At 49.2% G+C, this 70,999-nt stretch overlaps 1 protein-coding gene across 3 annotated transcripts; it reads right to left on the bottom strand.

The window, feature by feature from the left end:
* Nucleotides 1–14,163: 14,163 nt before the first annotated feature.
* On the bottom strand, nucleotides 14,164–32,918 carry CSF1 (colony stimulating factor 1). Of its 3 annotated transcripts, none has more exons than XM_019730482.2 (9): nucleotides 32,707–32,918; nucleotides 29,436–29,558; nucleotides 28,105–28,167; nucleotides 26,387–26,551; nucleotides 23,100–23,247; nucleotides 20,907–21,919; nucleotides 20,272–20,324; nucleotides 19,862–19,920; nucleotides 14,164–16,259 (listed from the first exon to the last, which is right to left on the bottom strand). In XM_019730482.2, exons 1-8 carry the CDS (start codon nucleotides 32,743–32,745, stop codon nucleotides 19,875–19,877), a joined length of 1,650 nt encoding a protein of 549 aa, XP_019586041.2. In that variant the 5' UTR covers nucleotides 32,746–32,918; the 3' UTR covers nucleotides 14,164–16,259; nucleotides 19,862–19,874. The 3 variants fall into 3 exon arrangements, with proteins under 3 accessions (XP_019586041.2, XP_019586044.2, XP_019586043.2); XM_019730485.2 differs by having other exon boundaries at nucleotides 15,037–16,259; nucleotides 20,907–21,028; XM_019730484.2 differs by lacking the exon at nucleotides 14,164–16,259 and adding an exon at nucleotides 18,121–19,005.
* Nucleotides 32,919–70,999: the final 38,081 nt, after the last annotated feature.

The following is a 70,999-nucleotide window of genomic DNA, read 5'->3' as shown; positions in this document are numbered from 1 at the left end:
GATGCTTCTGAAGCAGGTGGTCCCCAGGCCCCATCTATAGAAACACTGTCATGGAGGTTATTTCACACTATGGAGAGGGGCAACCTTGGACCTGAGCCTCCCCTTTGCCAAGAAGCAAGTGAGATTGACCGATTCCATCTTCTCTTCTTGAAGACCAAAGGAGAGGCTGGGTACTGCTCATCAGCAGAGCCCTACAGAGGCAAAGGCCATAGCCAGGGACAAAGGAATCTACAAAGCAGCAAAACCCTTAGGACAAAGTAATCCACTAGGACACTCATGCAAGGCAAGGCTAGTGAATCGAAGTGCCACCAACTGGTAACATCACATTTAATAAAATTTAAATTATGGTTCTATCACTTACTAGATGTTAAACATTGACAAGTCTCTTAAAGTCTCTTGGCTATGGTCCCCAAGCCTCAAAGTCTGCAAAATAAGGATAATAATACCTATTTCCCAGATTTGGTACAATATACATCAATGAGACACTGTCAGAAAAAAAAAAAAAAGTCTACATTCAGATATCTGCTAAATCCTACTGAAAAATTAAAATCTCAAAAAGGATTCCAGACTGTCAAAATATTACCACAAAGGTTGGTACTTCTGTTTCTCCACAGAGACAGCTGAAAGAAAACAGGAAAGTTAAAAAAAAAATGCAATAAAGATAAATATGAGGGACAATGAAAGATCATACAAGTTTATCATTTATATTACATGTCAAGGAGATAAACTTCCTTGTGAGGAGAAAATAAATTTAATGATTAGGTTATAAAATAAATATAACTAGTCATTACCTGTAATAAAAATAATTAAAATCTAAAGACTTTAAAAGAAGACTAAAATGATGAGAATATTTTAAATTCTCTCATGACTGTAAAACCATGATACCCAATAAAACAGATTTTACAGTTACAAATATTAAGGGTAATAACATACATTGAACAATGAATGCCTAACAAGTCTCAAGTTTTAGGTTTTAAATAATGTAATAATAAAGACATGCGAAAAGCTGGTAAAAATCAAAGCGGAAAACAAAAATATAATTGCATTTGGACTCCTTGGCACTTCATGCACGAGTTAATTTTCGTTTTAAAAAGAGAGAAAAAGGAGAACAGTAAATCATGAATGAAAGAGAAAAGCAATTTTAAAGCATATAATCCTATTTTTAATAGTCATGGAAATGACAGTTAATAAAGTTTTATATTTAATTCTTAAAGCTTTGAAATAAAATGTGGAGATTTTTATTCTTTGATGAGAAGAACTAAGTACTTCTTCTGAAGAGCCAATACCACACTTGCTGGAGATGTACAATCTCCTTGACTTGAAAGCAGGAACAGACGGTCACACAGCACCATTTTTTCAACATGGCTTTGGAAACACTAGTCATAGCTATTTGGGAAGGGCATAAAAATATAGGGATAAAAAATTACTGCTTTTTTGTAGTTGACATGATTATACCCCTGAAAGTTCCAAGAAAAGCAGCCCCTAAATTACTAGAAATAATAAATGAATTCAGCAAAGATGTAGCCAAAAGCTACCCACATAGAACAATTGCATTTCTATCCGACAGTGAACTACAGCTGCATATTAATAAAACAAAATAAAAATAAAGATTCCATTTATAACCACAAACCAAAAATAAATTTACTTGAGGATTTTCTTTGAGCCATGAGATTTAATCCAAGAATATTATTCAACCATAACAGGAAAAGTAAAGGAGGATGTGAACAAATGCAGAGATATACGAGATCATCATTGAAAAAACAAAATTGAATAAATGTTACAGTGTTTTCTAGGTTAATAGATGTAACGCAATACTAGTTTAAGGCCTTATAAAATAATTATAGAAGCTGAATAATTGACATCAATTTTATGGAATAATAGGAAAAAATAAGGACTCTCTCACAGGATTTAAAAATGCCTTGCAAAAAACCACATTTATCAAAACGATAGGTCTGCAAACAGAAAGAAAATCAGTGGAACATCTCCATTTGGTGTAGCATCTTAGGCTTAAAACAGGATCAATTCCAAACTGCAAACTCTTCCTGCTACAGTCTGACCCATCTCAGTAAATGGCAAAACCACCCTTCCAGTGGTCTGGCCAAAGTATGTGCAGTCATCCTGAGGTCAAAAATAGACCCAGAATCGACCGCTTCTCACTGCCCTGCCAGAAGCCACCCTGGCCTCTTGCCTGCCCTACTGTACAGCAGGGACCTCCTGACAAATCTGCGGTTCTGCCGGCTCCTGTGGACTTGCTCAGTACCACAGCCGCAGCACACTGGGCACCTTCGTCCTCAAGGAGCCTGATGTACCTTTACAACTGCTGTTCTCTCCACTGGAACCTTCTTTCCCCCAGATATCTGCATGCTTGTTTCCTTCTTTCCTTCAGGTCTTTGCTCAAATGTCATCTCCTTAAGTTCCCCATTGAAAATTCCCACTTTTCACCCCCACGCCAGGCTGCCTATCATTCTTTCCTACCTTGCTTGTTATGTATCCCTCTATCACCTATTTCAAAAATTTGTCTCCCGGGCTGGCCCGGTGGCTCAGGCAGTTAGAGCTCCGTGCTCCTAACTCTGAAGGCTGCCGGTTCGATTCCCACATGGGCCAGTGGGCTCTCAACCACAAGGTTGCAGGTTCGACTCCTTGACTCCCGCAAGGGATGGTGGGCTCCGCCCCCTGCAACTAAAATTGAACACAGCACCTTGAGCTGAGCTGCCGCTGAGCTCCCAGATGGCTCAGTTGGTTGGAGCGCGTCCTCTCAACCACAAGGTTGCCGGTTGGACTCCCGCAAGGGATGGTGGGCTGTGCCTCCTGCAACTAGCAACGGCAACTGGACCTGGAGCTGAGCTGCGCCCTCCACAACTAAGACTGAAAGAACAACAACTTGAAGCTGAACAGAACCCTCCACAACTAAGATTGAAAGGACAACAATTTGACCATTGTTCCCCAATAAAGTCCTGTTCCCCTTCCCCAATAAAATCTTAAAAAAAAAAAAAAAATTGTGTCCCTCCCCCAACTCCTCCACCAGGATGTTTGTTTTGTTCACAGCTGGAGCCTTAGCCCCTAGAACAGTGCCTGGCACATAGTAGGTGCTCAATAAATATTTGTTGCGTGAACAAAACAAAACAGAAATTCCCACAGCACACATGTTCTACGTTATAAACTTAATTTACAACAAAGGAGAAACAATATAACGCAGAAAGATTCCATTGCTCACTAATTGTTTGGGCAATGGGATGGATAATAGAAAGGAACTTAATTACTTTAGAGTAATACATTACATCATGTTGAATAATAAATTGTAGATGGGTTAAAACACACTAATGTTTTTAAGAATGGGGAAAATATAACATGGCATGGCTATCTTGTGTTTGAAGGGGTGGTAAATGTCTGACTATTGAAGAAATAAAAAAATATTGTTGAGGACGAGATACTGCATATGTAAAAATTGTTCTGAAATTTATGGTAGATACATATAAAACAAGGTTATAGAAATAAAAACTATGTGAAAATATAGCTATTAGAAGTTTATTTTAAAATAGGAAAGAACTGATATAACTATATAGTTTGTGTCTGGATTTCACTCTGTAAGTTGCCAAAGGAGATGAATAGTTTACTCCCAAATAAAAAGGAAGAACAAACATCACATAGAAAAATATACAGCCTTGGAAGCAAGAAAAGCATATCCAAACAACTTTAACATATCATTCTAGAACTGTTAAACTAGCAAAATCAAATAAAAATGTTAACAAAACTTTGGGGAAATTGCTTACATGTTGCTGGTGACAATATGAGTTTGTGTAATTCGTTAAACCAACAATCAGATGATATATATCAAAAGCTATAAAAATGTTCTTATCTTCTGGACTACTTATTTCATTTTAGGAAACTTATCTCCAAGGAAGTTAATAAACCAACAATTAAGCAGACAAAAAGTAATCTATTTTATGCTGTGTAGAAAAGTGAAACATAGGAAATGACCCAAGTACCAAATAACGAAGGAATTCCTAAGCAAACTTTCTTATAATAATACATTGAACAATTAAAATGGACAACGTAGGGACTTTTTGAATGCGAGACAATGTGAATAGCAGCACAGAAGAACTACCACCCAAGACACTATACTTGAAGTGTGATCTTTCTATAATTCAGCCGAAGTCACTTGTGGCATCACACCTAAGCTTTGGGACAATGCACCATCCAAGACTGATCGTACCAGACAAAGAACGACCTTACACAGGGTTACTCCAACTCTTCAGAATGAAAAGATAAGAAACTTCCTGATGAGGCTTCAGGCAGGAAATTAGGATTTAATTTAGTTAGCTCTTGGGTTCTGTTAACTCGGCTTCATGGATACACTTGTCCTGCAGTGAATGGAGTGGAGTACGGCTGGACAGGCAGAACTGAAAGCTCAGAGGCCGAGGCCAGCCTCATCAGAGACTGGGCTCCTGCTGAGGAGGAAGCAATAAACCATCATCTCAGAAGCCCCGAGCTCCTGGAAAGGAGAGAACTTCACAAGGAGCTCGGCCCTCAGAGGCCACAGGTGTGGAAGGGCTTGGGTGGGAAAACACCAGAATCAGGTTCCAACATTAGGGAATTGTGGACCCAGAGCCTTCTGTTTTTATGAGGCAGGAGGCCCGAAATCCTAGGTAGGACACACGGCAAGGTGGAGTCCAACTCACAATCCAGGTTATTAGGAAGATGAGTTTTGCGGAACTGTGCCAGCCTGCCAGAATGTGAATTGTGATTCCACCACTTATTAGCTGAATGCCTTGGGCAAGTCACTTAAGCTTGCTGTGGCTTTCTTTCCCCCTGGGAAACATGTAAGATAACGGAGTACCTACCTCCCGGGATTGGTGTGTGGACTAACTGTGACAAAGCTGATAAAGCTGCATTGGAACTCTTGTTGTTACTATACACTCAGGGTGACTTGCACGCACAGCGAAGCTCCCATGAGCACAGCTTGGAGACTCAGAGAGGGGTGGATCCCGGCAGAACATCAGGAATTTATAAGCAACAGTCACTGAACTAAGTGAGATTTCACCCAGACTCATTTTTGGGGGTTGATGATGTTAATTTGGGAGGAGGATGAAGGGAGGCGTTCAGGGTGTTTGCACTGGAGATACTGGGCTGGCTTGAGCCTTCGGGCCTGGTGGGCAGCCAGACAGGTCTCTCTCCTCATCAGAGGCTTCCTCGGAACCAGCCTTGGGGCCCTGGCTGCAGGAATTCCCCTTCAATGGTTTTTTATGACACCAGGCTGGTCCCAAATGTACTCCAAATAGGACCACTGGGGACTAGACATGGATGCCTCACAGACACGCTGCAGCAGACAGATCCAGGAACACACCCAAGAATTTAGGAAGTGGATAGTGCACCCCCCGTCGCCCCACCCCAGTGATAGCCTGCGATTGGTTGAGAGTGGGTAGTGTCAAAATTAAATCCTGATGTTCATGCCTTTTCCCTGGGAACAATTACAAATTTGGCTGCCTGGGGCAGTGGACGGGCAGACATGTGGAGAAACTGAGTGAAGGGGCCTGGAGGAAAGCTAGACATGTCTCTAGGGCACTTCTAGGAAGCTTTGCTATGTAATGTGCTGTGTGACTGACTCATCTTTTAAGGCTTTTTTGAAGTTAGATTTAGATTTCTTTGGAATGTTTTTCTGTGATGGTCCTTAAGGCAGAGCAGTCCATAGACATGGGATTATTTATTCACATAATTATTTATTAAGCACCTACTGTGTATGAGGCACCATATCAGGAGCTGAGATATAGAAGTAAATAAGGTACAGTACTTGCTCTCAAGTTGCTCACAGTGTGCTAGAGAGCCAGGCAAGTCGACAATTAAAAGGTAAATTGTTAAGTGTCACGATAATTGTGGTAGGCTGAATAATGCCTCCTAAGGATACCCACCTCTTAACCCCTGTGAATGGTACCTTATCCAGATGGGCCTAGAATCACACATGTCCTTAAAAGAGAGAGGCAGAGGGAGATTTGACCACACAAGAAAAGGTGATGTGAGGATAAAAGCAGAGCTAGGAGATGGAGGAAGAAGCCACAGGCCAAAGCGTGCTGGTGGCCTCTAGAAACTGAAAAAGGCAAAGAAAGGGGTTCTCCCTTCAGAGCCTACAGAAGGAACCAGCCCTGAGGACACCTTGACGTTAGCCCAGTGAAACTGATTTTTGACTCTGACCTCCAGAACTGTAAGAGAATAGATTTGTATTGCCCTGTTTCCCCGAAAATAAGACCTAGCTGGACAATCAGCTCTAAGGCATCTTTTGGAGCAAAAATTAATATAATGCCTGGTATTTTATATTACATTATATTATATTATACCTGCTATTATATTATACCTGCTATTATATTATATTATATTGTATTATATTATATTATATTACATTACATTACATCTGGTCTTAGATTATAGTAAAATAAGACTGAGTCTTATATTAATTTTTGCTCCAAAAGATGCCTTAGAGCTGATTGTCTGGCGAGGTCTTATTTTTAGGGAAACACGGTGTTTTAAGCCCCATGTTTGGGGTAATTTGGTAAGGCTGCCATAGGAAATGAATACAGACTGTGAAGTGACCTAAGGGACAGAATGGGATTGACTCCCTATTTTCCTGTTGACACATAGTACATACAGTCATCAGAAGGGAATTCACAGAGGTGTTGCCATTGACTCTTCCAAGTTGGGGAGGACTGTTAAAGCCATCTTACCCAGAACTCTGAAGTGTGGAGAGTGAAGGCATCGTCCAAGGTCCTACACATTCATTCACTCAGCAAACGTTTATGGAATATCTGCTCTGAGCTAGGTGCTGTGTCGAGTTGGATGGCCATCTGAAGATGAATACAGCAGAATTCTCATCCTCAAATAGCTTACATCCAGCAGGGAAGAACTTGGCCTAAAAGCTCTGGTTTGTCACTGCCTTGGACCAGTGACTTACCCTCTTTGGGTTCAGTTCCTTCCATATGAATCATAAAAAGAGCTACTTTACCAGATCGAGTGATAAAAACAAAAATGCAAGATTGATTTGTAATCTGTAAATCATAGTATAGGGCTGAATCTCAGTCTTTGCATAACCCTTCGTAACCTGCAGATTTCCCTGGGCTTCCCCGCTCCTACTACCTTCCCCTTCCAGACGCTCCCAGCTCCTCATTAAGGTGCCAGAGTTGAACCTAGGCTGTGTGACTCCAGTCAGGGCTCATCTCACCATCAGTGCTGTCTCAACAACAGGCAGAGTTACAGGCTGGTCTTTAGCAGCCTTTTTTTTTTTTTTTCTTAAAAAAATGCTGCTCAAGTGAAAAAAAAATTATAAATGAGAAAGTCACTCTTTGTCAAATCATGCGAAAAATGAAGAGAATAGTTTCTGGGAGAGATGATCCATCATCGTGAGCCAAATAGTCAAATGCTGTTTAAAGTATGTTGTATTTGGATCTCTGCTGATATTCCCATATCAGATTACATTGTGCTGAAAAATTGGTGGAGAATGTTTGCACTGGAACAAAAGTCTCAGCTCAGGGTTTGGTTCCTGGTTAAAATTAAAAGGGAAATCATTGGTCTACAAGTTATATTTGTCTTCTCTCTCTGTTTTGTTCCTTTGAGCTCCGCAGAGGTGAACTGAGTGCCTTCCCTGACCAGCTGCTAGCTGTGCGGAGGGCAGGCTCTGGGAATGGAGTTCAAGTCTGGTGAGGGTGTGTGTCAGCTGTGCTTCCTCCACCTCAGTATTTGAACTTTTAAATTGAAAGGTTATGATTTTTAGGGAAAGTTCTAAAGCCCATTTTAAATCTCTCCTCCTCTGTGAACTCTTCCCTGATCATTGGCTAGGACGACTCTCTGCGTCTTTGTGTGTCTTTTTCTCTATGTCACTTTTTATGTCTCTCTGTCTCTCTCTCCCTTCCCCACACTCCTTCCTCCAAGGGTAGACTTCACTCTGTATCTCCCAGGACAGTTCAGATTTCAAATATTTTGCACCACAATCCCTACATTAGAATGTGCTAGAAATGCAAATATTTTGACAACCAAGCAATAGCTTCTGAAATACTTTTGTATCCCCAAATAAACATTTGCATAATGCTATTTTCTAGGACAGTTTAGAGACAGGTACTATTACCCTTCCCCCCCAATTTACAGATGAGGAAACTGAGGCACAGAGAAATTAAATGACTTGCCCAAGGTCACCTTGGTCAGATCTTGTGGACCAATTTTCAGCTCTGAAAATATAATCTCTACAACCACCCATCCTGTCTCTTCCCTTCCTCCCTGGCCTTGTCTGAAAGCTTTGTACATCTATGTTTTTCTTCTCCTCATGGATAGAAATGTTATAGTCACATGCCTTTGAACGCTCCCCCATACCCATCTTGTACATAGTGGAAGCTCAGTAAATAATTGTGGATTACTTAATCAGCTCAAAACCATAGAGGATAAAAGAATAAAAGGATATCTATAAAAAATTGTAAAGATGGGTAAAGATTCCTGATTATATTAAGTATAAAATTGATATAAAACTGTATATACATCATGATATTAACTTTATAAAAATATAAATACACTAGTAAATACTGGAAGGAAATACAATAGAACGTTAGCAGTGGTTATCACTGAATGGTGTGGCTAAGACTTAAGCGATTTTTATTTTCTTGTTTATACTTTATAAACAGAAAAATAAAAGTTTTAGAATATATCGTCCATTTAAAGGGAAAGAAGAATAACATGGAAGAAACTGGTTGACTGGCAGGTTGGTACAGTGATTTGTGTTAGCCCCAAGGGGTTGAGCTGTGTGAGTGGAATTTGGGTAGTAGTCTGTGTGTGTGTGTGTGTGTGTGTGTGTGTGTGTGTGTGTGTGTGTGTGACATCGGTGTCACAATCTGATGGTATACATGTGAGGCCATAATTTAAATGATTACTTATGAATAAGGAAACAAAAGATCTCTCTCTTTCCTTAGTATACTGCAAATGGCCCAGGGACTTTGAAACCGGTCCCAGAAAAGATTAGTTTGTCAGAGCTGGATAAGGGCCTCTGAGATCCTAAAATCTAATCTTCTTGTCTTGTAGATCAATATCTGATGCCTGCTTTGCACAGGGCATTGATCTGAGTTAACCTAGACCAGGAAGGAGAAAGTTGAAATCATAAATGGAATTCTCGCGTCTTCCTCTGTCTGGCTCTAACATGCAGACTGGTCCTGCTGTCCTGGCAGAGGGATCCTCCAGCTTGCCTCCGACAGTGGGCTGCTGCACCGTCTCGCTCTGCTCAAGGTTCCTGTAGTTGTCCCCAGTTGTCCTCGCTGCTGTGGGGATTGTGTCTCCGTGGCTGTGTGTGTGAGGTCTTGTGGTGAGTGATTTGGAGGACATGGGGCCATGGGACTGAGCTTTCTCAAGATCCAAGCCCACCAGCCAGGCCAGCTAAGCCAAAGATAAATTGTTTTCCACTCCTTCTAGGCCCATATGACCGGCAGACTGGTCTTTATGACCCAAATCACCATTCAGAGACATTAAACAACCAGTGACCAACTAGCAACTGAACAGTAATTTGTTCAATTGATCAAACTGCCTTGTATATTTAGATCTTGCCTCAGAAGGTAACATTTTGTGGTCCAGTGGATGACTTCAGGAAAATCACAACTTCACATACAGAAGTAGAAGTTTTACAAAATATTTTAAATTATTTTTTCTGGTTATAAAAGTAATATGAACATTTTATGAAAAATTGAAAAATACAGAAAGACTAAGTAAAGAACATAAATCCTCCATAATTGTAACCCTTAATGAAAGCCTCTATTACCATAATTGTTTGTCCTTGTAATTAGTGGTTCCATCTACACTTTTCCTTCCGTATTGATATATGGCATACTATATGTATTTTTTTATCCCTTCTCTTTTTTTAAATATTATATGATAACCATTCCTGATATTACTCAATATTCTTTGAAAACTATGATTCCCAAGAACTGCATAAAATTCCTCTGTAACAATGAACCACCATTACGTAATTTTTTCCCTAATATCAGACGTTTAAACTGTTTCCAAGTTTTAAAGATAAAAATGTCAGGAGGACAAATGAGACAATCAGTCCTATATATTCCTGATCAAATCACACAACAGCACCTATGAAGTATGCTTGTCAAAAAATTGAACCTGAACCTGTTCAAGTCTCCAGATCTAACTTCCAATTTATAAGAACAGAGGACACATTAGGGACACAATGTCACTGCAATCAGAAAATTCCAAATTCCGGGAAACTCTACAGGACACACAAACAAGCAGATAAACTGCTGCAGGGGAAAACACCAGGGGAGGAGAGATCTATGATTGAAAAGAGGCTTAAAAGGCATAGCTACTAATTGCAATGTATGAATGCTATTTGGGTCCATAGTCAAACAAACTCTAAAAAAATATTTAAGAGACAGAAATTGAAACACTAACTTAGATACCGGCTATTAATATTATTCAGGAACTATTAGCTTTTCAGAAGTGATAATAGTATTTGTGATTATGTTTTTATAATGAATCTTTACCTTTTAAAGACATACTGAACATTTCACATTTGAAAGGATATATTTGGGACTTGCTTCAAAATAAGGGAGGAGGGGCAGGGAATAGTGTGTGGGGATATAGATGGGTCAAGATTGGTCGTAATTATTGAAGCTGAGTGATGGGTACAAGAAGATTCATTTTACTATCTCTTTACTTTGGTACATGTTTGATATTTTCAAAGTTAGAAAAAGGAACGAAGAACAAGGAAGCCAGCCTCTCTGGTGGCCAAATACTGAGCAGAGTTATGGAGTAAAGAGCTGTGTACTTGAATAAAACAGATCTCATTTCAGTCCTACTTGTCACTGGCTGTGTGTCCTTGGGCTGCTTACCTAACCTCTCTGAGCTTCAGAGCTCTTACAAAACTGATCCCATAAAGCCTGTCTCACAGGGTTGTTGTGAGGACGAAACATAATCTTATTTGGGAAAGTGCTTGGCAAACTAAGGAGCATTGCGTATTTTATCTTAAGGGATGAGTAAGAGAGTGAGGCTTTCATAGAAAAATACTCAGGTATACTATTTTAATTCCCTTGTTGTTTCTTTTATATTTTTTTATGGTTGAATGGTTGCCCTGGGGATTACCATTAGCATCTTAAGTTGTAACAAGCAGTATAGATGAACACGAATTTCATATTGGGTATACAGGCTCTTTTCTGGATTCCTAATAGAGACAACCTACTCAGCCCCAGGTGGCTGTTGGCCACAGCCTGTCGGTGTGGGCTTTCCTGTGGTCCTAGACCAGGGATGGGGCCACAGCAGCCACAGGCCCTGCAGGGCCTCGGGAGCGAGCCTTTCTGGTTTGGGCACTTTGCCATGGGGCTTTCCAGGCTGGCGTGGTCCGCTGTGCTCACTCAGCAGTCCCAGCATCCAGGGCAGCAGAGCCCCATCGTGCCCCCTTATCGGAAATTGGCGCAGAAAACCAGGGGACAAAAGTGCTGCACTGGCAGAGGAGGACTTCACCGGAGTGGGGAAACATGGGCTCTTTCCCCAGGGCTGCCCAGCAGCTGACCTGGGCCTCAGAGCTGCCTGGCCACTGCCCACACTCTAATGACTTTAGTACCTTGTTCAAGGGGTCCTCAGACACCCACCCCAGCCCCAGGCCCCCATCAACCCCTTTCTTACCATGGTCCGCAGTCTGCACGAGGTTAACCTCAGCCTTCTTCCTGGTTGCCTCTGATTCACTTTCCTGTCTCTGGCCAGGGCTCAGGGGTTTGGTTTGGGGTTTGGCTGGGCCCTTCTGCTTGCATATTCGTAGCCAGAGTTCCTGACCCTGCCTGCTAACAGGCACCCACTGTATCCCACGGCCACTTCCCTCTCCAGTCTCCTACTTGCCCCCTGCCCTCCAGCCAGAAATCCTCGAGCTACCAGGTCTCTGAATCCTCACCCTGGTAGGAAACGCCCAGCGCTGCCACCTTCCACTGAGAACCGCCAGCATCCTCGCTCCCCAGTGCCTGCCCCAGAACGGCTGTGCTTGGCCTGGACACCACGGGGCCCGTCAGCACCGGCAGCAGCAGGACACACTTGATTTGGAGGCAGTCCTCTAGAGTGTACAGGTGCTTCCCTTCCTTTAAGCCTCAGACCAGGTGTACCTGGCTTGTGTTCTTAAATATGTTCTATGGATGCCAAACCTGACCGGTTACTTGCCCAAGTTCACATGGCTAAGCAGTAAGAGATCCAAGCCGACTACCTAAGCCCTCCTGCTCTGAATCCCAAATCACTATTGTACTATATATATTTGACACTTCTCAAGCAGCCCCTGCGGCACGTGAAGCCCCGGAGAGGTTTGCTGAGATTCTCTGGCCTTTCGTTCTGGATACCTCCCAGGGCTTCTAGGAAGGCAGGTCAGGACAGGGTTCAGTTATTTTTACTTTTATTTTTGCCAATTCTCGCTTAAAGGCCTTGAAATATACATTCCATGCACAACGCAGTGATGAGTCAGAGTTCTAACCTAGCCCTATCTCTACCAGAAGCTGGAGAGACCCTTCTGCTGAAAATACCTTCTCTGCTTGGCTAATGAATTGTAGTTATTCAACACACATTCCATTGGCTAATACCCGTAGGCCCTGGCAAAGCCCTCCCATTAAATCAGGGCAGAATTTGCATGAGTACATTCATGCATTCAGTACTGTATTAATCTTTTGACACATAGTTATTGAGTCCTTATTGTGTTCCACTTACTCGTAGGCACTGGGGTGCAAGGAGGAAAGCAGCACAGTTCCTGGCACAGTTCACAGCCAGGTGAGACAGACAAATAGGCTGTGTGGGAGCCGTGGGAGGAAGGAGCTAAGCCCTGGACGCCCAAGGGGTGTGGCTCAGGGCTTCTTAGAGGAGGTGACTTTTAAGTTGAGGCTTGAAGGAAAAAAGATGCAAGCATCTTCAAAAATCTTTTCTGAGGGAAGAGCTCACTTAAGGGATAAAGGCCTTTTGATAAAAAGGGAAGAACTTGCTTAAGGGAAAATGAGGGGCCAAGTGGTAATGGGGGTTAAGGGCCCAGAGAGGAACAGGGTGGTAGTGGGGGTTAAGGGCAGACAGAGCGATGCCTGAGACACCTTGGAACTCCCATCCTGGCTGAGTTTGCTTGGTGATCGTCCTTGCCGCCGTATAACCTCGGTGCCCTGAGTTCGGGGACGTGCCTTTTGGGCAGCACTGTCCAATAGGATTTCCATGTGATGCAAATGTTGTTTCTGGGCTACCTAACGTGGTAGCCACATGTGGCTACTGAACCCAAATGTGGCTAGTGCAACTGAGGAACTGCGTATTTACTTTTATTTCACGTTAATGAACTTACATAGTCACCATATCAGACAATGCAGCTCTCCATGCTTCTCACCCTGGTCACAGCTGAATCACGTGAGATGTCTTTAAACATTTCTGATGCCTGGTGTCTGAGCCTCACCCCTGATTCTGATTTTGTTAATCTAGGGTGGGGCTTGGGTATCCGTGTTTTTTAAAACAACTCAAGTGATTCTCAGGTGAGCCAGGAAGAACCAGTGATCCAAATCTTTGTCTACCACATTCTCAGGGGTGGGGAGGCCCCTGCTGTTACAGCTTTGCCTCCGGAGTGTTTGGGCTCCCATCACTCTGGCCTCCCCAACACCCCTCTGTCCTTGGAGGGCTGCATCCTTGGTCTCCTCTCCAAGTAGGAAGATCAGGCCCTAAGTCCCCTCACACAGCCTGCTGGCTCTCCCCCTCCTGCCAGCATCACCCAGTTCCCAGCCCAGAGACAATGCCCATTCACCTCAGAGCCCTGCCAGGGCCTGGCCAGCTCCTCCCCTGGACAGCAGGGGTCAGTGGTCAAGAAACCTGGTCCTTGGAGGCCCCTGGGCCCTTGGACAGAGCCCAACCAGCCATTTTCCCAGGCTGGGCTAGGCTGGGCTGGAACAGGGGCTGGTGGCCAGGCCTGAGGTTTGGCTGGTTTCTGTCCGTTTTTCTATTAAACAGATATGCAAATGAGGGTGTTTGGGACAGCACTAATACAGGAGACTTTGGTAAGAAGGCTGGAGCTTGCAGAGAACCTTCTTTTCCCAGGTATCTTGGTAAAAGCTTTCTTTCTGATCTGGGGCTCATCCAGCACTGCATGAGCCCACTCCCATTTTTGCCACCCACACGCCAAAAGCAACTTTTCTCATGAGTCACACGTGGCAGCTTATGCACTTCTTTTATTATTAAATATATAAGCAGCTTCCTATTTTTTAAATAGATATTTAAATGACTTTATATAAAATAATTCACCACTTCCAAGTATAAAAACAAAATCTCACAGTGTGTGAGCCAATGTTCCCTCTCAGCTTTCTCAGAGAAAAAGATGGGGGTTCCTGTGCAGGTGGCCGGGGGAGACATCCAGAGGTGGCTCTGGGCCCCTCCCGCTCCTGTGTCAAGAAAGTAAATCCAACCCATTGCAGAAGCTCTTTGCTTTCTTGACTTTTAAAATACTATATGTTTGAGGGGTGGGGGTAGAGGAAGAATGACTTTTTTTCTGTGTGTTTTTTTCCTTCCATTTTTAAATACATATTTTCTAGTATCAAATATAGAGTCTGTGACTAGAAGAAGAAGCCCTTTGGGGAAAGGCCTCAGTTGTCCTTCCCTCAGCTGTTAGCAGCAGGCAGGGAGGTGGGGCCTGCAGACCCTCGCTTTCTAGGGCAGGAAGGGAAGGTCAAGGGCCCCAGCCCAATAGCCAGGTAGGGTGGGGTCTCCCAATGGAGAGCCCAGGGTAGTAGGAGAGGAGAGACACAGCAGCACAAAGGGACCAAGGGCACTTGAGAGCCCTGTCACCAGCTGCTCAGCACTAGAGCCTTAGCCATGGCAGCTAAGGTCCTTAAGGCAGACTTGAAAGCAGATGCCTGGACCCTCCCGATCCCTCTTCCACCCTGGCTTGCCTGGTCAGAGAGATGGTGGTATTGGGTAGGCGGCTGTGAGAGCTGGAGGGCTTCTAAGAGGGACAACCCGTTCAGCCCCAGGTGCCTGCTGGCAGCCGCCTTGCAGCTGTGGTTGGGGCAGGGGTTCACTACAGGGCAAGAGACAGGGCTGGGGGGTAAAGATGCCTCCCCCAACCTCAGGGCCATCCCCATAATTCCAAAGACCCATTTTCAGTCAGCTCATCCTGCCATTTCTCCCTGTGTCTGCCTCTGCTTCCCCTCCCTTTGTTCCTCCCGCTAGTCACTTCCCTGTTGGGAACGTCAAAGTGCAAAATGCAGAAACCTGGGCCAACAATACAGCCTAAAGACCAGCTCTGGCTGGAGGCCCAAGCAGTTCTCCCACTCTGATCCACCCTGGGGAAGCATAGGCTGGGTCAGCAGAAGGTCAGGGCTCAGGGGCTCCCTCAGTCGACAGGCGAGGCCGGCTCAGGCACTCAGTGCAGGAAGCTGGGGGAGAGGTTGGAGGGGCGGGAGGACGGACAGATGCTCGCTCACAGGGACGGACGGCAGGCCGTACAGCAGGCAGATTCAGTATTCACAGTGCAATGGCTTCCTTCATGAGGGGAGCCTCTGCGCGGCATCCGGGAGAAGCTCTGGAAGGGCTGGAGGGACAGCAGGGCAGAGGCCAGACTTGGTCTTCACCTTGGCATCACCAGCTCAGCCAGGCAGCTCCTGAGGGCAGGGCTGGCCTCCCCTGTCCACCTGGCAACCAGCAGAGGACACGTAGGCAAGTGGAGGGCGTAGACCCGTTTCGGGCTGTCAATGGAGACCTGCAGGCCTTCTCTTCCCGTCTTTCGGGCTGCACACCTTTCTGGGAATTCAGCCGACGCTGTCCCACCCTGCAAATGTCATCCTTCTCTCTAGACACAAGTCCTTGCTTGTTGGCGCAGGGATCCCTTGGCACCCTACCAGTGGGTCCTCTGGGCACAAGGGCTCTTCCATTCCTCAGTGCCCACACTGTTCTCCCACATCCACGGGCCTCTGGGTCCCTGGCCCAGGTGTCGGATGGAGGGGAGTGGGAGAAGAACACAGCCCCTGAGGGGCAGAGGGTCCTCAGCCGGGCTTGCCAGCCTCCCTCAAGTGGACGGGAGCCTCCAGGGCCCACGATAAATATCAGCAGCGTGGGGGGCATCCTCCGGCCCCCTTAGTGCAGAGTCTGAGGGTCTAGGATGGAGGCACCCCAGCCTGGCTGCTCTGGTCTAGTCCTGGGAGGCAGGAGCTCTCATGGTGGGCAGGCCATATTCCTAGGAGAATGGCTGGGGAGGAGGGAGGCGGATGCCCCCATAGTATCTCCACGGAGAGACTGTCCTGTGCGCCCAGCTGTAGAGGAGAGAAAGAAAGGAAGGTCAGCCAAGTGGGAGTGGAGGGAGGGGTCACTGAGGACATGGGTGGGATTAGCATTAGCGTTCCTGTGGGCTGTTTGGGGTGCTACAGGGAGGACTTCCTCCCATCCGTTCCCTCCTCTTCCCAGCCACCCCAGACACCGCAAGGGACCAGGCAGCTTTCTCTGGCAGTAGTCCAAGCCACTGGCCAGACTGTCCTCACCTCCTACCTCCTTCTGGAGAACTAGAGACCACAGAGGGAGGTAACGGGGCCTGGTGGAGGTCTGAGCAAGGCCGGGGGCAGAGGCCGTTGCTCAAGCAGTGGGGTGTGACAGGTAGGGAAGGGGGCACTGGAGTGTGGCTGGACCCTTCCTCAGACAAGAGCGTCTCGCAGGCCTTGGTCCAATGAACCAAGGGTGAATCCTGTCAACTGTAGCAAAGACGAGGAGTTTCTCATTCCCACCTCCACACCGTTCATCACAGAGGGTCATCACACACAATATTCAGAGGAGCAGAACAGTGGTAACTGAAGAGGAAGAACTAGAGGCAATTCTGGGACAAGGAAACTCCCTCCCTGCCGCTTGGCATACTCACTCCTAAACAAGCCTCCTTCTGGAGGGGCCTTCCTGCATCATCCATGGGAGTCAGGGCCCCGCTCACTCCCCACCCCTCCCCCGTCCTTGTCCCCTTGCCCGGCATCCTCAGAACGCTTTGTTCCCAGACCAGAAATCCCCTGGACTCCATCCAACCATCTGACTTTGGACCTTGTGTGGACCTCCTCTCCCTGACTGTCCATAGGCCCTCCTGGCAAAGCCATTGATGGGTAAAGAGGAAAGATGGGACCACAGCCTCTGGCTCCAAGCCCATTCCCATGCTCTGAAGGGAGAAGGAAGGGGGAGCCATAAGCTGGATGTGAGCCATGCTGGGTACAGCTGGCCACAGGCCCTGCTGGGGCAAAGAGGGAAGAAGGACCAAGTGGGCAAGCTTCAGCCCACTGCCCTATCTCCTGGTTCCCTGGAGTGGAAGGGCTGGTGTCTGCGTTTTCTTTCTGAGGGTCCCTCTCTCATCTTTCTCATCAGAGCAGCAGTCAGTCTGGGGGCGGGCCCTGAATCTCCCTGAGACTCTGAGCACATGATCTGGAGAAGCCCTGAGGCTAGACCTACTGATCCAAGGAGGGGTCTGGATGTGGCCCCTGCCTTGGGTTCCGTCTGTCAGTGAAACCTTGAGGGGAGGAAGACGTGAGAGCAGGCATGCAGGGAGAAGAGAGTGGGAGCGTAGAAGAGATGGCACAGAGGCCGACCAGGGGGCAGTCCGAGGGTGGTACAGCATTGAGTCTTAGTCCATCTTCTGCTTACGAGTCCCACGGGGGTCTGGGCCATCCTCACAGTCCCGCCGGTGTTCCTGCTGATCCACTTACCGTACCGACAAACAAGGGCGACCCCAGGATTACAGACGTGTTACTTTTGCTCTTGTCTAAATAGGCTCCTCTGACTTTGAGCATTTGTCAGATCTCCTATCTTCTCGGAGTGGCCCAGACATGTCACTCTACATGTGGGAAGGCCCTAAGGCACTTGCTGGCATTTGGCACGGGGGTAAGTGGAAACTAGAATGGGTCAGCCCAGCTAGTCTGCCAGTCAGCCAACCAGCCAGTCAGGCAATCAGCCTGCTAGTTAGTTAGTCAATAATCTCCCCAATCAACGACTAACCAGTTAGGCAGTTACCGGCCAGTCAACTGGTCAGTCAGTCACCCGACATGCTCATCAGCCAGTCAGTCCCAGTCCATTAGTTAACTGGTTAACTGGTCAGCCAGAAAGCTGGTCAGTTAGAGACAACTGGCCAAGTCAACTGGTCAGTCAGCCTTGAAGCCAGTCAGTCAACATTTATTGAGTTCTTGGCAAGTGCAAAGAAGCCATCTTTGTATTGGAACCCAGGACAGAAAAAGAAATGCCAAAAAAGGTGGAAGACACAGTCCCTGCCCTCAAGGGGCTTACAGCCTTTTTAGGGGTGCCAAATGTACACACGCACATAAAATAAGAATGTTCAAATGTATAAAAACAATATCCAAATAAGTGCAAATCGAAATGGTATTTAACAAATACAAAAGAGCAGAGGGGGATGAACTAAAGGAGCAACCAGAAGGTAGTGGAGGAAAACTTCCTGCCACTAACTGTGGATACAGGGGAAGGAAGGGAGGGAGGGCGGGGCCGCCTGGAGCCACCGGCAGGCGAGGCTCACGTCCTTATCAACAACACGGGCAAGGACCACAGACGGCATCAATCAGTGTGCAGGAGATGCACGTGGGAGGGCGAGGAAGCCAGAATGAGGACAGAAAACAATTTCCACAGGCTCAGGTGACGGGCAGACACCAACCGCGTGGTTTTCACAGGGGTGACTATAAACTGCACTTTGGTTGAAACAGTTAAGTTGTCCAAGTACAGGATAGACAGCTGGGCTTGACAGAGGTTTACGGGAAATGGAACTAGGGGTTTTAATAGACCACAAGCTCAACATATGACAACAATACGATGCAGTTGTTTGAAAAACAAAAAACAGAAAAACTAATGCAATCTTAATCTGTGTAAATAGCAGAACACTGTCCAGATCAAGGAAGGTAACAGTCCCACTGTACTCTGAGCTGGTCAGACAACGTCTGGAGCACTGTGTCGAGGGCTGGGCGCCACATTTTCAGAGGGACATTGAGAAACGAGTGTGTCCAAAGGAGGGCGACCAGGATGGTGAGGGGTCTGAAAACCATATCATATAAGGAATGTTTGAGGGACTCGGCCACACTTAGCTTAGAGAATTCTTAAAGGGGACATGGATAACTGATTTTAGATATTGGGGGGGGGGGCTCTTGTGAGAATAGGAAGATGGTCATAGGGGGAGCCAGTTATGCTTCTCATGAGGAAGAAGGTCCTCACAGTGCTTTTGGGAGATGGCAGGGAGCTTGCCTGAGTCTGAGAGTGTGTAACTTGAAGCTGGGTGACTCCTTGTCAGGGATGCAGAGAGGGGAGGCCCCTTTGGAGTGGGACGCTAGGCCAACTGACCTCTGAGAGCCCTTCCAAGACTCTAAGATTCTATGGCTCCATGAATCTAAAAGCAGGGAAGCAGAAATGATCTTGTCTGGGGAGAAGGGTCAAATCAAGGTGCAAGCAGAGAGGAAGCTGGCAAGAGATGCACGTTAGGGGCAGCTCCTGAAGGAGCTTGGGAGCCAAGCTGAGAACAGTGTGTTGGCGATGCACAGCTACTGAAATACCCCAGGAGGGTAAAGACCTTACACAAGAAGATGTTGGTTGTTTTGGGTTGGAAGATGCCAGCAAGACTAGAAGCCCAAGGCAGAAGGAATAACCAATGCAGAGGTAATAGTGCCTGGCCTCAGATGGGACGGAGGGAATGGAGGTGCTGTGGGGAGAGCTGAGGACCCGGAAAGGAGAAGGTTGGCCAGCCCTGGTGATGGATGGGAAAGGGAGTAGGAAAGAGGGGCGCGAGTCAAGTCTGTGGGCCTCAGGGGAGCTGGTGGTATCACCAACAAGTTAGGGTGACTGAAAAAGGATGTAGCTAGTTTTAAGGGATGGAGAGAGATCCAAAGCAGAGTCTTACCTTAGAATTCCCTCTACACTGGCAGTTCCACCTGTCTGTCTTCATTCTGGGTCAGGGGGCTGTGGGCAGAACACAGGGCTGGCATAAGACTTCAGTAGCAACTGAGTAGTGAGGGATCCCCCCAAGTTTGCCTCCCAACCCCCTGCACATGTGCTCCAGCCCTCTCAGATTTAGAAGACCCGGAAATGCCTAACCCTAAGAAGAAATCAGGAAATATCCCAGATATCTAGGAAAGAAGAGACACTCTTCCTCCTCTCCACCCCTCCTCCTGTTCTGAGCTGTATTTTCTCAGAGCAAGTGGGAGAAAATCTCCCCCAAATCAAGAGGAAATAGACGCCAAGACAAGCCAGGCCACTAGTTTCTACAGAGCACCCGCCCCTCCGCCCCCCAAAAAAACCCACAACTCTCACCTGCCCTCTGGTCGCTCCATGGGAGAATCTACTGTCTGAGGTGCTTGGTGGCTCTGGGGACAGAAAAGAGCAGGCTCACTGAGGAGCTAGGGTAGGCTGGGGGGACCATAGCCCCATCCCCAGGCAGGGCCGCCCAGGGAGTCAATGAGACAGTTGCCAAAGTCTCCCCCAGGTACCCAGAAGTGGGGATCAGCCCGAGGGCCAGGGGAGCTCCCTGAAGCCTCTCTGCTGGCGATGCCCTATCTCCCCCACCTGCACAGGCTGCCTCCTACCCTAGGGTGCTTGGGCCCAGGCTCTGCAGAGCCCCCAGAGAACACCTTTCCCTGGCACTCACACAGCATTGCTTTCCTCCCATCTGGGTTCTCAGCCTGCTGTTGGCCTAAGAATATTCTCTCCCACTCCCTGTTGCTCCGTCCCTTCCCCTTGACTTTATAGCTTGAACCCTCCCCATTCTTAAAAAAAAATCCCTCCATTTCAACACCCCCTCCTCTGTGCTCAGACTCCTGTCTCAGGGTCTGAAGAACCAGGCTGAACCCACGCGGACCTCCCACCAGCTGGACCTGCTCCTCCACCCGACCGACCGACCGTGCCACTGTCCCCAGGAGATGCCCTCCTGTCCCTCAGGCTTTCCTTACCCGCCGCCTGCACCTGTAGAACAGTAGGCCACCAGCGGCCAGCAGGGCCAGGATGACTCCAGGTACCAACAGGCGGGAGACACGCTCCGGGGTCTGGGGCTGGGGCGCGGGCAGCTCATGGCCTGCGTCAGTCAAAGGAATGGAGTTAAAATTGGCCGGGGGCCTAGCCGCCCCCTCACTTGCTCCTCCTTCCAGCTCTGTGATGCTCCTCCGGTCCCTGGTGCTCCTCTTGCCCTCCAGCGCCCCAAGAGGCAGCACATTGCCCCAGGAGTGGCTGCTGGGAAGCCTTGGCTGAGTAGAGAGGGTGGAGGGACCGTTGAGGCCGTGAGGGCGCAGTGATGAGGCGCTGGCAGGGGCTGGCTCTTGCTGGTCTCTGGGCGGGGCAGGCGGACGGTCTGTCTTCTCAGGGGTGTGACTCCAGGCCTGGCCAGTGGATCTCACAGGACCCACCTTGGGCAGGGCGGTGCCAGTTACGTATGCTGGCTGCAGACCCTTTGCCAATCGGAAGAGTGGAGAAGTTGCTGAGAAACGGTTGCTTGGTCTGGTGATCTCTGCCTGGATTCTACCTTCTCCTGGCCTGGAGGAGGAAAGCTCTGCCCCTTGGGGTACAGAACCCTCACTAGCCTCTCCGGAGGCCTCTTCCAGGGCCCAGTTAGTGCCCAACACAGAGTTAAGAACGTCCTCCATCCCAGAGATGGGGGCACCGACAGAGGAGCGGGGCTGAGGTGAGTCTCCGGTGGGGCTGCCCTCGATGCCTGGGGTCTCTGGTGACTCAAAGCTCTGGCAGGTACTCCTGGGTGGTCGCTGCTTGGCACTGCCCAGGTCCACTGTGCGAAGGTGCTGCTCACTGGACAAGAAGGAGCTGTCCTCTGTCCCCTCAGAGTCAGCCCAGGTCAAGCCAGCCATAGGAGCTATGGAGGGGGCAAGGGGCTGCTGAGGGGAGACAGAGGCCAGGTCACTGCTAGGGGTGGCTTTGGGGTACAGGCAGTTGCAATCAGGCTTGGTCACCACATCTGAAAGAACCATAGAAAGAGGGAGAGAGAAAGACGGGGAAGAGATAGAGTCACCAGCCTCCAGAACAGCTTTCCCAGAGCGGGTTGAGAGGGGGATATGGGTCTGGGGGGCCCCTCATCCCCTAACTCAGCCCTGGGACTGAGGAGAGGACAGGACTGGAGGCGATGCTCATGACGCTGGCTATAAGCAGGGAAGGTGCAAACTGCAGAGAACAGAGAGTGGGGTTTAGAGGCACAGGCGGAGGGTTACGGTCAGCGAGGACAAGAGAACAGCCCTTCCTGCAGCTCCAGCTGGCCAGATGCCAAGCCAGGGCTGCTGCGCTGCTGCCCAGGAGGTTGAGCAGTGGCCTCCAGGACTAACACAAGACACCCTCAAAGCCCAAAGACAATATGTTGGCTGGAAGCAGCAAGGTGGTTTCATGCACAGCAAGGGACCACACAGCCACAGCCACAGGAAGAAACAGGCTGGGGCTGGAATGTGGCCAAGGCTTGAGGCCTTGACATTGAAGCAAAGACATTGGACTTAGCCACTGGCAGGTGGTAGGGCCTCAGCCTCTGCCTCGGGCAGCAAGGTTGTATGTAGGACGGCACACGTGGCACAGGACGCAGAGACGAAGACACGCAGAGTATACATGTGTGCACTGGGAGACTTTGAATGATGCTCAGACTTCAAATCCAGCCTGTCCCTTGAGGGGACACTCAAAGCATCCTGAGGACTTCTGCAGCCAGGGTATCCTGGTGGTTCGCAGCAGAGCTCCTGGAGCAAGGGCCCTGACTCCCAGATGGAGCTTCGGCTCTCTCCATGGAACCCCCCACACACATTCAGCCAGACTGTAGAGCTGGTGGGGAAAGCCTCGGTGCCTACAGGGCTCTCCAGAGGGGCCCCCTTTTCCATTCCCTAATCTCACAGCCACAAGCATGATCCTTCTTGATGTCTTGACATGCAGACATATGTAGGTGTGCATGCACACACATGTCGGAACAGACATGTGCCTGGGACCACCCAGAGGTACATGAAGCCACATATGTACACGAAACAAGCACATCTACACACACAGAGGCACGAGTAGCAGCCAGGCTGCCTCCCGGGAGTCCCTCCAGCCCCATGTCACCTCCCAGTCCCTGCTCTGTTCCACACACCTTCCCCCAGCCCACACTTTCTGGCCCCCTCCATTCTTACCTTGTCCGACGCATTCAGCAAAGCTGGTGCTGCAATTCTTGTTGAAAATGTTCTGGTCCTTTTTAAGGAGAGTCTTTGTTTCGTTAAAAACATTCTTGATCTTCTCCAGCAACCAGAGGGGCGTCTCATGGAAAGTTCGAACACAGGCCTGGAATGAGAGCAGGGCCCCCCTTCGTGAGGGCGAGCATTGGCCCCGTTCTCTAGATTCTTTGTCAAATTCCCTTGGCCTTTCTCACATCTGTCTTCTTTTTCTCTTTCATTTTCTCCCTCCTCTCTGCCCTGGTTTGCAGCAGAATCAGTCTGAGGCCGTGAGGTATGTCACTTATTCATGGATCCATATATATATTATATATATATACATGCATATATATATATATATAAATATATATATTCCAAGCATGTGGTAATTACCTGGGAATCATGCAATGAATGAGAGACGTGGTCCCTGGCCGAGTTGGACATTGAGTCCAGCAGGGCATGGGCACTAAATCCATTGTCACAAGTGCAGTGAGCCCTGTGAAGAAATACTGAATGATCCTAAATAAGAGCTCAGGGCAAAGATCCCCAAGGAACCAACTGAAAGGTGATCAAGGGTTAACCAGGAAAGGAGACAGGGTTGGCAATGGGAATAGACTGTGCAAAGGTCCTGAGGTAGGAAAGAGCCTGAACTGTTGACAGACTGAAAGAAAGCTAGAGTGGCTACAGTACTGCCATACAGGAGGAGAGCGGAGAGAGATGCAACTGAGAGAGGTCAGCAAGTGCAAGGGCCTGCAGGGCCTTGTTGGCCAGGTCAAGATCTGCTAACCTGATCCACAGAGCAAAGAGAAAACATTTGAGAAGTTGTTGGGGAGGTGGGTGGGTGGCGCCATGGTGTAGCGAATGGCCTGGAGCAGGCCATGGGCCTGTGGGCCCCTCTCTGGTGTTGGTGTGTCTTAGAAGGAGGGCGGAGGCTACCCCAGCCCTGTCTGTTGAGCTACTTTTCTCACTTCTGCTCTGGCACCCAGGCTCCCCACACGCACTGGAGCTCTGAGAAACTTCACACACCCCTGGTACTCCTCCCACTCTTAAGTGGCTCCTTCTCAGTCTCCTTAGCAGGCTCTCTATCTCCACCTGACTTCTAAATGCTGGCATTCCTCGGGGCTCAGTCGTGGGCCCACCTTTCCTTTCACACCAGACAGTGCCATGCATGCCCATGGCTTCATCTATGGCCTACTTGCTGATAACTTCCAAATACCAAACGTTCCCTTAAACTGAGCCACCCGGGGAAGAACTAGGGGCTTTGCAAGGCTGTGAAGTCCTTGAAGGCATCTCTGTAGCCCATGGTCTGTGCACAGCAGGCCCTTAATAAATGTTTACCAGATAAATGATGAATGAACGTAGGGATGAGAAGGCCTGGGCCTGGTTCCATCACTCACCAGTTAGGTAACACTGGCCAAGTGAACTATCCAGTTTGGGCTCATTTCCTCATCGGCAAAGTCAAAACAATTTGTGCTAGCTTCCTGCAGGGCTGTTGTAAGAAAGAGATAAGCTGGCTGTCTCGCTTTTCTTCACGGGGAAACCAGGAACCATCAGACAGAAGGTCCCAGATGCCCACCTGTCTCCACAGAGGCTGTGCCCTCTCTCCTCAGGAGCTCTTCATCCCTCCACAGCCATTTCCTCAGGAGACTAGCTCCTCTAGCTTCAATGGCTCCCTCCCTCCTGGAGTCGGTCCCCTCAGTAATAACCAGTGCCCACAGGGTGGGTGGCTTGTTAAAATACACATTCCTGGGCCCACCCACAGACCCAGTGAATCAGACTCTCTAGGTGTGCACACTGAAATCTGTATTTTAAATAAGTTCCCCAAGTGATTCTGGTGAACCTTAACATTGGAAAACAACAGCTTTAATACCTCTCTTATGAAAAAAAGCCTTCCTCTCTCAATCTCACACTTCCCCCGGCAATCTCTCCTTTTCTGCACCCTTTTGGAGCCAAACTACTCTACAGTGTTGCCTCCATTTCCTCTCTGTTCACCCAGATCTGCACCTGCTTCCAGCAGTGACCTCCACGTTGCCAAATCTAGTCTCTGGCTGGGACTTGCGCCTCCTGCTGGCCTCCCAGCCTTCCTACCTGCTCCCTACTTGCCATTCTCCGCACAGCAACCAGAGAGGAGGTCTCAAGCATTAAGTTAGATTAGCTCACTTGCCTGGTCACCACGGCTGCACCCGCACTTTAGACAAAATCCCACATTTTGGACCCCAGGTGATCTGGCTCCCATCTCTTCTCCTCTCTCCCTTTCTGCCCATCCTTTGGGTTCCTGAATGTACACGTTCCTGCTTACCTTAGGGCTTTGTGCATAGCATTCTCTGTTCTGGAATGTTCTGACCAGGCTTGTTGTTTCCTCACTTAACCCACCTATGGACCTCACATGAGTTTCTGACTCAGAAGCCTTCCCTGTCTCTCCCTCCCCACCCCCTTTTGGAATCCCGTTTCTCCCTCTCAGAGCCCTGTGTAGCTCTTCTTCATGGCTCACTGCCTCACCTCCTCCAGGCCTTCCCTCCCCTGGTTTTCTCTTCTGCAATGCAGCTATTGCCATCCGACAAACCACGTATTCTACTTACATGTTCTATTAACTGTCTCACCACCCCCAAATGTAAGCTCCATGAATGTGGGGATTTTTGTCAGTGTTTGTTTCCCAGTGTCTAGAACAGTACCTGCTGTACAGTAGGCACTCATTAACCATTTGTTGAATGAATGAAATAGTCCTCAGGGTTTGTAATTCCTCTTATTTGTGCCCCTGTTTGTTTAATGGCTGCCAACCTCACTTCACTATAAGCTCCATGAGGGTTGGAACTCTGTAGCTCTTGTTCATGAAGACATTGTGAAGGCCATGTTTCCCCCAAAATAAGAACTACCCTGCAAATAAGCCCCAGTTAAGATTGTCAGCCAGACGGGTGCATTTAGTACATTATGACGATGTTCCAGAAGAAGATGACATGACTGTATTTGAATAAATGTCAATTGTTGTACATGAAACAATAAGACATCCCCTGAAAACACGCCCTAATGCGTCTTTTGGAGCAAAAATTAATATAAGACTCGGCCTTATTTTCTGGGAAACACGGTAGCACTGTGTCTCCTGAATGCTAAGTCCTTAGCAAAGGTTTGTGGGAAGAAGAAAGGAAAGAGTGAGTAAGCAAACAGTGACGTGGAGTGAGGGAAGTGAGTGCACTCTGCACATGTGGGCAGGGAGGGGGCCCCCAGAGCCACCCTGTGCCTTTCCCCAGTGCTTCCAGCTCCGGACTCCCTACCTTGTCCTGCTCTTCCCTGGGGAAGCAGTCCTGAAGCATCACAGAGAGTTCCTGGAGCGTTGCCAGGGCCTTGGCATTAGAGGTGTTGTCTTTGAAACGCATGGTGTCCTCCATTATGTCTTTCACCAGGAAAAATGCCTTCTTAAGGTAACAAACCGGGTCTTTCTGAAAAAGGAGAACCTGGAGTTGATGGTCTGGCCAATGTGGCCTGGGAGTCCAGGCTTATGGCCAGATGGCCCCCATCCCAGGCAGATGGAGCGCTGCAGGCCGGCCACCCCCTCCCCCAGGGGAGGGCCCACACCACTCTAGTAGTAAGGAGGATGCTGCCCTCAGCTGGCCTTTCCTTCTCTCTCTTTGGGACCTGGTACTGCTGGGGAATGGGGTAGAGGGAAGGACATGTGGGTTCTGATTAGAGAGAACTTCGGGTGGCTGGGGGATGAGACTTTAGTCAGAATGGGAGTGCATAGGGAGGGTGGGTTCTGGAGAACTTCTCTCTCTCTCTCTCTCTCTCTCACAAAGAAAGTCCTTTACTATATGGTTCCTTCTAATCCTTCAGGCCGTAGAGGTACACCTCATGGTCCAAAGAATAACCTCAGTGTTTTGCCTCCCTGAAGACGACGGTGGTTGCCTCAAGAGAGGCTCTGCTTTAGCTCTGTATTCCCGGCACGTGGTCCAGTAGGTTCCCAGTAAATGCTTGTTAAGGCATGAGTGAGCGAATGAATGAAATACAGAGATTATTCTTTGGACTGAAAGCAGGGTCTCCAGTTCCAATGGAACTGTGTATGGGTCAGATGTGGAGAAACTCAGAGATGGGAGCAACCTCTGGGCATCATGGCAATTTTGTATGAAACACAAAGATGAACAAACAAAACAAGAGACAGGGTGGGGACACTTGGAAAGGCATTACAGGTATCAGGAAGAGCTTGTGCAAAGGCCTGGGAGCAGGAAGGAGCAGGAAATGGGCGAGTAGCTGGGGCTGTGCATGGAGACAGGAGCTTGTAAACCCCAGGCTAAACAACCTGAGCTTTCTCCGGGAGTGAGGGGGGCTGCCTAACAGGTTTGATAAAGGAAGTGAAAGTAACAGGTTAGGGTTCCAAGAGGTCTCTTTAGTGGTGGGTTGAGGGGTGCATTGGCAGCAGGGAGCACATTTCGGATGTTCTTTAAATTGTCCAAGCAAATAATGGAGTGGGGCTGGGGCAGGACCCAGAGCTGCTGGGAGGCCAAACCAGTAGAACTTGGTGTCTGGTTGAGGGTGGGGCAGGAAGAGGAAGTAAGGGGCTAGACTGACCCCCTGGCTGCTGGCCTGCCTGCTGGATGTAGGTGACATACTTAAGCAAAGCATGTGACCCAGAAGACATATTGTTTTGCCTTAGGCTCTAGAGCCAACCTGCCCGGGTTCACATCAGGCCTTTACCGCTGTGCTCCCTTAACCTCTCTGGGGACGATAAACAAGATGAGTGTACCACACAGTAGTTCATCAGGATTAAATTAGTGAAGTGCCTGGCACATAGTAAGACCTGACATGCGCTAGGGACCAGGAAAGGGGAGCAGCACGGGAATTGAGCCCCTCACTCTGCCTAGCCCTGGACCCTGGAACCCACAGGGATCCCCATACCCTCACCCTGCCCAGCTTTAGGATTTCTCCGGCCTTCACACTACCACGTATACCCACCCTGGGAAGTGCATACCACTGCGCCTTGTAAACAGCCATAACTCACCAACTGTTCCTGGTCTACAAACTCAAAGTCAATTGAACACGAGGTCTCCATCTGACTGTCAATCTGTAAGAGAGAGCCGGCCAGTGGTAGAAGGGTGTCTGCAGCTTGACTGAACTTGCCTAACAATGGGGACTAGAGTTCCTGGGTGGACGAGGGTTTGATCCTTATCCACCTTCCCACCAACCACACCTGGAAAGACAGGGCCAACGCTAGGGGAAGACCTGTGCCTCCCATGTGCCCAGCGGAGGGCTGTAGAAGAATAAGAAGTCTCTTCCTTCTATCTCCCACTCCATGAAATCTGACAGGTGCCAGCTAGTTATAGGGAAGAACTATTTAATAAAGGATATGGGACAAAATCTCCTGTGGGAGGTAGTGAGCTCCCTGTCATGGAAGGAATTCAAGCAGAGGCTAGATGAGTTCTGGGGATTCAGGATCTGTAGGGGCTAGGGCCAGATGCCCTGAAAGCCCTCCTCGGCCCCCAGAGTAGTGGTTCTGTGATTCTAAGCCTCAGAGAGTACTGTGGCTCTAGGTCTACTTTGAGTTGCTGCGGCAGCTTCATGCAGGAGAAGTGTAGGGGTAAGAGAGGCAGGAGGCCCAGCCCCAAGCGCAGGGCCCTGGAGCTGGCCTTCGCCAATAGTGCCCCACCCTGCCTGGCTGGCCAGAGAGATGGTAAATTCTCTTCTGAGCAGGACAGCAGCCATGACAGCAACCTGATTCTGCTTGGCTGAGCCATGTTTGGAATTGTTGACGATTCTGCTGGCCCAATTAGCATGAAGCACAGGCTCCTTCACTGCCCTGGGTGAGCAGGCCATCTCAGCTCCAGGGCTCAGGCAAGAACCAGGGACGTGAGGGCGGAGGGCAGCGAGTTAGGCAGGAGCCTCCCCTCCAAATCTGGCTGAGGCCCTGGGTGACAGGCTGGCAGTACATCTGGGAGTCCGGGAGCTAGAGGCAACATCTGGACACAACAGGCAGCCTGGGCTGGCTCCTTAGAGGAAGCATCCTACTGGGGGACAGACGGCAGGCCTAACAAGCCTTTACATGGTCCACGATTAACATTCCAGGCAATCATTCACCCAGACAACCAGCTAGAAGCCCACTCTGTCTCCTGCCTGCAGGGGAGCCAGCCAGGGCTTCAGGGTTGGAGGGGAATGGGTCAGAGGCCCTGACTTTGAGAAGGTCAATGAGGGGAGCATCATGGGAGCTGGGTGGGGGCCACGAGCCATGTCCTGCACAGCCTTGTTTCTCTACCTGCCACCCCTCTCTGACCCTGCTCCCTGGCTTCTGCCTCAGTTCCCTAGCAGGGAGAAGGGTAGGTATGGCCACACACTCACCAGCTGCTGCAGGAGCCGCAGGTGTCCATCCCCAATCATATAGCTACAATTCTTCAAGTCCTTCTCGGTAATACTCCTGCTCACCAGGAGACAGACCAGCAGCAGCCGGGCGCCCAGCCATGTCTGTGATAGAGAGGGTGTCATTTCTCCCCGTCTCTCACTCTCCCCAGAAACCCCATGCCCTCATACCTACAAGGCTACAGGCTCTTTTCCTCACCCCAGGATGCAGTGTTCCCCAAATCCAGCTTTCTCAGGACTGCCTAACAGCTATGACACAACCTTGCTCTCTCTCGATAACAACCCAAATGTCATCTCCTCCAAGAAGCTTTCCCAGATTAACCCAAGCCAAACCTTACTATACACTGAACTTGTAGTGAAGATCTGGGAGGTACACTACCAGTCTAAATTCCAATTCCACAGGAAACGCCTTGACTGCAGCACACATGTCTACCCATTATTCTGTTCTGACAACATCAAACACTGTGCTCAAATCCATGTTCATGTACCGGCTTCCAGACTTTGAGCCGGAGACATTTCCTGGCCCTTCCTCCCACCTGATTCCACACTGGTCTGGCTCTGCTACTGGGAAAACCAAGGGCCCAAACTCAGTTTTACTGGGAACCTATCCCATGCCAGAGACCTTTGGAGCCCTGAGTGTGTGTATATCAAAAGGAGCCCAACCAATTGACCAGAGGCAGGCAGCAGTACCAGCTCTCGGCCATGCCCGGCGGGCCCCTGCCTGTCAGAGGCCCCATCAGGCATCCAGTCAGCTAACTCTTTACATGGCAAGGACATTCCTGAGATCTCTCCCCTCTTTCAGCACCCACCTGGCCCAGTAGCTGCTCCCCCTGAGTGACAGGACTGGCTCCTGACACCCTGTCATGCCCCTTCCTTCCTCTCTTCCTCCTCCTCACCCCTTAGCCGTCTCCCTGGCCCTAAGTCTCCCCTTCTCCAGACAGAGGTAGAGAAAAACCCTTGGGCTTTCTTTCCCCAGCTGGAGGTTGCCTCCTGGCAGCTGATGCCCCCAGATCCAGGGACATGCTGTCAGGGTGGGGTGAGGGCTGGCACCTTCCTGGGCTCTAGGCTCTGCCTTGGTAATCCAGATGATGGGACAAATACTGCAAATAAATAGCACATTGGAAAAACACAGGGAGGCTGTGACACAGCCCACAACAACCTGCTGATTTATATATAAATAAAAGCCCAAATGTTTGCCAGCTCGTCCCAGGGAGGAGAGACCCTGGCCGGGCTACCAGCGAGGCTGCAGAGAGGAGGGACCTCAGTGAGACCTTGAAAGATGCGGAGACGTTGATGGCAGAGAGAGGGAGGGTGAGGCCGGGAGGGAAGAGGCACAGGATGGCCCAATGCCATTCAGCACTGGCATGGGTGAGGGTCCTGGCCTGACCTAGGGAAGGGAGAGTGTAGAAGGGGGCACCTTTGGGCTGTGTTGGGCAGTTGAGGAGGTAGCCCCGGGTGGAAATGACTGCCCAGGTCCTCAGGAACCTCTGGTTCAGGGCCCACTAGAGGAAACAGGAACATGCAGAAGGTATGTCTGCTCCAGGCTGGCTGCCACTGAGGCTCTGCGCCCGGTGTGACTGGTATGGAGGAAAGGGCCACAGGGAGGGGATGCTCAGGAAGACATCCTTGCCACAGCACTTCAAGACAGTGATGCTTCGGGACAGCAAAGGGAGGACAATGCTTAACCCCAAGGGCAGTCTGGTTTTGGAGCTATTTCAGGCTTTCATGTGGGATGAGTGCAGCCTCCATGAGGGACACCGACTTTAAGGGTGCCAAAGGGGGCCACCCCTGCACCTGGGTCCCAATTTTGTCTCAGAGGGGGATCTGGACTGGCACCAAAGTGTTAACATTCTAGCTTGTATCTGGCTGGGCTGTCTCTTCTCCCGCTTCTTTCTTCTTCCTACTCACACCAGTCTTGGCATCTGGGGCAGCCAGGAAGGAGACTCTGTTGCAGGCTCAGAGAGATGCTGGGACGTCTCAGCCTAGCTGTCCATCATCTCCTGTCCCCATTCTGTTCCATCTTCCCCATCAATAAGGTCCCTGGAGAGACCTTGGCACGATGGGTCCTTGGGCTGCCCTGTCGAAAACTACCCCCCTTTTCTGTTTCTTTTTTACTTTCCACATGGTCTCACCTCCAGCTCCTTACTTTGTCCCTGCTGCTTCTCACCTTGCCCTCGAGGGCTTCCTCTCTCAGCTCTGTCTCCTCTCTCCCATTTGGGCTCTTCCTCCGCTGTGGCTCCGCTCTCCCTCTCCCCCAACCTGCAACTTCTTCCCTGCCCCTCCAAACATTTTTCTGCTTCACTCCCCCCCTATTTCTCCTGCCATTCTCCTCCAGGGTTCCACAGAAGCAAACCCATCGGGAGACCACTTACTGTTCATGAACGGTGCAGCCATGTACTTTCTAGGAGCTGCAGCAGCCGCTGCCCTCGGTGGGGGCAGGACTTTGCCGGAGCCGTCCTGAGCGGCCCCAGCCCCTGTCCACAGCTCCCCAGCACCAAACCCTCCTTCTACCTTCCTCTACCATCACCAAGCCCAGGATCTCTCCAACGGACTGCACCCGAGTTTGCAAGAAAAAGATTCAGCGCTAGCCCCAGGCAACTCTGGAGTCTAGTCCCCCCAAAACAGAATTGATCCAGCCACCCAAGTCCCCAACCGTTCCTGATTATGAGCTGTAACATGTAGAGGCTTGCCCAGCTCTTTCCTTCTGCCAGCAGTTCCTGGGCACAAGCCCTGGCATTCCATAAGTGGATGACCCTGAACTTTCTCCATCCAGAAGCGCCCACTCCCCAGCAGAGTCTGGAAGCATGTGCATGGCGGATGAGGAAGGTACCCACTGGGGAAGGTGCTACACTCAGCACACAGCCACTCCGCCTGTCCCTCAACGGTAGCCCGTCAGAAGGGAGAGAAGCAGGGGCCCCCTAGGACATGGAGCCCCTGCCCGTGGCTGCAAACCCCTCTCTCTCGCCAGCGAGTGGCTCAGTGTACCCCTCCGTGCAATGGGGTGAGTAGCCTTCCTTTCCCAGGGAAGCGCCGCAGCCCCAGGAGCAGCTGCAGGGCCGCCTCCGGTGTCAGCCCCAGTGCAACCCCGCCGCGCGGGCAGTCCGAACGCACGCAAAGATGGGCTGGCAACCGGAGCCCGCGGCCGCTGCTGGAGAGCCCCCGCAGCCTGCGTGCCGATGCTGTTAGGTTCAAGGGGCTGCGCCGGCCGCCGAGCTCGCGTCCAAGCCCACCCCGCGCCGTGGCCACAGCTTACCGTGGGAGGGCAGCGCCCGGCGGCGCCCCGCGCGGTCATACGGGCAGCTGGGTCCCGGCCCGGCGCGTCGGCCGCCCTTGCTCACTCTCTGGCTCGCTGGCCGCCGCCGAGTCCGCGCCCCGCCGAGGGCCGCACCGCTGTCCTGGGAGTGCGGAGAGCCGGCGGCGGCGTGGAGCGCACCAGGCTGACTTTCACTTTCCCCAGCCGGCTCCACCGGCCAGCTCCTCGGCACAGCCTTTTAAAGCGGAGTTTGGGGGCATGTGGTTTATGGGAAATCACCTTGGACAGGCGCCAGACACACACACACGCGCACACACACACACACACGCGCGCGCGCGCGCGCGCGCACTGACAGACACAGACACACTCGAGAGGCCCACTGAGCCGCCTCCCCGCCCCCACCCTTGGGCCGGGCTTCCCCGCCAGTCTTCCAGTGGCCTTTTCTTCTGTGCTCAACTCCAAAGCCTTCGGCCAAGGAACGCGGGCTCCACCGCCTCGCGCCCCTCGGCGAGCGCGCTGCGGAACCGAGCCTTTCCTTTCCTTTCCTTCCGTGCTTTCCAGGCGGATCCGGTGCTTTCTCCCTCTTTCTAACATTCCTCTCAAGGGACTTTCCCTTTAGGCCTGAAAATTCCCATATCTGACCAGGAAATGGGCTGAGAACAGGGACAAACATTGAAGACTGGAGTCTCCCCGGCTGTGCACGAAGCCGCACCTGGTGCAGCCTGAGTCAGCGGGTTTGCAGGCAGTCCCCTCTTTCCTAGGAGCACTCAAGCAGCCCTCCTGGGGTCTTGTCTCCGATTCTTGGGACATGGTCCAGGCAGGGAGGCTAGCTACCTGACCAGGAGGGGAAGGATTGTGTCCTGGGATAGGGGGCTGGGAGGCTCTGCTGTGTGCCAAGAGGCACTCTGGGCACTTGACCTGCGGGTGATGTAAATGCTGGCTGGTACCCATGCTCCCTGCTGATTGCTAAAACATGGGGCGATTAGCACCTGGCCTCTAGATTTCCCTTGGAGCTTTTGGAAATGCATTTACTGAGAAGATTAATCACGTTTTGTCTCTACATAAAATGACTCTAACGGAGGCCTAATAAGATGAACCTATTAATTATAATGCCAACTTCAGGAGCTTTTTCTTTCTTCGTTATGATTCAATGTTTCTTTTCTTTTCTTTTTTTTAAATATTAGTTTCACGTTTTTATGATTCAATGTTTCAATCCCATTGTGAGACCACCTATGCCCACCTCCTGGGAAATACATGATATGGGGCCTAGCCTGGAAGAGGCATCTCTTGTCACGCGTTCCAGCCCCAAGCAGTCATTTTATACTCAAATGCCCTTGCTCAGTACTGGTCCCTCTGCTTGGAATGCCCCTGGCCCCACCTGTGCTTAAGGCAAACTCCACATCCTTCAAGGTGGAAATCACACCACATCCTCCACCAGCAGAGCCTTCTTCAAGCCCCCAGCAGCTCAATGAGGCCTTTTCCTGTGTTTCCACTGGACTTGGCTCCTTCCTCTTTGCTGGCTCTGATAAGTTGTTTGCCATTCATTCATCCTCCACATTATTCTAAAAAATATGTAAGGTCGTACTAGTAGCTATATTCTGCCCCCACCCTGGACTGGGACTTCCCCCAGGTTGGTCTTACCTCCAAGTCAATAGTCCCTAGCACATAGTAGGTACCCAGCTAATAGTGATTGAGTAGAATGAGTGCATTCGAGAATCATTAATTCATTTGACAAATGTGCACCATGTGACTATTAAGTGGCAGGCACAGCACTGGTCCTGGGGGTGGGATAATGGACATGCTGACGTGGTCCCTACTTTCATGGGCTTGGGAGCAGTCAGAGCTAAGGGCTGTGAGGCAGGGATAGGGGCTCAGAGCCTTGAGGAAGGAAGACGAGACAGAGCCCAGCTTAGAGGAAGGAAGTTGAGAGTTTACAGCCTGCAGGCATGTTTGTCAAGTGGTCCCTGTACAATAACGATTTAAGATAACTTGTTAACAGCACAGGTCTTAGGACTGATAAAAGTTTATAGGAAGTACAGTCATATGACGAGATAAAACTCTTGACTTGTTGGAAGGGAGTCAAATCTTACCTGCTTCCTCCTTTATCAAACCAACCCTGCCCCAGGCTAACGGAGGGACAGACACCTCTGCCCCTGGAAGGCATCCATCATTCCTGTCAGCACAAGGCTTGGGTCTTAAACCCTCCTCAGCTGAAATTCTTTACATACCCAGGTTTGAACCCTGACCCCACCACTTACAAGCTATCTGACCTTGGCAGCTCTGCCTTATCTGCTGTGTGACTGGACAAACCTCTCTCAGTTTCAGTGTCTTCTTCATCTACAAAATGGAGACATTAATTTATCTTTGTCATTAAAATGTTCAGTAATGAATAGGGTGAAGTGTTTAGCACAGGACCTAAAGGTAGTAAGTGCTATTATTATTATTATTATTATTATTATTATTAATTATCTCTCTACTCACGTGGGTCTTAAACAGTGACGCAACATGGTGCAGTGGATTTGGAAATTCCAATGCCAGATTTTAGTCCCCGCTCTGCTACTCGTTTGCCTTGCAACTTTAGACAAAGCCCTTCCTTCTCTGAATCCATCTTTCCTCATTTGTACAATGGAAATAAGCCCTTTCCTCAAGGAGTGGTGGAAAAGTCAAATGGATGACATATGGGGGTCCCCAGGGCAAGTAAGTACTTAGTTATGAAAGAAAACTTTGGAATAATAGGCTATGGGACGCTGGAGCTGCAGAAGAATGACAGGGCCCTGGAAAACCGTGCCTCCACAGTGGGACGTGCACCTGTCTCATCTCTGTTACATTAAAAGGCAAGGCTGTGTGTGAATCTGCTTGACCTCAGACAAGTTTTACCACCAGTCAGGGGGAAATTGAGACTGGAAGAGCTTGTGGAGTGCCTGCCGGGGCTCCCCGGGGCATCTCCTGTGCTTTCTCCTGCAGTGCCCCTGCCCCTGACTCCTGCCCCTGGCTGGCTGGCTGGTTGGCTGAGAGACCGTGGGCAGGCAGGTCCTGGCTGGATCTCAGGGCCAAGCCAGCAGGATGGCGACATCTGCTTGTGGCTCCTTAGCTGTTCACACCAGTGCAAGCCTGCGTGTTCTGTGGGCAAGGAGTGTCAGAACCACAGAACTCAACGCTTTTCCACCCCATATTGCTTCAGATGAGTGAATGGAGATCCAGACAGGTGTAGCCCTCCCCGCCACCCCTTCCAGAGTCACACATGAATTGGCACCCTCTAAGGTGAGGGTCTCAGGAGAGAGGCCTGGAATGAACCAACTCTACGTCCCTCCTGTGTGCTCGCCTTGGTCGGATTAGCTGCTGTTCTCGCCTCTGACTACTGGTGGAGTCATGTCCGGAGCTGGGTCCTAAGGGACGCATTGAGGAATTTGGAACAATCTGAGATTTGGGGTTTCAATGATTTCCTAATGTAGCATCATCAAGAAGGCAGCGCTCAGCTGACCCCGGAGGAGGGCAGAAGGGAGTAGCAGAGGGACCCTGCTTGCCAGAATGAACCAAGTGTGGGAGGAGGGAGATTAAAAAGAGAAATGGAGATGGATGGCAGGAAGTGGGAGGAAAGCCTCATTTGCTGGTTGTCGAAATGTCATTTCCTTGAAATTATTTGACAGGCAATTTCCCCTCAGGATCTTTTTGAGGGAGTTGAATTCTATCACAAAGGGTTTCTTTTCTTTCTTTTCCTTTCCTTTTCTTTTATTTTCTTTTCCCATTCCCTCTCTCTCTCACACACACACAAAAATGGCCCATGGCTCTTTGGGAAGTGGACTGGGGTGGATAGCAGTGGCCTTGGAAGACCGGGGCTGCAGAGGGCACACTGCTTTCCTGTCCCAGCGCTCCCGGCAAGGTGCTGCAGAGAGAGCCAGGGTGTGCAGAGACCCCTGACTCACCCATCCCCATCCTGTCCACTTCGGCCTTTTAGTCATGCCTTCTCCCTTTTTAAGGGGGGGAGAAGGTACAGCATGAAAGGACATGTAAAGCAGCCATAACGGAGGGGGCTTGAACTGGCTTTCTCATTAATTGAATAGGAATGGTAGCTCCCATCCAGCTGGTTTCACAGGGCCGCTGTAAAGACCTCGTGTTTGGTAAACTACCAAGAGCCAACACTCAGTACTTTAGGAAACCAGCGATTAATGTTGAGACCACGCCTCCCCCTGGCTGGAGGAGAGCCAGCTGTCCCCCTTGTCCTAATAGCTGCAGAAACACCTGTACTGGCTTCGGGGCCATGCCGCCAGGAGCCTTTCCCCTGGAAGGCAGGCATTGCTGGGTGGCTGTCTGTGCCAGCAGCTCAGTTCTGTCTTCAGCCCTGAGCTTACTGCCACTGCCAGGTGGGGTACGTCTCCTGCACCAGCGCAGGACAGGCTCTCTCGGTGGGCTCTCATGGACACCTCAGAGCTGACCTGTCAATCTAAAAATGAAGGAGTGATTTATCTAGAGTGAATTTTGGCTTCCCGAGTGCCTTCCCCACCCCCAAGAGTCACAACTGCCCAGTTGAGGACACTTCTCAAATGAAAGTTTGTTCTAACCCTCATCGGAAAAAGAGACTCACAAAGAGGATGAGATGTCTGCTGGTGTCTAAGCAGGGCCCACTTCCTATCTTTGGCCCTGCATGACTTCAGAGTTACCTGGAAACAGGAAGTGAGAACCCAGGCCATGTGTAGCCGTCATTCATGCAATAAGCATTTGTGAGTCCCCACTGTGTGCTGGGCTCTGTGCTCATCCTGGCGAGTTGAATTACATGCCCTCGCTGTTCACAGACTGCCAGGGAGACAGACATGTCAGGGACAGTCCAGCATTAGGCAGTGAGTGTAATGATGGGAAAATGTCCGAAGTGCCCCAAGGGCCAGAGTGGCATGGGTGCTGGAAGTCCCTGAAAGGGGCCAGAACCTGGAGCAGAGAAAAGCAAGGGGGTTGGAAGAGCTCAGGTCCCAAATACCTGATGTGATCTAAGGTGATTCCTGGCCTGGGTTCTCTATGTTGGTTTGCCCAGTGCCAACTGGGAAGTCCAAAAGGAAGCTTCCTCACAGGAGTGCCAGGCTGGGCATGAATGGGCAGGGGAAGCCTTTCCAGGGTTGTCCTATGTGAGGAAAGGAGAGGCAGGAGGGATGCCCACTCCGGCCTGCGGGCTCTCATCTCTGTGGCTGCCCTGAGCACCAGGCCAGTGTCCCAGCCCAGCCCAAAGCCATCCAGACAGGTGGCAAATCTCCTTTCCATTGGCCAGTGCTGGGCACTTCTCCCCAGGGAGTGGGAAGAGTCAGAGCAATGGCATGTGTTGAGGAAGAGGGTCAGCTTGGGTTGAAATCCCAGCTCTGCCTCCTGCTGGCTCTGTGACCTTGGCTAAGTTACTTCACCTTTCTGTGCCTCAGTTTTCTCATCTGTAAAATGGGGATAATAACAACATCTTCCTCACAGAGCTTCTGTAAAGTCGAATTATGTGTAAAATGCTTAGAACATTGCCTGAAATACAGTAGATGCTATATAAGGGGTGGAGCTATCATTATTAAGGAACTAGTAAAGCTGGAGGGCACTGTCCCTGCCGTCTAGTCAGTGCTCCTCCAGGCTCAGTTCAAAGATGACTCCAGCATGGCTGTGCTAAGGCCTCCTCAGCAGTTCCCTAGCCAGGGAATAGTGGGAGTGAGGTGGGGGGCACGTGGCCAAGGCTGCTTGCACTTCAGGAAAGCCCCTTTCCTGCTATGAGCATTCCTCTGGATCCTGTGGGGAGGGTCCTTACTCCGGGGGCCAGGAGGGTGTGGGGTGGGGGGCAGGCTTAATCCTGGAGCCAGAAGGGTGGACAGGGCCTGTGCTCACACATGGTCTGGAGCCTGGAGCTGCTGACAGGAGCAGGAATGCAGTGTGCTAAGGAGCGTCTTCCCTTCCCCTAACCACAACTGGCCCACATAACTGCCACAACCAATAGGTCCATTCATTAGGAAGCCTCCTGCTGGGAGCCCAGCACAGCTCCCACCCCTCTCCCTCACATTCCAGCTCCCAAGAGCTGCTGAGTTGCTGGCCCCAGAGCAGCCTGGCCATCGGGCCTGGGGCACCCTTCCCTTCTCTTCTTCCAAGGACAGGAGCCTGAGGCAGAGTCCAGGCAAGGACACAGTGTGGCACGAGGGCTCTGTGCGGCTGTTAAGAGAGAATTCTGTTCCCAGAATTAAGTTTCTTCTATGAGACTACAGTGCCCAGCTCTGTGCCAGAAGCTCAGAGGAGCCAAATCTAGATGGTCTAGTCCTCGACGTGGTACGTATAGTAGGAGGAACAAAGGATTGGCTGCAGCTCAAATCCTGATATACCATTTACCAACAGACATTTTGGCAACTTGCTGGAACATTCTGAGCCTCGGTTTCCTCATCTGTACAATGGGGGTTATACTTATTATGACTGCACGTCATTAGTGCTAGGATCAAATTAGAAATTTCCTGGAAAACACTCTGTACCCTTGGGAGACTCTTGCCGACGTTGGCTATCATTAGTAAAGGATTCTATGTTTGAAGTAAGAACTCTCCATTCAGATCTCAGATCTGCTAGTTTCTAGCTGTGGGAACTGGGGCCAGGTAGGAACCGCTTGTGAGCCCCAGGTTCCTCATCTGTTAAGTGGAACTAATACTGCCTGTGTTAGAGAGTTTGTGAAAAGTAATACCAGGCTATAACTGGACCCTTGTTTCAGAGTGGATGTCCAGTGAATATTAGTGACAATTATTCACAGAAGTAATAGTGATGAGATGGCCAGAATGAACCGGAAAGTCAACTAGGCTCAACGCATCTTCTGTTCCACTCAGCTACAGCTCCACATGCTATCATCACTCAATAAATATTTGCTGATTGATTCAGAATGATTGATCCTCGACTCCGGTGCCAACATCCCTTGAAAAAGATGGAAACCCCAAGCCTCCCTACTCCAGGCCCTGAGCCTGCTCTAATGGGGGGGGGGGGGCTTGCTCCCTAGGAGCCCCTCTCCCCTCCCTTCACCCCATTCTTAGGTCAGATATTTGCTTCCCTGAAAGCTCATAAAACACTATTTCACTGAATTGTGTTTTCACTTACGCAAGAAGACTGTCATGCCAAAGTTATTTTATTATGAAGGAAGCAGAAAACCATAGAAAGAATATTTTTAGAACACCACAATAGAAATCGTATTCCAGTTTTTCTTGAATTAAAAAAAAATAATATCATGGACTATACACCTAATTTTTTAAGCCAACTTCAAATAAGCGTCTTCCTAGAGCTGAGTTTTAGGGGATCCTGGACTGTGGGCTCATGTCAGCTTGGACACTCTGTGCCCCTAGGGAAGTTTCACTCCTCTTTGCAGGTGGGAGCCAGAACTCAAGAGGAAAACTGGACATGTACCTCTGAAATCACTAGCTCTTCTCCAAATATTAATTAACTTGTTCACGTAATGAACACCGAGCACCCACCAATTGCCAGGCCCTAGGCATTAGGGCTAAAATCATTGAACAAGACCCACCCCTTACCCTCAGGCTTGTAAACACGCTGCTCCCACACAGAGCAACAGTGCTGGTCGGGAGTTAGAAGGAAGTGCTTGGGTTGGGAAGAAAGTCAGGAAGGCTTACAAGAGAAGGAGACCCTTGATCTGTGTTGAGAGCGGAAGTGCCTCAGGTGCAGAAGGGACATTCTAGACAGAGGGAACAGCACGCACAAAGGCCAGGGGAGGTGAATGAGAGTGTGGTGGGCTCTGGGAAGTATAATTATTCTGGAATGACTGGAGTTGGGGAGGATAAATAGAAGTGAGAGAGGCCAGACCAGCCCCCTTCCTCAAGCACCTGTAAATCATTCACCTGACATTTGATTTCACTTTGAGGAAGCTGGGGGTGGGAGGTGGTGACAGGTTCAGAATCCATCCATTCAGTGAATGTTTTCTGAACTGAGGGCACTGTCTTTAGATTCGGAGGGACCCATGAAGAGGCACATATGGTACTGCATGGACTTTGGTCCTCAGGAAATGCAGCATCTAATCAGGAAGTGAGGGGATGTGGGGGTTGCTTGACCATGTTTAACAGTTACAGGAAAGAAGCCCAGAGAGTAAAAGGCTAAACAGATGGAGAAGCAGAAGCCACTGAAGGAGCAGCGTCCTGGGGGTGGGGGGGTTTAAGCTCAAGGATGCAAGGAAAAGTTTGTGGTCAGGAGAAGGGATGTTTTCCCTTTAAGGTCAAAGATATGGGTTTGGTAGAAGGAAAAGGGCCCAGGAGACTAAGTTGAGAGAAGCTTAGGTGCTCAGTGGTGGGTCCAGCTAGCAGGGAAGGAGGAGGAGCCAAGAGAAGTCCACTGCTTTGCCTCATTCAACAAACAAGATGAATGATTACTGAGCCCTACGAGAGACCAGGGAGAGACCAAACCCACGGTTCCCGCCCCAGGAGCTCCCAATCTCTTTCTGCCTGGCCTGCTGCTCTCACCCACCCCTCCCAAGTTCTTGTGTTGAAATCATGTCTTTTAAAACCATCTGAAATGTCCCTTCCTCAGGAAACTTGTCCATTGCAATCAACAGGAATGCAACGGACAGTCTCCTCCCTCCCTCCTCTGGACCCCAAGATGCTCTGGTCTCCGTCTCTCTCTTGTGTGTGTCTCCCTTTTTCTGTGCACACTTCTTACCCATCCTCCAACTAAACTATGAACTTCTTGAGGATAGAGACAGCTTTTTAGCTCCCCTAGAACCCAAATATACTAGTGTTCCATAAAAGTTTGTTGAACGGATGCATGAATGAATGAATGAAGAATGAATGAATGAATTTCAAGAACCCAGGTCATTCCCCCTGCTGGAAATGACCTTCCCTTGCCTGCGCTCCTTCCTTCCACCCCACTGTGGCCTGTCCTGGGCTGGCTGCTGGGTCACATGCTTGTCACAGGTCCTCTGCACTTGGGTGAAGCCAGGGGTTCTGGCAGGGTGCCAGAGCAGAAGGGTTTGCCCTCACTCTGTCAGTGAGCCCGGTAAGAGCAAACCTGGGGGTGGGGAGCGAGGGCTGTGCAGGTTCATCAAATGCTCTGGAGACCTGTGTGTCTGTTTACCAGGAGGCTGGAGCAACCCTCAGGCCTTCCTCCGCGTGGTCTCCCCTCTCTCTGCTCTAGCCCGCGTGTCCCTGCTGGGTGATCCCATCAGTGGGCACTGACAGCCTCGTGGCTAAAACAAAAGGGCTTCACACGCGCCCCTTGTCCGATAACAGGCCTTTCTCATGTTGGTCCCAACCTCTGCATCAGCCTTATCGTCTGTTATCCACCAGCAGGCCCCACAGAAATTGGATACCCATACACTCAGTAAATCTTTATTCTACAGACTGGCTCAAGGTTAGTTGCTGGAATTTCCGAAAGAAAAGACAGTCCTCTCTCAAGGAGTCAACGGTCCAGCAGGGCTGGGGGCGGGGGGTGGCGGTTAGGCAAGCAAGCAGCTAACTACAGCAGCTGCCCATAGTGAGTGCCACAGCAAGAAGCCTAGCTTGCTGTGGGAGCCCCAGAGAGGGTGGGGGGTCAGGAAGGGTTTGCAGGGGAGGGGAGGGGTGAGCCAAGGGAAGGAGAGAAGGGGGAAAGGGTGGGCGGTCCAGGCAGAGGGAGCAGCAAGGGCAGAGGGAAGAGTGGTTTCTTACGGCCCAGTGTGGGCGACAGAAAGTTTGATGGGGAGGGGGCTGGCGAGGAAGGCAGGCGCTGGGCCATAGAACCATCTCTACGCCATCCCCACCTGTGGAAATAACCCTCCTTAAAGCCCGCTCAGCTGCCACCTGCTAGAATTCCTATTTCACCAACCCATATGGCTTCGTCTTTCTCAGAACCTGGTGGCATTGGTATTCCTCTGATGGCCCCTTGTCGTGTCCCAGCTTATTTTAGCCTTATGTGTGTGCCTGCCCTACCATGTCCCCTAACTGGGAACTCCTCCAGAGAAGGATGTGTCATTTTGATACTCTTCAAAAACATTCAAAGAGGACCTACTGTGGGCCAAGATTGGGGTCCTGTTACTGCACGGCAAAGACTAAGAGGGACAAATTGAATTGAATGCCTAAGTCCTCACCCAGATCACCTCTGTCCCTTTCTCAGGCTCACCATGTGTCACCAGGAGGTTGCTCGATAAGCAAGGAATCTGTCCAAAGGGAGGGCAGTGGTCTGGTATCTCCTGCTGGATACCTTTCGGCAAATCCTGTACCTGCTCTGACAGGGATAAAAGTAACTCCTCCCGCAGGGCCTTGCCCTGAGCAAAGGTGATAACAAATGTGGAAGTGCTAGGTAAACTTTAAAGCAGGCTTAGAGGCCAGAAGTTGGGGGGCAGGGTACTTTTGCACTGCTCCCCACCAGAGTGCACTTCCAGAAGATTCTCAGTCCAGATCAGGCCTTCCTGCCTGGACTAGGCCCACCAGCTCGGCTCAGTTCACTGCTCCTCTCCAGCTTGCCACCCCCCACCAATGTTTTGCATTTCTTATCAGTAAGGAGAAGCTTCCAGCATTACTAGGAGGCCCTGTTGTGTGGGGCTGTGATTCCCAAGACTACAGTGTGTCCTCTGATTTTAGAGGCTCTATTTCTTGGTTCCTTTAACCTCCGGGTTGAACTGCATCCAAATTTCAACATCAGAAGAATGGGAGGTTCTCAAACATATTCAGAAGGTGGGGCCCCTAGAAGCCAGAGCATATTTTGTAGAACTGAAAAATAAAAATAAAATGTAGTGTGTGTAATCTAAATCAGAGGCCACTGGGTCCCTGACAAGCAGTAGCATTGGTCAAATATGTAAGGTTTGAAAAGCATGTCATGACCTCAAGTCCTAAGTGGAGAACAGTCTACACTCAGTCTTCAGATTGAAGGAAGGGGACTCTTTATTTATGTTTGGGGTTGTGGGGACTCCTGCTCCAGGGAACAGAATTGGAGAGCGCTGGGTCTCAGAGTTGGGCCAGGCCTCAAAACCAATGGCCCAGGGTCCTAAGGGCTTTGTTGACCTCCAGCTGTCCTGAGTTTCTCTGTTTTCCATTTTCCTTTCCTTTTTATAGGCTATTCCCACTATGCCTAAGACCCTCCCTCTCTTTTCTTGTCCTTTCCTAGAAAGGTAATAGAATGTGGCAGCTAGCTAGGAACATGGGCCTTGGAGCAAGACCATCTCGGTTCAAATCCAACGTCTGTGCTCACTAACTGTGTAACCTGGGACAAGCTGTTCATGCCTCAGTTATACTGTTTGCAAAATGGGAATAATAATAGCCCTGATCTCAATGGTATCGGTGAGGAATAAGTGAGTTAACAAAGGGATCAGCCCACATCATAATTAAAGTGCTAATGATAAACACAAGGAGAGAATCTTAAAAGAAGCAAGAGAAAAGCAGTTAGTTCCCTACAAGGGAGCTCCCATAAGATTGTCAGCCAATGTCTCAACAGAAAATTTACAGGCAAGAAGGGACTGGCATGAAATATTCACAGTGATGAAAACCGAGGACCTACAACCAAGATTATTCTACCCGGCAAGGCTATCATTTAAAATAGAAGAAAAGAGCTTCCCAGACAAGAAAAAGCTAAAGGAGTTCATTACCACCAAACCAGTATTACAAGAAATGTTAAAGGGACTTAAGAAGAAGAAGGAGAAGGAGGAGAAGAAGGAAAAGAAAAGATTTTAAAAATATGAATAACAAAATGGCAATGACTACACATCTATTAACAATTACTTTAACTGTAAATGGATTAAATGCTCCAATCAAAAGACATAGGGTGGCTGAATGGATAAGAAAACAAGACCCTTACATAGACTGCCTACAAGAGAGTCACTTCAGATTGAAAGACACACATGGACTGAAAGTAAAGGGATGGAAAAAGATATTTAATGAAAGTGAAAACTAACAAAGAAAAATGCTAGAGTAGCAATACTTATACCACACAAAATAGACTAAAAAAAAAAAAAAAAAAAAAAAAGCTATAACAAGAGACAAAGAAGGACCAAATAATCCCACTTCTGGATATTTATCCAAAGAAACCCAAAAAACAACTTCAAAGGGACATGTGCATCCATATGTTGATTGCAACATATGACCAAGATGTGGAGGCAGCCTGGGTGTCCATTAATGGATAAATGTATAAAGAAGAGGTGGTACATATATACAATGGACTATTATTCAGCCATAAAAAAAGAAGGAAATCTTGCCATCTGCTACAACATGGACGGACCTAGAGGGTACTGTGCTGAGTGGAATAAGTCAGACAGAGAAAGGCAAAAATCATGTGATTTCACTTACGAGGTCTGACAATTAAGTTCATGAACTCAGCCTAGAAAAAGTGCTATATACCTCTTTGCTGAATATCAATATGGTCATCTTCAAAGTACTCCCCTTGGGAAGCTATGCACCGATGCCAGTGCCTAGTCCACCCCTCAAAGCGACTTTGGAACTCTTTTTCTGGAATGGCCATCAGAGCTGTCATTGTATTACCCTTGATGTCCTGAATGTCATCAAAATGTCTTCCTTTCAATATTTCCTTTATCTTTGGGTAAAGAAAGAAGTCATTGGGGGCCAGATCAGGTGAGTAGGGAGGGTGTTCCAATACAGTTATTTGTTGACTAGCTAAAAACTCCCTCACAGACAGTGCCATGTGAGCTGGCACAATGTCATGATGTAAGAGCCAGGAATTATGGGTGAAAAGTTTAGGTCGTCTAACTTTTCCATGCAGCCTTTTCAAGCACTTCCAAATAGTAAACTTGGTTAACTGTTTGTCCAGTTGGTACAAATTCATAATGAATAATCCCTCTGATATCAAAAAAGGCTAGTAACATCATTGCAACGAGTTTGTGAACTTAATTGTCAGACCTCGTATATGTGGAATCTAGAGAGCAGGATAAATGAACAAGCAATACAGAAACAAGCTCATAGATACAGAGAACATTTTGACAGTTGCTGGATTGGGGTAGGGAATGGATGAAGGGGATTAAGAGGTACAAATTGACAGTTACAAAATAGTCATGGGGGTGGAGAGTATAGCATGGGAAATAAGTATGGTCAGTAGTATTGTAGTAACTATATATGGTGTCAGATGGGTACTGGATTTATCAGGGTGATCATTTCATAAGTTACATAAATATCTAATCACTGTATTATACACCTGAAACTAATATAATATTGTATATCAACTGTAATTGAAAAATAAAAAAATATGGAAAAAACCCCAAAACAACAAAAGGGTCAACAGAACTTTTCTGTAAAGGGCCAGATAATAAATATTTTTTACTTGCTAGCCACACTGTCTGTCACAACTATTCAACTCTGTCATTTCTATCGTAAAAGTAGCCATAGACAATACATAGACCATCCTGAGTGCAGACCAATAAAGCTATTTATAACAATAGATGGGAAGCCCGGTTTTCCCTGAAGCTGGTAGTTTGCTGACCACGAGTCAGCAAAAAAGTGCCTGGCGTGTAGTTAGCACCTAGTAAACGTTAGCAATTATTATTCATTCATGAATAAACTAAATATTTGAGCACCTATTGTATGTCAGGCACTGTTCTAGGTGCTGTGAGTATAGCTGTGAGCAACACAGATAAGGTCCCTGAGCTGGTGAAGCTTACCTTCTGGATGGGGGACAGGAATAAATGAGAAAACAAGTAACAGAAAACCAGGTAGTGGTCAGGACTATTACGAGAAGGAATTAACGGGTTTTTAAGGTGACAGCAGGGTGGACTACATTTGATGTGCTGTCAGGAATGGCTTCTCAGAGAGTGTGACATTTACGCACAGACCAATGGGACAAGGAGCCAGTTCTGTGACAACTGAGAGAGAGAATTATAGGGACACCCCAGCTCTGGCTCCCGCTGCTGCCCTGAGCCCAGTTCCGAGCCAGCAGCAGAGTCTGCACTGCCGGAAGGACCAGGAAGAGGAAAGTGAAGAGGAAGGATAGGACAAAAGGAAAAACTCAGGGCACTGTGGTGGCCGTGGCACCCTGTTGGTCCTCAGTCTCTCTTCCAGGTTGTATTTCTTTACTCATCGTCCCACCCCTCAGCCAAGGTCCTCTCTCACCTCTCTCCTCCCACTGCCTGGCTCAACACCCTCAGCTCAGGCCTGGCAACCATTTCTGCTCTTCACACCTGCCTCTGGATCCTAGGTTTCCTAAAGCCAGCTCCCCACTACCTGTAGTACAGGTAGCCCGAGGTCTCCCTCCCACTGTCCAGCAAGTGAGCTGGAGGGTCTGGATTCTGCTTCCTCCTGTGCTCAGGAAGTTGGAACTCCAGACCCAGGGGTGGATTTCACTGGAGCCACTCTCAGACAGAAACACTGGAAGTGGAAGAGAACTTAGAAGTCCTGCCTTCTGGTTCACGGTTCCCAAACTGTTTGGTTGAGGAAAACACCTGTGTGCATGTGGGTTTGAGACCCTGCTCCAAATCCCCTCTCTTCCCTACCTCCACACCCAAATTTGCAGCTCTCTTGTTCTTTTTTATTTTTTAACATCTTTATTGAGGTATAATTGATATACCAAAGAGCCATACATATTTAATGTGGGCAATTTGATGAGTTTGGACATATGCATATACCCGTGAAACCATCACCACAGTCAAGGTAGTGAATGTAACCATCACCTCCTAACGTTTCCTTGTTTTGCTTTGCTTCGTTTTTGTGGTAAGAATGCTTACCATGAAGTATTCCCTTTTATTAAACACTGTAAGTGCACAAAACAGCATTGCAAACTATAGGCATTGCAAGCTTTCTGTTATCAAACGTTCTGGCTCACACAGAATTCTCTGTGATGGCCTAGCCCAAGAACTAGGCCACCATGTATGATGTCACTCTTCCACAGAGAACAAATTCTAAACTCTGGCAACTTTTGGAGTGGCAGCCAGACTGCCACCGTGACAGCTACCGTAGGTCAACTGTTGCCAGCCTCTCTGTCAGAGGGAAGGGTTTTCCGACCTGGTCCCAGTGCCAGGTTACACCTTCTAGGCTCCTGCAGCCTTCCGCCCCTTCCAGTTCTCACTCCTTTAAGAAGACTTGTTAGACTTTGTCCCCAGCTGTGACTGGCTCCAGCATCATCCTCAGAAGGCGTCAGACCAGCCTGGGAGGGCTGAAATGGCGCCTCCTGTCTCCTCCGTGGCTCTCACGGCTCCGCAGCTAGCTGTCACAGGGTGTCAAGGGCTATGTGACTCACCAACAACTGGTACTGTCAGGCTGGCTGTCATGTGGCATGTTGGGTCCCGAGTGGGTAGGCGGGCAGCGGGGGTTGGGGCAGGTGTGCCCCCAGCCCCTTCAGGGGGCCTCCCTCTGCACTCTTTGTTGTCCTGTGTTGCTGTCTTGGTGCCCAGGAAGCCAGCGGGGGAAGGGAAAATCTGACCTCTCTTCCTGTCAACAATGACTTTCTGCTTGGAGCTGCCCCTTCTGGGATGAGTCAGCAGGAAGGGCAATGAGTCCCTGCCTGGAGGAGGAAGCACTGGTGTCAGAGCATTCCTTCCACAGACTGAGGCTGCCAGAAGCCTGGGCTGGGGGGAGGCGGTCTTACAGCTGAAAGAGGGCTCAGAACAGGCTTCCTGCCCCCCTCCAAATGGCGGTGGTCTCCATATCCTCCCTTCTCCCCTAGGCTTCTGCAGATGGCCTGCAGGCCACACCAGACTGATACTCTGAAATATGTCTTTGATCATGTCACAGTCTGCTTAGAATCTTTGGAGGCTCTTCACTGCCTCTAGAATAAAGTCCAAATGCCTTAGCCTGGCCCCGGCCTCCCTTTTTGACTTCCAATCAGGGTGGTCTCCTCCGCTCCTCAATGGGACAGGGCCTGTGCCTGTCTCCACACCTTGGCTTGGTTGTGACCCTCCGTCACTCCCTATGCCAGAATGCCTCGTGCTTTCCAGATGCTCCCATACTTTTAACCCCATGTTCATTCTCACATCATCCATCCATCCATTCAAAAAATACTTGCTGAGCACCTTCGACGCCGAGCCCTGTGCCAAGAGCTGAGGTTTCTACCACGAATAAGCTAGACAAGATAAGTGCTTGTGGACCACCTGCCAGGCTTGTGGCCAGTGCAGAGACCTAAACAGGCCCCTAGCAGTGCAGCAAGGTGAGCTCAGGGTGCTAAGGAACCCCGGAGAGGAGCGTCGCACCAGCCTTGAGAAGGTCACAGTGGGTTCCCTAGAGGAGGTGACACTGCTGATTTCTTGAGGAACAGATAGGAATTAGGTAGGCAAGGGGGAGGAAGGGGCAGCAAAGATGTTGGGACTGGAGGAAGCGAAAAGTAGGAAGGCCTGAGGCAAGAGATAGTGCATTCGAGGAACTGAAAGTTGGTTATAAAACTGGGTTGAATGGATGGATCTTGAGAGTGTAATGCTGAGCAAAATAAGTCAGACAGAAAAAGCAGAGAACCATGTGATTTCACTGATATGTGGTATATAAACCAAAAGCAACAAAAGAACAAGACAAACAAATGAGAAACAGAAACTCATAGACACAGACAATGGTTTGGTGGTTGCCAGAGGGTAAGGGGTGTGGGGTGTGGGAGATGAGGGTAAGGGGGATCGAATATATGGTGATGGAAGAACTGACTCTGGGTGGTGAACACACAATGGGATTTATAGATGATGTAATACAGAATTGTACACCTGAAATCTATGTAATTTTACTAACAATTGTCACCCCAATAAATTTAATAAAATAAAATTAAAAAAAAAAAAACAACAACTGGGTTGAGGGCGTGAGTGGGAGTGACGAGAGAAGAGGCTGCGTTACCCAGTGGCCCTGCACAGTTGGTACTTTATCCTAAGAACCATGAGAAGCCGATGAAGGGTTTATAGCAGAGGCATGCAATGAGCAGATTTGTACCTTAAATGGTCCAGAATGACTGGAGTATAGAACACAGATTGGAAGAGGGCAAGTGGCAGGCCCAGGGACCTGTTAGGAGGCAATTTGGACTGAACCAGAGGCAGTGTTGGCTTGAGTCAAATGATGGCCGGGAAGCTGAGGCAAAGAGGAAAGGTCCAGAGCTCTCTCCAGCTAACGAGACTTGGCAATTGCCCAGGCACACGGGTGGAGGCCAGAGGAGTCAAGTGTAGTTCCCAGGTTCCTGATTAGATGGGTGGGCAGTGGGGCCATTTTACTGAGAGGGGCAGGTGTGCGGGCAGGGGCTTGATGAATGCAAACTTGGACATGTTCAGTGCGAGCTCCCAGAAACCAGTTGGAGGCAAGCAACCCAGGGGGGTAGACAAGGCCAGATCTCCGGAGAGAGGTCTGTGTTGTACAGAGAGACTTGGGGGCCCCAATTATATACAGTCATTAAACTGGGAGAGAATGAGATTTCCCTCTTTCAGGAAGCCTGCCCTGCTCCCTTCAACTTCCTGTACCCAGCCATAGGTCTCCTTTGACATATTACGTGTTGCCCTGTGGGATTTAGTTTTTCTCTAAGTATGTATTACTTTTCTGATCAGAGAATTATCACAGATCAGCCAGTTAGGAGACCCTTGCAATGTCCTCGTGACAAGGATGAGAGCCAGGAAAGAGAGGAGACAGATACAGGAAATATTTAAAGAGGGGGTTTAGTGGGACTTGTGATGGCTGGGTGTGTGGGGTCAGGGAGAAAGAGGAGTCGCAGCTACTCCCAGCTTACCAGCATGGGAGTCGTTTAGACTAGAGGCCAAGAAGAGAAGCGGGTTGTGGGAGGAAGAAAAAGAGTCAAGTTTTGGACCCACTGAGTTTGTGGTGATGCCTGCGGAACCTCTAGCTGGACGAGTCCCGTAGGTCACAGGACATTAGAATCTGAGGCTAAGAGTAGAGTCTGGAGTTATACACGAGGCAGTCTCATCCACCACCCACTCTTTACAAGCTCCTGTCTCACCTCAGGGCCTTTGCAGGTGCTCTTTCCTCCACCTGAGAAACTCTCTCCTCAGACATTCACATGGCTTGTGCATGCAAATAATTTAGTTTTTTTATCTGGAGTAGCCCCTAATCCCATCATTCTCTATTTGCTTCCACTGCTTTAATTTTCATCATAGAGTTTTATCACTTCCAGCGTTCTATCATAAAGTTGTTTTATTTGTTTATCTACTTCCACCACTGACATGTGACCTCCCTCAAGGCAGAGATTCAGTCTGCCTGATTCACCTTCACCTAGAAGGTATTCAAGAAAGGCCCGGAGTGGGGACCTGGTGACCACTGGTGATGGAATTCCTCACCTGGGAGTGTTTGCAATAGCGGTGCCAGCAGCTGTGGCAGGAGGGTGTCTCAGTGGAACCAGAACTACAGCCAGAGTGGGAGGAAAGGGGGCTGGGGCAGCACCTGGGAGCCGCAGCACCGGTGCTTGAGGCAGGGGAGAGGAGTTCCCAGAGGAGAAGAGGCTGGTCAAGAGTGGACCTTGTAGAGGCGTTTGTGTTTGCACCTTGTATGGGCACACCAGCTGGTACGGGCAGTGCCAGGATGCCTGGAGAGTGGAGAGTCCCAGCAGGAGGACGGACTGGAACACCCCAGAGAAGTCTAGTCTGGCAAAGCCCCTTGGAGCAGGCCACTGGGGGCACCTTCTGTGCAGTGTGGGGACAGACTCCTGGCAGAGTGGGTAGTAAACTGGGAGAGAGGCAGAGGAGAGGAGGGAAGATGGGAGAGGAGCTGATACCACGTGCCAGGCTCTGGGACAAGAACTGGGGCTGGAGGTGCCGAGGGGTCATGATGCACGATAATCACAGCCTCCTAACTGCCCTCCTGGCCCCACTTGGCACAGAGGAATCTTAACAGCATACATCAGACCATTCGCTCCCCTGCTCAAACCCATTATTTAGAATAAAACCCAAACTCCCTAACATGATAAACAAAGCCCTCCAGGCCCTGGCCCTGCCTTCTTCTGTGACCTCACCCCCCACACTGGCCCTGTTCACTCCACTCTAGCCAAACAGGCTCCGCTGGTCCTTGAGCCAAGCACCTCCTGCCTCAGCATTAGCACTACTGTTCCCTCTGCCTGGGACATTCTCCCTCAGATTGTCACCTGGCTTTCTCTCTTATTACATTCAGGTCTCTGTCCAGATGCCACCTCTTCCCTCTGAGTGGCTTTCCTGAGCTTCCTCAGATGGAATTATCCCACCCTGTCACCTTACCCTGCTTTATTTTTCTACATGGCAGAAAATGATAATAGATTATATACTTATTTACTTGTTTGTTAGTTTCTTGTTCCTCTTCCCTACTAGAGTGTAAGCTCCATGAGGACAGGAATGTTTGTCTGGCTCGTTCACTGCTACATCCCTAGCATGTAGAGAGCATCACTGGGCACACAGATAAATACGGTGCTGGTGCCGAATGGAGGGAGGTTTAAATAAACAAATAACTGAATCTGTAAAGCTACCGTATTTTGCCATGAATCATGCACACTTGCCCCCCAAATTTGTGAGGGTAAAATAAGGATGTGCATTATACATGGGTAGTACTAATTCCATATCTATATAAATGTTTTTAATTCTTTTATTTATGCTTAGGAGTTAAAAGTGTAACTCTAGAAATCAATAACGATATCCGTATGCAAAATAATACCCTGGAATACGATAATTAGGTTTTTTGAATTTACGACGAACTTACAACGACAAAGAGTTCTTGGCCTTCTATGATGCGTAAATATCATGAATTTGTTACTGATACATAAAATTTCTTGTACCTTGTATCTGTTCTTGTAATTATTTGTTACATAAAACTTCTTGTACCATAATAGTGTTTTAAAAATGCCAAAATTTCTTTATAATATAAAAAACAAGTACCTAAAAGTAAACAAGTAAAAATTTAAATTAAACAATTTAAACAAAAGATTTTTTCCCCCTGTAAGTCTGAGCCCAAAACGTGGGTGCGCATTATACACGGCAAAATACGGTAATCTGAAAAGAGCCCTTCTGTACAATGGCTCTTCACAGCAGCTTTGCCAAGGGGGGCACCCTCATGTTACAGAGGAGTGAGTCGAGGCTCAGAGCACTCGGGTGACTTGACCAGACAGAGCTGGAGCCCATAGACCAGACGCCAAGCTCTTCTTGCCTCTGAGGCCCGCAGACCCTCTACAGAGAGAAGAAACCTAGACCCTCCCTCATTTTCTCCTAGTCTAGTTGGGAAGATGAGAGGAAGATGAGGGGAATAAAGATGTGCCAGGGAGGAGGGTTGGAAGGGGAGGAGGAGGAAGCTTGAGGAGACGGAAGGAGAGGGAGGGGTTGAGGGTGGGACACCCACCCTGGGTGGAATCTGAGGACACTGTGTCTGGATTCTGCAAGAGGCACCTTGAATCCCCACAGCCATTTCTATCTCCAGGGGATAAGCAGGGACACCCTTGCTAATGAAGCCCTGGCCTTCTGGTGTTTTTCCCTTCTGCCTACCCCCCCCCCCAAACAAAAAGCTGCTGGGAATTCCCCACTTCCTGGTAGGAACTATAGAACCCTGGGGGGATTTTCCTCAGCCCAGGAATTCTGGACATTTTCCAGCTTTTTCCTTAACTTCTTCACCCTCTGCCTACCAACGCCCCCCATGCACACAGATGGGGGGGCTTTGGAGGGAGAGGGGAGAATCTCCTGGAGACCATGCACCTGCCCCAGGAATGACCCTCTCCCCCACATCTCCCCAAACTTAGGAACAAACCCTCTCTGTCCTCTCTTTAAGGTGGGTGACTCAATGGCTGACAGCGTAACTGTTGAACACACAGCCTCCAAAAGCAGGATGGGGCCCAGTCCACAGCTGGGGGAGGAATTTTCTGCTGGTGCAGCTCAGCATTCCTCTGCTTTTCTAGTGAGTCACTTCAGTACAGTCCCCATAGCTCCTGGCCCTGCCTCTGATTGCTAGAAGTGTCCCTTCCTTGCTCCTGGCATGTGCAAGGAAGAGTGGCTCCAGGGGTGGGCTGAGAGGTCTTGGTCAGTCAGCCAGCCAGGGGCCCCCACAGGGATGAGCAGTGACCCACTTGTGTCTGGCTCTTAACAGCAGTCACATGAATCGTGAGCATTTGTCTGGTCTGAGACATATCCCTGGCCAACTGTTTACTCACAGGTCCCCAGAGCACCTGCTACTTCCCAGCAACTCTTAATTCATTTCAGCAAATGTTGACTCTGCCCACTTAGTACAAGGCACGGGGAGGGAAAAGAACCAGAGAATGAAGAAGACACAACTCCTGCCTTCCAGGAGCCTGAGGGTCATCCTAAAAAATGCAGAGGCTGCTTTTATAACACGTGTGGGCAGAGAGCGTGGACACTTAGAGATAAGTAAAACATCTTTCTGAACTCAAGGAACTTAGGTTGTAGCTGGGAAGACAGACATAAACTGGGAATTCCACTACACGGTGGAATTACCCGGTCCTTTGCCATGAATGGGGTCATGCTTTGTCATTGTCTGTCAGCTTGGCAGCAACGCCTCTCCCCCCGCCCCTCACCTCCCGCACCTCCCTCCCCAGAACATGAGCACCTTCTAGGCAGGGATTAGTCTTCTCTATCTCTAATCTCAGTGTCTCACACAACTGAGCATATTTGCAGAATAAATTTTACACCAACAACTTCTAAACAGTTAAGTTGCATTTTTTACAAGACTGAAAACATGCTAAACAGAGAGGCTGGCAATTTCCCGGCTTGTTGTACAGAAAGGGCTGATTCATTCTGAACGGGGATGATCAGATAAGGTCCCAGGGAGAAGGTGTGATTGCAGCAAAGCCCTATAGGATGTGGTGGAGAACAGGAAGAAGGACATCCCAGGCTGAGGGGACAGCAGATGGAAAGTCTCCGAGTCAGGAGAGAACATGGCTCATTACAGCCCGCCCGATGCATGGACAGAGGAGTAGAAGATATGGTGACAAGGTCAAGTGCAGTCGTGAATACCATGTTAAGGAGTTTGATCTTTGTTCTGTGGACACAGAGAACCCCTGAGAAATTTTGAGAATGGGGGGTCACATGAACTAAGCAGTGTTTTAGGAAGATGATACTAATGGCTCTGTGAATGGTCTATTTTGAGAAAACATTGCTAGGAGTGTCCTCCCCTTGGCCTTGGCTTCTTGGGAAGTGGGGGAAGCTGGGGAAAGTCAGGGCGGGGTGGGGAGGGGGGGGGGGGAGGGAGAGAAATCATTTAGAAGCAATTATAATGCTAGGAAACAGATAACAACAATATGAATCAGAATGGGACAGCAGGAATAGAAAGAGACAGAGTTAGTGACCAATTGGCTATTGGAAGTGAGACGGATATTTCCAGGGGGAGTGGCCAAAAGAACACAAGAGAAGGAGCAAGCTCTGGGGGCTGCGGGGAGGAAGGTGAAGCATACTATTCTGGGTTGTTACCGGGACACCAGCTCCTTGGGATCTTGGGTAACATTGACAAGAGAAAGAATCAGAGAGGATTTTCTCAGTCCTGTTGCGCATGGACGACAGGCTATGGATGCCTTCAGTCTAAGAGGACTCATTGGAATCTTTGGTTCAAAGCTGACACAAAATCTCTTTGTACTATGGAAACATTTCACAGTCCCCTCCCAGTTTTAGCTCTACCACCTCCCTTCTTCCCGCCCACCACCCTAGCAACCCACGTGGCCTGACACACTGGGAGGTGTTGCCAGGAGAGGAAAGATGTTTGGAGGACCCAAGGGGGCCATCCATCATTGTAGATGACTTCAGTGTCCATGACTGACCCAGCCCACACACTAGCCTTTCAGTTGCTTGGTTTCTCCATCTCTGACAACCTTCTTCTATGCTTGGCTACCCACTCCCGTCACCACTCCCCAGACTTAATCAGTACTCAGTACTACTCCACCTCTGAAATGACTCATTCTGACATCCTTCTATTATCTCTGTTTCTTCACCCAATCACTTTGCCTACACCTGTCCACTGACTCCTCTACTTTCTCCCTGTCTGGCAACCCCCTTCTTTCTTCACCTCCCTCTCTCATGGCTTAGATCGGATGGCTCAGAATTTTATTAATTCTCTCCTAGAATGTAAAGCCTTTTTGTTGTAGCACCTGGCAAAACCCCAACCGTGGATGAGCCAGCTCTCCTTTTCCTCTGAACTATACCTACACGGTAGGTGATTTCTGCTGGAGAAGACCACATCAGCAAGCTGACTGCATCCGTCATCCTTGGTGCTCACCAAGCTTGATTGGGTCTTCAGCAGTGCCTGCTATGTTTTCCCTAGTTAACACCGAGTCAACTCTTTGTACCTCCACTTTTTTCAGCCTTATCCCTGTCCTCAAACCCTCAACAAATTGACTTCCATCTTAACTCTCAGCGGATGACATCACCTCTCCCTTCAAAGATAAAATAGGAGCCTTGAGGCAGGAAATATTTCAACGTCTGCCAATTTTCCCACCAACCTGCCTGTACCCTTCCTCTCTACTTTGCCTCCTGGTTTAATGGAAGACAAATATCCTTCTATCTAATCTTGCCACTTATATTCTTGATTCCAACCGTTGCTGGCATTTCAAGGACCTTGCCTGTCTCCTCCTTCATCTTCACCTTCTCCCTCTCTATTCATGTCTTCTCAGCATTTAATCAAGCTCAAGTCTCTAAAATTAAATCAAGCCCACCCTTGATCCTTCCGCTTCTTCCAACTACCACCTTCACCTCCATAGGAAGACATCTCAAACCCCTCTCCTGTTTACCCCTCGACTCATGGTGACACATTTTCCCCCACCACAAAACGTAAAGAAAATCTTGTCACCAAGGCCACAAATGACTCCTCCATACATCTGGGGAATGCTTTTAGCCCTTGTGTGCTTGATTTTTTCTGCTATGGATCATTTCTCCTTTCTACTATCGCTTCTGTGACTCTCTCCTGTTTTTCTTCCTTCTTTCTCTTTGACTCAAACTCTAAATGTTTGAGTTAATCACACTCTGCCTTAAGCCTTGCGTCCCCTAAGTCCCCCTACCATTCTGATACTTCAAGTGCTGCTCTATGCTGACAATTGTCAACCATACACCTCTGTCTAGACCTCTCTCTCTCTCTCTCTCTCTCTCTCTCTCTCTCTCGCTTCAGACCCATGTATACAGTTGCCTATAGGGTTGTCAGATTTTGCAAATAAAAATACAGGATGCCCAGTGAAATTTGAATTTCAGATAAACAATGAAAAATGTTTAAGTGTGAGTATGTCCCATGTAATCTTTAGGACAGATTTATGCTAAAAAGATTTTTGTTGTTTATCTGAAATTCAAATTTAACTGGGCATCTTATCTTATCAGGCAACACTGCATAAGTTCACATCATTATTTGAGGTCCCACAGTCACCTCCAAAATATCTTATTGAAATGCACATTTGTCATGGCTCACACTGGTTTAAATTCTAAAGTCTGCATGTTCCCCCATGTCCTGTGTGACAAGGCCTTTCTCCACCTTTCCCTCCTCTTTATGAACCACATTCTCAACGTTTTACAGCCACCCTGAACTTCTTTCAGTTTCTTGGAAATGCTGAGCCCATCCTTGCCTTGGGGCTTCCCACTAGCTGTTCCCTGGACCGATCAGCCCCTGTCTTTCACTCCCCCTCGATTCCATGTTTCTCTTTTTGGGCACTTGTCACTCTCTAATCACCTGCTCTGTGCCTGGTCCTCTGTTAGACTGTGAGTTCCCTGAGAGCAAGACCCTGTCTATCTTCTGAGTTGTATCCAAGCCCTAATACAGTCTCTGGTCCACAGAAGGAGTTCAATTAATAATTTCAGGGCTAACTGATGAGTAACCTTTCTCCTCATTCAGCCTGGGAGGTCTCCTCTTATCTTCCTGCGAGCTCTCAGCACAGAGCACTTCCCAGAACTGGAATGGTTTACAGATGGATTTAGAATTTACCCACAACTATGTGCCCCAGTGGGGTGTCTCAGCCCTCCAGGCCCAACCAACATCGGTAACTCAGACCCCGTCAGGTTTGTCTCAGGCTTGCACATCAGTAGGGGGAAGCAGAAGGCAGAGTGGCCAGGGAAAAGATGGAGGGCGGGCGGGATGGTGACAGGCCCAGTGCTGATAAACTGAAGCAAAGACCCAGCCACCAGGGCTGCATTGTCTCCAGAAGTGTGGCTCCTGAAGTGTGGCCTCCAACATGGCTCTCCTAAGTCCCATGAGGCCCCCCAACAATGGATGTATTGAACTTGGGGATTGTGGAGGCTCCCAAGTGCACTTGTCCAGCAGGCTTTTGCAAATAAGGGCCTAGAAGTGAAGGAACACGCAGAGCTGTAGAGTCACCAACGAGCAAGTGACCATCAAAGCTGCATCAGTGGGGAGGGTACTCCTGGGAGACCATGGGCTATCCCAGGAGAGAAGACCAACACCCGGCTTAGGAAGGGACACAGGAAGGAGAGTCAACAACACAAGAAGTGGAGAAAGAGGAACTAGAGCTGTAGAGGGAGAACCACGAAGGTTCAGAGGCCGGAAGCCCAGGGGATAACGTTTAAAGAAGCAAAGGTTAAGCAATGGTCGGCCTCCTCAACAGGGTGATCTCTGAAAAGTGGAAGCTGGGGTTGGAAAATGGGACGTCAGTGGTGACCTCTGAAAAGAAGAATGAGCTTATCTCTCTGGTCCCAGCCACTTCCACCTTTACTCTGATGACCCTCCATGGGCAGAGAGAATGCTGTCCACTCCCTGTAAGTGGGAGAACTGTTCACAATTTGGGGAATTGTCGGAGAAAGATAAAAAGTCACTCAGTCAAGAAGGTCATGGGTAGCCCACGGTTAGTGTCCAGTCTCCAGAGCCTGGGACTGTGTGCTGAGAAATGTGGGGTATTGTCCCCACATTTCATAGGATGACCATCTAATGGAGGTGTCCAGAAACTGCTGCTCAGCTCTGCCCCTTCTTAGACCAGGGGACTTCCTGGCTGACCCCCTTTATCTTGAAAAAGCTCCTGCAGTCTGCATCTTTCTCTGCACCCCTTCTTGCCACCACTCACTCTTTTGCTGGGCATTTGCCTCCCACCTCCCCCTTATCAGAGCTCCAGAACCTGCCTGCAGAAAAAGCCACAGTCTCCCTAGTTCTCCCCTTCATCCTACCCCCAAGACAAGCCTACAACACACTTCTTTACTTATATCTACTTCAGAGAAGCAAACAGCAAACAGCAAAACAAGCAACCAGTCCTCCCTGGGTTGGGAGTTACAAGGCCTGACAACCATCCAAAGCTCTTATAGCTGCGCGTTATTCCTGCTCTCTTCTCCTTAGCCCTCCTGGGAGCCTCCATGGGCCTTGACCTCATGGCTTTGTTCCTGAGGTTAAGGCCTCCGTCTCCTCTCCACCCTAATTCAGATATGCAGACCCCCTTCCCAGTGGCCCCCTTGTCTTCAGTGGGTACTCTGTCCCTTGGAGCCCTCACCCCCCATTCCACAGAGATTCCGACTCATTCAGGAATGTCCCAATCTGAGGCATTTTCTCCCAGAAGGACACAGGATGGGTTAATTTTTCATAATAATATTTTACAAGTCACACTTTTTATCATAACACTCCCATGATTAAAGACCTTCCATGGCTCCCTGTGGCCTGGAAGCTGGGTGGGAAACCCTTCACTGGTGCTTCACTCCATCAGGGCAGGCTCAGGGGAAGAGAGTGCCTTCCTTTGAGAGGAGAGAGGTGAGAGAGAGTCCACTGGTTTCTGTGCCCCAGAGGCTCCATGGAACCTGGGCATACGGCTGCCCCAACGCTGTCCCACTGTGGGCTTCCAACACACAAGGAATGGACGTTTGGACAAGGAGGAGAGAAGGTGGGCTGGAGTAAAGAATGAGCTCAGAAGACCTTGGCCTTGGGCTCCTATGTGGCTGATTCCAGATTGCATAGGATTAGGTTTCAGGCTCAGCATCCGAGCATCCAAGGCCGGTCTGAACATCTGGCTTGAGTGCCACCTCCTCTGCCAATAACTCCCACAGACCTTGGGAAGGTACTGTTTTCTCTAGCCTTAGACTTTTAAGTGAACATGAGAGAACTGGAGTCAATGGTCCATTCCAGCGCTGCCACCCTACAACTCCATGCGTTTGCCTTTCCTCCCCCCATCTTCCACACAAGCTCCATATCGATCTATTTTCTTAGGCCTCTGAACACTTTAGGCCAGAAAGGGCTAATAGACTTGTTCCCACTTGCCAGCGTGAATCCATTGGTAATGGTACATTGAGAAGGCATCTATTAATACATTCCGAGTCAGTGGGTAACAGCGCTGGAGTCAATTAACAATGGCTTCCACGGACAAGGGCTGGAAGAGGGATGTCATGTATGCCATATATTTGCCAAACTTGATCCATGCTCTTTCAGCCTTCCCCTCTTTGACTCGAGTCACCCCCTTCCTGGAATTCCCTCCCCTCTTCTCTCCTGTCCATCTCTTTTCAGCGCCCATATTCTTCAAGAAGCTGGGGAACCTTCTAACCCTCAGAAGCCTCTCCTCCTCTGCATTTTTAAAAAACAGTGACTTTTGAGAGCCTTTTGGTTTGTTTCTAGTTTTTAGAGATGATGGATTGAGCTGCTATAAACAAAGAAACAAACAAACAAAAACGATAACAGCTCTTCTGTTCATTTGACATTGAACCCAGGCAGCCTTGTGAGGTTAAGTTCATCCTGGTGGTTTATGTGTTCTCTCCCTAACGAGAATGTGAGGCTCTGGGCAGCAAGGCCTCACTGGTACCCCTTTGTTTCCAGCTGATGTAGTCCAGAGCTAGACACAGAGCAGGTGCTAAGAAGAGTTTGCTAAGTGGAAAATGTTTATACACAAGAAAGACCAGATGGTCAGATCCTGACCCATACAGACTGACAATTGGGTGCCTGAGCTGAATATGCAGACAGGGGGCAGATCCCATGGCCTTAGTCAGATGTTGTGAGACCTAGAGACTGTTTCCCTAGAAGTCAATTTCAAAATAGGGGAGGGACTTGTCAGTGAGAGGAGGTGGGGGAGTTCCAACTGTGGGGAAAGTGTGAAGAACAGTTCTAATCCTTTCCCTTCCATACATGAGACAATTTTCACTTTGCCAAATTACTCTCTACTTTTTTCCTGCCTGTGTGCCATCTTTCCCCAAACCATGTGTGCTGGCTGTCCCCACTCTGATAATCAATCCATCAGTCAATAAATTTAGGAAATTGGTACCCTGAGGTTGGTGGCCAGCAGTGGGAGTACCCGGAGAGCTATAAATTCAGGATTGGAGCTCAGATGTTGCCTCATACAGTTGTGATTTATGGGAAGTTTTTCCCTAGCTATACTGCTGGCCTTGTTATGTAGGGACTGTCTCTGTGGCTCGGGTGGAGGTGGGGGTGGGGGGTTGGGGGATGGTAGAAATAAAGAAAGGAAATAAAAGACCAGATGCTTAATGTTTCGGCCCAGTGGATAAGGACCCCCCCCCCCCACTGTCTCCTATTGTGTTGGGTCACCCACAGTTTGCTATTTAATCATTCTTAACCACTGGCTGATTTGTGTGTGCTTGTTTACTCCCCCTGCTATTTTATAGGTCCTGGAAGGCGGGCACTGGCTTCTATTTCTGTTGCCTGCCCCCCCCCTCCAACCCCACCCAGGCTCTTTGCACGATGACACTGGGCTCATGGGAAATCTGGATACAACCGGTTACTGGGCTGCCTTACTGGCTGAGGGGAGAGTAGCAGGGGTTAATTAATCCTAGAAGGATGGTTTCACAGAAGTCCCAGTCATCTGCTCCCCAAGGACCCACAGTCTTCTCTGTGGCACCCTCTGTCTGCTCAACGCTTTCCATGCCTGGTCCGACCACTGTTGGCTCCGGCTAGCTTTCCTCTTTCGGTCTCTTTGGGAAGACATCACTAGCCTTCAGTCTGAGTATTTCAGCTGGCTCTGTGAGCAGGCCCTGCTCCAAAGCCAATTTGAATGAATTTGGCCACCTTCCTGTTTCACGAGTCTTATTCCTACAAACATCTCCAAGCCTTCCTGCATAACTCATGGCTGTGTTCCCTCAGAGTGAAAAAGCCTGAGATGTCCTCAGCCTGTTTCTTCTCCAGCCATGGACCTCTCCCCTCTCTCACTGAGCAGAATTTGCTGGGCCTTGACTCTGGGCATGAGTGGGGTAGTGACCTGGACAGTGGTTAGAGAAAAATCAAGGAGGGCCCCTGACCTCCTGTAGCTCCAAATCCATTGGGGCGACCAGAACACAAGGCTCGTTGCGAAACCCTGCGAGGCAACATTTGTTTGATAAGCACCACATGTGTGCAGACAGCGCCGGTCCCAGCCCAGCCTGGGCTCTCTTGGGTGGGCCGGGGTCTGGGAGGGACCCATATGAAAAACGGAAGAGCATTCTTCCAAGAGCATGGAAAGCCAACCAGTTCATCTACTAATCAGCTGTGTCGCTTGGGGCGAGTCACCTAACCTCTCTGGATTCGGGTTCTTTATCCACAAACCAAGGCTGCCTGATGTTATAGCTTTCTGACAAGACATGGCACAGAGCTGCAGCCCAGTTGCTAGGCAGAGAGCAGGTGGAGGTGGAAGACCTGGCCAGCAGTGATGGGCATGGGACACGTGATCCTAAGTACCACTTCCTATGACCATTAAGAGGGAGGGGTCACACCTGAGAAGCTACCGGGGCCAGAACTGCACCTTCCTCTGGGGACCAGGTACCTCAGGCCTGGGCCTCCCCTCACCCTTGTCGCTACAACCCCAATCCCAAGACTTCAGTGGGCAAGGAAAGAACCATCGCTGGGGTGGGGGTGAGGGTGCTGCAGGAGCCACATCAGACCAGCCAGGACAAACAAAGACAGCTCTTCCCCCAGCTTGAGGCTGTTTATTTGCAAACAGCCGTGTTTGCACTGGCCATTGTTCTGCCACCTCCCAGGCCAACAGAGGCTGTCTGTGTGCCTGCCCCGCCCCCGTCAGGGGCTCCATCTCTGGCCTCCACCGGGGCTTGTGCAAATCCTCTGACTCTTTGCAGGGGCTCCCCACACATGGAATCTGAGCAGATTCTGCTCCAAACCAGCGGAGTGGGCAGCAGCAGTTTAGGAGGAAGCTTAGGAGGGGAGGCTTCTAGCAGCGTGTTAAGCACAGAAGGTGTGTCCTGTGACACCCCAGTCACCTGGCTCTGGCCATGCTCAGCACATCCACCCCCATTCCACATCCCAAGGCCAAGGTTCAGAGGTGGCCCTGGTTATCACCCATCAGTGCTGGAAATTTAGGGCTCCACGTACCTCTGAACTGGCCTCCTGAAGCCCCAAAGCCCTGAGCCCAGGAGATTAAACCTCTATGAAGTTTTGGCAAAGTCAGGGGTAGGCTCTATACACAGTATCCTGCTGTGAAGTCAGATAACTTCATTCTAACAATTCTGTCCTTTGGGATAAGCACCTTCTCTATACATCAGTCCCAACAACCACACAAGGTGTTTTCTTCTCCAATGGAGAAACCGGCCTAAGATGGAGGCTGGGCAGAGGGGAGACACTCAGGGGAAGGGAAAAGGAAGCTCAGCAGTGGGCTGATGGAGACATCTGGTCTCCCCCTTGCTGGACATGAGCCCTGGCAGACAGGTGCCTGGCTTTGGAGCAGAAGCTTAGGAGTGGGACAGGGAGACAATAGGTCTAAAGATCTCAGAGAGACTAGAGGTTGCCCTGCTCAGTCCCAGAACCACCTCTTAAGGAGAGAGATGCTCTTTCTTTGCCCTCATGCTCAGTCTCTGTCTGCTCTCTGCCACAAAGGACAGGAAAGTCAGAAAAATTCCGAAGACGTGCCCGTACCACCCCCTCCCTCCCCATTCCCAAGGCTTGGGCCATCCTGGGAAGCTGACCCCCATTCCAGGATTAGCTGGGAGGCTCCAGAGAGGGCAAGGCCTCTGGTAAGAAAGGATGATTGACTCAGCACGGCTCCCCAGCAGACCTGTGGGCCCAGACAGGAAAGGGTTTGAGGGGGCTGAGGTGTGGGTGCTGGAGATTTCAAGGGCCTTGGGCCTCTGGAGCTTTGAGGTCAGGCAGCTGGGGGAACAATCAGACCTCAGTTGTGTGGCCTCTGAACCTCTTTTGACCTCTCTGAACTTTAGTTTTATTTAAGTGGGTATGATCCCTACTGTATAGTTATGAGAATTCAAGCAAGTAGTATGTGCGTGCGTGTGTGTGTGTGTGTGCGCAAGGAGCAATTGCGCAAGCGTGTAAGTGCACAGTGTAAGTGCCTGCACATGTTCAAAGCCTCCCTGTGACTCGGGCAGGTGGCAGGGTTTTATATCCTGCTTCTTTATGGAGGACCCTACCACCCATCCAGAAACGTTAGCCGAGGCTCCTTGCTCAATTGGCCCGGAGCAGCCTCACATGGAAACTTTTGCGCCCGGACAGGCCTGAGGTGGGCAGAGCTCTGCGTGGACATGAAGTAGAAGCTGGAGCCTTCCTGCAGTCACCCTTCAAAGGAGATCCAGGGTGTCCCTGGACTAGGGTGGTGGTGTTCAGACCCCTGAAGTCATGCTGTGCTTGTGGATTTCTACCCTCCCGCCTCCCTACACACGCACACACACACGCATGCATGGACCACCCCCATATCTGAGTAAGATCAAGGTCACCCCTCTGAATCCACCTGTTTCACTGTGGTTTGGAAGGGCATAAGGAACCCTGTGGGAAAGCAGCACCTCCAGTGTGGGTGCAGTGATGAGGGAGGGGTGCCTCAGAGCTGACGTGTTCACAAGCATCCCAGATTTTCACTGCGACAGCTGCTGCTTCTCCCTGCATCCTCCACACCTGTCACCTCCCTGACTCACGGCCCACTTGTCTGCCCAAGGCCTTGGCAGAACTTCCCAAACCTCTTAACCCTGGCCATCCCCTAGTTAATTTCAAATATCCAAATAAGGAGTTTTAACATGTCTTTAAAAGAAGTCCCTGGCATATATACAATATCCAAAGTCTCTAGTTTTGAGGCAGCTTGATGTCAGGGAAAGAGGAAATGAGGTGCAAGGTCAAACAAGGTCAGAGGAGTGAAGGAAGTGGTGTCCTGAGTCCTGGAAACAGGATGTGCACGTCTGCCCTGTGGGGTCAGACCAGCCTGGGGCGTCTGGGTGCTGTACTTACCTACTGAGTGACCACGTCAGTAAGTTGCCCTCTCTGTGCTGAGGACTCCTTCCTACCTCCTGGAGCTATAAGGATTGAATGGGATCAGGGTGGGAAGAGGTTGACCCAGGACCTGGCTTGAAGCAGGTGATCAGTAGCTAACAACATGCATGATCTCAGTTAATGGAAGTTCCATCGTTTCAGGAGCTCAGGCCAAACCCTGGGGAGTCATCTTTGACTCCTCTTTCTCTCACATCGCCCACCCAAACTACCAACAAATCCTGTTGTCTTTCCCTACAATCCAGCATCTCACCTCTTCTGACCACCTCCTACCGCTTCTGCCCAGATCCAAGCTGCCATCATCCCTCCCTTGAGTTCTCACAGCGGTTTCCCAAGTCTCTCATTGGCTCCTTCAGTCTTTTCTCAACACAGTAGCTAAAGGAGTCAAACCCCCCATGGCTCTCTGTTTCTCGCACTCAAATCTGTGCAATTGCCAGCAAGGCTACTCGTGTCTCCTCACCTCTCTGACCTCTGCTTCCACCATGCTTCTCCTCACTCCTTCTGCCCCCGCCTCACTGACCAACTCCTGTTCTCAGCACTCGGGTCACGGTCTCCCCCTGCCTGGACCTCAAGACCCATGCGACTCAACCTCCCTGTCATGCGGGAGACCCTGCTCGCTGCGCCATTTGTCATGCAGGGTGTCCGGCGGGGTCTCTGCTCCCACTCCCCACATAATGCAGGATATGGTGAGGCCAAAAAGGAACACCCACGGAGCCATAGGTAGGGGAGTCATACCACTATATTCTCTCTGGCGGCACTATACTCTCACTGGAGGCTGGATCCACACTGTCCGCAAACCGCCATCCATGCTTGCCAGCCCAGCCGCCATCTTCTTGCTGGCCCCCATTCTTTCTCTCTTCTCCCTCTGCTAGCGTAGCCACAGCAGTTATATTAGTGGCCAATGGCTCACTGGTTACAGCTAACGACCAACTAGCCACAGCTGATGGCCATGCAATCACAGTTGACGGCCATTTACTACCTGAGCCAGCACCTGTCTATGTGAGGCTGAGAGCCTGGAAACTACTTTCTGGGGCTCTGTCCCCACACTCCCCTTCCCTGTGAGGCCACTGCAGTTACCTTGCTCCCCGCCCCCTTACCCTGCTCCCACAGCACTTAACGCCTCTAGCATACCATGTGATTCACGGGCTTATTCTGATTAATGCCTGTGGTCTGTGCTCTCTCACTAGGACATAAGCCACACAGGAGATCTTCGTTTTGTTCAGTGATGTATCCTAGGCTCCCAAACTCAATAAATATTTGTAGTGTGAATGATGGAATCTCGCCACAACCCTGTGAGGTGGTTAAGGCAACAGACTTCTCTTAATGACAGAAAACCACAGGCTTTTCCACGGTTAAGTTCTGGAATGACAGGGTAGAGGTGGCTGAAAATATAGCTCCATGTCCCCTCCCCTTGAGGCTTCTCCCACCTTGGGGTGCTGCCCTTTTCAATACTCTGGCACAAGCATAGATGCAAACCCATTCCTTTGGCTCCCTTCTGCACAGCTGAGGCCAACTGGAACTTCCCTCCGTTTTTACTACTTCCTACTATGGGAGACAATTAGGGGAATTAACACAGAAAACATAAGAATCATAAAAATGGTCTGGTTTATGAAGTACATAATTCTGGTCCAGTCCTCAGAGCATGTAGACTGTCTAGTTTCCAGTACCTTCTGTGATGTCTGCATTCTTGCTCAGTTGCCTGACCCAGACTCCCTCCTCCCTGGGTCCCACCTCTCACCTTCTCCCCGCCTCCCTCCTTCCCCCTCCTGCTCCTGCAGCTAGAAACCTAACCCAGCTATTTCCTAGCCATGACCTAGGGAAGGTCACTTCTTGGGGACAGTTTCCTCTTCCGTAAAAGGGACAGCATCGTGTCTTGACCTTCCCCCTGTAGGGGGATAAAGATGAAATAATGATATGATGTGCTTTGGGAACTTTCAAACTTTACACAAACCTGAGATAAACAAGAGGTGTACAGATGGAGTCCTCATGCCCCAGAGCCCGGGTGACAAAGGAACCCGCAATAGGGGCAATAGGGGCTGCTGGTACAGCTGGTGTCTGCAAAGGCCACCCTTACCAGATGAGGTCACCCTTGCCAGGGCCTTGCAATCTGATCTCAGACAAAGAAACAAAAACCCTTTGGTCTCCAAACTACCTGTAGATGAAGCTGGGAATGGGGGAGCTGAAACAGAGAGAAAAACTGAGGCTCAAAGTAGGGCCATGTTTGGAGGTTCCACCAAATCGGGTACAAGATCCCAGGAAAGCTGATGACCTGCGAAGGGCATCTCTGGAGGCAGAATTTTTATACCTCCTTGGGAAACCTTGCTTAGCATAATGAAATCCATAAAGCACCTACTATGTGTCAGGCACTGTGCTCAGAATTGGGAATACAGCAGTGAATAAGATGGACAGGGCTCCTGCCCTCATGGAGTGTACTGTCTATAGGTGAGACGGACATGAAACAAATAATGAGTATTAACCACAGAGGCAAGTGTTCAGAAGGAGAGGCACAGGATGCCATGAAAATGTCCAGTAGGGGAACTTGATTTTGTGCAAGGCTGTGGAGGGGTGTCAGGAAGGCTTTCCTGAAAGTGCCGTTTAAGGCAAGAACTACTTGCAAGGCACTGTTTGGTTATTTCTACCACGTCAAAATTGGGCTGTCTGTACATCCCTGCAGCCCCCAGGAAGCAGACAGAGAATGTTGCCTGGAGCCCCTTGGTAGAAGCTAGGATGCGGGGTGGGGGTAAGACCTGGCAGCGAAGGGGCAGGGAGGTACTGAGGGTGCAGCTTGGGCTCCGCAGCCCTTCTGGACCCAGCCCATCCCCCAGCACACCCGAGCCAGCGTGGACTGCAAGATCCTGGCTGCTCAGCCACCCGTGGACGCAGCGGGGCAGGGCTCCATGACCTCACTATAATGGTGTCCTACAGACCCGCCAGCAGGAGGAGAAAACAAACACTGAAAAGTCCCCCAGAGCTTCCAAATGCCTGTTCAGTAAGACTCGGGGCTCCAAGCTGTGGGCAGCGTGCCCAGCGCAGGAGGCCTGAATGGAATTCGAAAGTGCTTGTTTCTCACTGAAAAATTCCAAAGATTGCTCAACATTCTTTCGACGCCAGAGACTGGGATTTGGCGGGAGGTGCTGAGAGCTGGGGACCTGGAGTCTGTGGGCTTGCTATATGGCTCAGGACTGTCGGGGAATAGCCCCTTTGCCCTGCTCTCTAAGGGGCAGGGGGTGCTGTGGAGACCCTCCTCCTTCACACACACACACACACACACACACACACACACACACGCACACAGGGGCACAGAGGTGGTGTGCACTGTGGTGGGTCTGGAAGGAGAATGGGGAAACCTGCAGGCTTCAGTAGAGTGGAGAGGACGTTCCTGTCCCCTGATGAGAACTGCCATCTTCCCAAGACAAGCTGAGGCTGGGGTCTCAGATTCTCAGGCTCTGGTGCAAAGCCATGTCTTTCCAGCTCTCAAGAGCCACAGGAGAGCTCACTGAGATCAACTCTCTGTGGCCACCAGTAAGATGAGCTCCTTCTTCCCAGATCTCTGTCTGAGGCACTTAGCTCAGATGCCGCCCTCCTGCAGGCAGCCTGCACCCTGCCTGGATTGGAATCATCTCCTCTGATAAGGAACTTATGTCTCACATGGTGCCGTCACATGCTGCTTAATGATGGGGAAACATTCTGAGAAATATGTCATTAGGTGATTTCGTCATTGTGGGAACATCATTGTTTGTGAGTTTGCTTACACACACCTAGACGGTACAGACCCTGCACACCCAGGCTGTAGGGTACAGCCCATTGCTCCTAGGCTACAAACCTATACAGCATGTTACTGCACTGAGTACTGTAGGCAACTATAACACAACAGTAAGTATTTAGGTATGTAAACATAGAAAAGGGACAGTAAAGATACAGTATAAAGATAGACAGTGGGACACCCATGCAGGGCACTTACCATGAATGGAGTTTGCAGGTCTGGCAGTCTCTCAGGGCGAGTCAGTTAAGGGGGGGTGAGTGGATGGGAAGGACGTGACTGCACATTACTGTAGATTTTATAAACACCGTACACTCGGGCTGCACTGGATTTTAAAATAACAAGAGATTAAGTCAAACATGAGACAGAGTAATGCAATCAAGAGATGTGGTAAACACAAGATGTATGAGGCTGCTGCTGGTATAATACGGCTTAGTGTTTTACAACAAACCTTTTTTTTTATAAGTAGAAAGAGTACACTCTAAAATAATGATAAAAAGAATAGTATTGTCAATACATAAACCAGTAACATAGTCGTTTGTTCTCAATTATTATGTACTGCACCTAATTGTATGTGCTATACTTTTATACGACAGGCAGCTCAGTAGGTCTGTTTATATCAGCATCACCACAAACATGTGAGGAATGCGTGTGCTTGTTACCATGGCTACGATGTCACTAGACTATAGGAATTTTTCAGCTCCATTATAATCTTATGGGACCACCATTGTATATGTGGTCCGTCGTTGACCGAGACATTGTTATGTGGTACATGACTCTTCGTTTTTTCCGTAAATGTCTGCTCTCCTCTACTAAGCAGGAAATACTCTGGAAGGCAGGAGACTTTTTGGTTCATGTCTGTATAATTCTGCAGGACCCAGCAGGCACATAGCCGTAGGTACAAGATGTTCCCCACAGCATTGCTTCCAATTGTGGAAAATGGCAAGTTATCTAGCTGTTCAAGAACAGGGGTTTGATTAAATAAGTTAGAGGGTACCCACAGGTTGGCATGCTAAGCAGCCATCCGCAATTACATTTTCAAAAATGCTTAAGGACATGGGAGAATATTAAAATCGACAAACTTCCATCATGCAGAACTTAACCGCTCTTAACATTTTAGTGTGTTTTCTTTACACATTTTTTTCTATGTAGATAAACAAAGTAGAATCCTACCAAAATGTGATGTGTGTGGAGATAAAATTAAATTGTGTTAAATGTGGGGTTGCATTATTGTGAAAATCATGGAAAATGACAATTGAGGCAGAGCCCGTATTATCACAAAAGACACAATACGAAGAAGTTGAAAATTATACTGTACTCAGCACACTGTACACTGAGGTGAGAAAAGCCCCAAATGACCTTTCCTGTCACTTCCTAGCCTCACTCACCTCATCCTCGGAACGGAAGGACATTGGGCAGCCAGTTTGAAAATGGAAACCGATTGGTAACATTCAATATCGCATAATCACTGAGTTTGACATTTTTAATTAATTAGAATCAAACTGTATATAAATATATGTTTCATAGCCTTTCTTACTTAATATTATATGTTAAACAACACTCCATCTTATTAAATATTGTTTTAACACATCCTTTATTGTAACCGTCCTTGTTTTAAAAAAAAAAAGTCTTTGTTATTATCTCTGATTTCTCTCCCTTATTCATTGGGTGCAATTGCTAGGTCAAAAGCTATAAATATTTTTAAGATTATTGAAATATATGTCCAAATTTTCCTCCACAAAAGTTGCTCTAAGTTGTACTCAGCAGCAAATGAAAGTGCTGCCTGCCGTTCTGTCAATGGATGGGTTAATCACTGTTAGTGAGTGGATGGATTTGAAAGGTACTTCCAAAAGTAGAATTATTGAGATTTGATGGCTGCTAGGGTGTGGGGGTTAAAGCAAGAGAAGCAAGAGTTGATAGTATTAGGTCCTTGGCCCTGGTATGTGTAAAGCCCGGGAAGTCTTTAGCAGAGAAAACAGGATTAGAATCTGGAGAATAGAAATTTGGTTTGGGAATACTGCATATTTAAAAGAAACAAACAAAAACCCACATCAGATCCAGAGGATAAACAAGCAAAAACATTTCCCCAAAAGAAAACATGCAAATAGAGAAAGAATAACAAAGTATTAATCTCATCATTCCATTAACTAAGATTCATTTGGTTGAAAATAACAGAAATTTAAGTTTTACAAGTTGCATTAAAGAGGATAATTTAGGGCAGATTCCCAAAAGACTGGAAGAGCAGAGATACAGCTAGGCCCAGATCCTTACACAACGACAAGATTCTCTCTATCTCCCATCTTTGTTTTTCTCTACAAGTCTCTCTCAGACTGGCATTGTCCACGTGGCAGGAAGCGTGGCTTTCAAGAGAGTCTGTGACTCACCTTTCACAGCTTTGCCTCCAGAGAGCTACTAAGACCTGTTGTCTCTGGTCTCAAGGTCAAAAATCTCAAGGAAGAGCTCTTTTTCATCTCACATGGTCCATCAGCTGAGGCCTAGGATGAACTATTATGATTGGCCACCTTAGGTCAAGTACACTTCCTTGGGCTAATAAACAGCGTCTGGCGGCAGGATTTCAAAGTGAATGGAGCATGCGTGTGAACCACATGGTTCGCTGGGG

Source organism: Rhinolophus sinicus, linkage group LG14, assembly GCF_036562045.2.
Source record: "Rhinolophus sinicus isolate RSC01 linkage group LG14, ASM3656204v1, whole genome shotgun sequence".
In the NCBI taxonomy this organism is placed as follows: domain Eukaryota; kingdom Metazoa; phylum Chordata; class Mammalia; order Chiroptera; family Rhinolophidae; genus Rhinolophus; species Rhinolophus sinicus.
The sequence above is the reverse complement of the archived record's forward strand: the minus strand, read 5'-3'. Positions and strand labels throughout refer to the sequence as shown.

Excerpts from the sequence above, each read along its gene's own strand:
- CSF1 (XM_019730482.2), bottom strand. The coding sequence starts at position 32,745 with ATGACCGCGCGGGGCGCCGCCGGGCGCTGCCCTCCCACG. Across the intron at positions 28,168-29,435 it reads TGCGGCTCCTGCAGCAGCTG|ATTGACAGTCAGATGGAGAC; the intron begins GTGAGTGTGTGG and ends TCTCTCTTACAG. Across the intron at positions 26,552-28,104 it reads TTGTAGACCAGGAACAGTTG|AAAGACCCGGTTTGTTACCT; the intron begins GTGAGTTATGGC and ends CTCCTTTTTCAG.